The 65,969-nt window shown below is 34.2% G+C and overlaps 3 protein-coding genes across 3 annotated transcripts; 2 read left to right on the plus strand and 1 right to left on the minus strand.

The window, feature by feature from the left end:
* Positions 1-34,447: 34,447 nt before the first annotated feature.
* Positions 34,448-35,416, plus strand: LOC118274928 (NADH dehydrogenase [ubiquinone] iron-sulfur protein 3, mitochondrial-like). Its single transcript, XM_035592727.2, has one exon. The coding sequence runs from the start codon at positions 34,541-34,543 to the stop codon at positions 35,324-35,326; it is 786 nt and encodes a 261-aa protein (XP_035448620.1). The 5' UTR covers positions 34,448-34,540; the 3' UTR covers positions 35,327-35,416.
* Positions 35,417-36,507: 1,091 nt separating this feature from the next.
* LOC118278731 (lachesin) lies at positions 36,508-60,709 on the plus strand. Its single transcript, XM_035598064.2, has 9 exons — positions 36,508-36,698; positions 44,950-45,079; positions 45,365-45,471; positions 45,548-45,733; positions 48,282-48,474; positions 48,647-48,775; positions 49,320-49,439; positions 58,945-59,115; positions 59,869-60,709. The coding sequence occupies exons 2-9, from the start codon at positions 45,010-45,012 to the stop codon at positions 60,237-60,239; spliced, it is 1,347 nt and encodes a 448-aa protein (XP_035453957.2). The 5' UTR covers positions 36,508-36,698; positions 44,950-45,009; the 3' UTR covers positions 60,240-60,709.
* On the minus strand, positions 45,727-47,673 carry LOC118278723 (sodium-dependent noradrenaline transporter-like). Its single transcript, XM_035598051.2, has one exon. The coding sequence runs from the start codon at positions 47,637-47,639 to the stop codon at positions 45,765-45,767; it is 1,875 nt and encodes a 624-aa protein (XP_035453944.2). The 5' UTR covers positions 47,640-47,673; the 3' UTR covers positions 45,727-45,764.
* Positions 60,710-65,969: the final 5,260 nt, after the last annotated feature.

Consider the following 65,969-nt stretch of genomic DNA (forward strand, 5'->3'; position numbering starts at 1 on the left):
TAATAACCCATTCTGCCCAGTTGCTTGTTGTAAATGGGAAACAACGGTCTTTAGTTCACGCCAACATAACACTAGTAAATCAGGTCTTAGATACCAACTTTCAAGATTGTATAGTTATAAGAACTAGCTACTAGGTTGAAACTCGACTGTAATTTTAGATTGTAGCGTACTTCAAATAAAACATAAATAAAAGCAACACTAGGATTTTCTCCTGTGCCGTAAATGCGTTTAAAACACATAATTTTACATACATAATCATACCCAAGACCGGAACAATATCTCGTTATCAACACGAAGAATATTTTTTACATAAAGGAATCGAATCCTCCACGCATTACGCGTTAGTCAATCGACGAGCTACTGCGGCGATCTTGTCGTCATATAAATATTTATTATAACTAAAAGAATACTTACTTATACGTAACAGCAAAGCCTGATTTATGAAAATTTTGTAATTTATCAGAATATAGATCTAAAAAGCTATATGTTATACATGATGGAATATGTAGATATATTTTTTTCGTTGTAACAAGACCTATTCGATAAAGATACATCATCCGTTGAAGATTCGTTTATACGATAACTTACGTAATCTTCAGCCTAGAAGATTTTCGTAGGATTTTTTCGGGTGAGTCTCATATCACGCCTGCATCTCTCCGCTAAGTAGAAAACTCGCAGAACATAGTATTTAAAGCAGAAAGCTTGGTGTCATACCAGCTGTAAATAAACTGTGTATTAGTTGTTTAGTCCTTTGTAGAAACAAATGACGACGACAAAGAGGTTTAGTGTGCTTTTCCACCAGAGATGTGCTATGCTACGTTGCTGTGGATGCGTTTGCGTCGGGATCCAGTCATATTTAGCTAAGCTATGTTTTTTATATGGAAAGATGTGTGCCATGGATGTGTGCTGTGGATAATATCCCTACAATCCATACATTCCATACTCGAGCTGCATATTATCTTTCTCGCATCGCTACATAACTTAGTATCAGTCACATATATTTTCACAGCTTAGCTATTACATCTTCGTAGCCTAGATACATAGCATATAACCAGTGGAAAAGCACTCTGTCGTTGGCTAATCTTGTATATGAACACAAAGGTTACTTTCTTGTTAAGTGGCTACTCTTTGTCATTGAATTTTTATCAATAAAAACCTTGATATTACGTAAATATTTATTGTGTTCAAGATAAATATTAATGATTTGTAAAGAATTTCTAAGAGTTCATTGTTATAATGATAAGATTACGAGTAACAACCAGTTGTTCTTTATTTCTAAATCCTTGTTATGTTTGACGTGTGCCATCAATGTATCATGAAATGTGTTGTGTGTTAGGAATCTTCATACCATTTAGGTTCTGTGATCATTATATTTTTTAAATTAATTATGTATATTTTTTATACATTATTTAATGTTCCTTTATTTCAAGCAAACTGTGATATAAGATATAATACACAAAAAAATCATATTTATTTTAAAGAAGAAACGGTAATGGCTCCATTCCTTTCTCACAAAAAAAATATTATCATTTTAAAGGTAATTAAATTGCCTTTTACACGACTCACGTTAATAATTAATAAAATACTTGTAACAGAAAATATTTACCAAGAAATACAAAAAAACACTATAGTGGTTTCGTTTATTTTGCTACAAAGTGTACCTATATTTATAAGTATATTGTTTAATACTTCTATTAATTAATTTGAAGATATAGATCTAAAAGCGTAGTCTCTAGAATTATTTGTATATTCCACCAAACAGAAATCTTACACAACAACACAGAAAAAGATTCAACCAAAGAAACGACTCTCAAAGAAGAAGTGGTAACTTATTAAAACCAGTATTTTAATAATCGCAAACGATGTAATGCGGCAACAAAGAACGAAATATATAAAATTCAGGGGCCCCGGCGTAATCCCTGTATCTTGGTTGAAAATAGGAAAACACCCTCCTGATTCACGATGAAGCAGAGAATGAATTTATTTAGCCACAGCGAAATTAAACACAAATATATTCATAATGCACTCTGACTGTAAGCGGGTTTCGCTGTTCCAGAAATTTATAAGTCGCTATTTTTTTTGCGAGCGCTATGCATGATCGCTCTTCAGCTAAAAAGCGCTTGAGAGCGATGCACGGGTTTTTTCGTTTTGAATAATATATTACTCTATATTTGCTATGAATGGTATGGTGTATAATCGATTGAAATCGTATTGTAGAAGTATTTTACTTATTTCTATTTCTGACTAATTATGAGTTTGCTTCTAGCACCTTGTTGTTTTATACATACATAAACCTAATTGCTACCTATATATTGACGAGCTGTGGAAGTGTGAAAAGAAATATTTATTAACTGAATGACCTTTGTTAAAAAAGGAAAGTCCACGTTATGCATATCAAAACAAAACATTCCCAATTCACATGCATCTCGTGATACGAGTACTTACGTCAATAGCAACAAGCGAATCAATTATTTATTAGTTTTGATTGTCCTCTGTACGATTTTTTGTCTCGTATAATATTGAAATCAAGGTCAAAACACGAGTAGCATCATATTAGTAACAATTGGCTTTCTGCCACTTTTTGAGACCTTCAAATTCTTTTGGAAAGGTTTTTATTAATATACGGCCTCAGAATATTAATATGAAGGTGTGAAAACTTTGACTGATCTTCAAATGTGACTCAGAGAAACGCAAATAAAAGAACATTATCACAAGTCGTTCGGGGTGTGGTTTCCAACACATATCATCTGACATCTTTCACAAGGAACAATTTGGAGCCACCATCATTTTTTTTTGTTCATTAAATGAAAAAAGCGTTAGTGGTTTCGTTTCGTTGCTACCAAGTGTACATCAGTTAAGCTTCAATTTTTCTCTTGCACAACTTACACTTTTACACAGTTCAACCAGACTGATGCATGGTTGATATTCATTTATAGTTTTTTTTTATTTATTGTATCCAGTATAAGAAGTAAAAAAAATATTTGAAAAAGAACACACTATAATGTTATCCTTTTCGTTTTCAGTATGACGTCACTTATATGTCATTGTTTTTTTCTTTGGGTACGAGAAGCCTTCGTGTGAATAGAAAGAGAACACGATACTAATATAATGTTCTGTTCTTGTCATTTTGGGTATGACCTCATTGACGTGTCATTTGTTTTTCCAATTTTCTTTTTGGATTACGAACTCTGTTTAGTGTTATTTGCTTATTTAGTAACTGGAGAAGAATCTAACAATCAAATCAAAACCAGTCAGTCAGGTCCTATTATTCGCCAGCTCACCTTGATATAAAAATGGTTTTACTTTTAAGTATTTTACTTTTAAATTTGAGTTACTATATTTTTTCATTCATTCGTTTATAAACAATACCAATAGACGATAACAAAGACAAATTATGTAACAGCTTTCTTTTCATTTCTGAAACAAACATTTTCCACACATATCCCATATGCATTGGAGTGCAGAATCCTGCGGGTGATGTAACAGTTTCCAGCAAAGTATTGTGTTAGACTGAGGGCGGATCACACGAAATAAGCTGGCGGTTTGCAAACACAGGCTATATTGTTTCTTCGTCCACAATGGAACATTCTGGCAGCTATTGTAGCTTAGTACACTTAGACGGATGAATTGTATTGAACATTTTGTTTAAGTAATTGTAATATATTAATTTTTCATAGACTAAAACGTGCTTTAATGGTCGTATGATGAAGAAAGAGTAGAATAACTTTGTTACTGCCTCTACTCTTTCTGCGGGTATCGAAAGAGAATATTAACATTTGATTTTTAAAAGTCGTTTGAAACTGCGATCTATTTCAGCATAAGATAATTTAAATGTATTTGCTTTTGTACTATGTTTTGTGTTCACAATATATTGCTATTTATGATAAATAATTTATAAATAAACTTAATTAATTATTTTGTCATAATCATAATTGTTACGGACATTGTGCCTAGTATATGGCAATAGGCTCACCCCCTATTACACAAATTTTATTGTGAAAGGCGTGTGTACATTGTACAGTGACATTAAGTGCTGTAATGGGCACCTCTGCCTACCCCTTTGGGGATAAATGGTGAAGTGAAGATACTACTACTACTTATTTAATTAAGATAAACTTGGTCTAGTTTAATTAAATTTCGGAATGCGCTTGACCAAGGCATATATTTTAAGTCCTACTTTAATTGTTTTTAGTTGTACTTTAGGCAGACATTATGCAACTTGACTTTGTTTATTGTCGAGTAAAAAAGTTATAAATATCGTCATGTCTTTTATCCCCGAAAGGGTGAGCAGAGAATGCATATTATGGCATGTAATGCCACTGTATAATGGTCACCCACGTTTCTCAATTCATGTTATAAGTCTCATGTAATAGGGATCAGCCTATTGCTCCATATACCGGGCACATTTCCAGACTGTGTTACTAATGACAAATTTTGTTGTTTTTTACTGTAGTAGTTATTATAACAATTACCGCCACACTCAGAGTCATTTAATGGTCATTTACCCCAGTCTTTACTATGGAATAGTTTAAGTAATCATCAAATATCTCGGAGTCAGGCAGTTACTCACTTAACTATACTAATCTGAAGAGAAACGTCCAAAAATTATTCCTTAACATATCCCATATCAAAATAACCTTTAAAGCTAAACTTTATCACGAAACAATGCATAAACTTTGAAAACAATGAAAAACAGAACAAACTTTTTGATTAAAAAGCATATTAGTTTAGTACGCTGACACGTTGGTATGGAACTAACGTGTTTTGGTATACAGAGCAGTATTTTAGTAATTTCGAAATAATTCAAGCTATTACACTATGAGTGGACACGGATGACCTTACATACATTTAGTAAAACATTAAAACTGTAACTTCTACATCTCTAACTATTTGCAGAAGTGGACCTCATATTTTTTATTTAATAAAAGAGTTGGCCCACACTAGGATTTTATCCTATATCGTGGGTGCGTTTACAAACATACAAGCTCCCGAAGCAGCGGACTACCTAGCGGGTTTACCGGGGCTCCGGTTCGAAAAGCAGGAGTAGGAACGGGGTGGTTTTCAGTCAGTAAGAGTCTGACACTCCCTCTCGCCTCACCCAAGGCGAGAGAAGTAAATGGATGATTTTCTAAAAAAAAAAAAAAAAACATACACATGACACCCAGACTCGAAATAACAATATGTGGATCATACAAAGAGTTCCTCCGTGTGGGAATAAGTAGAACCCATTACACGTTGCGCGGCAGCCGGTTGCCTACCCACTGCACCAACCATGCAGTCATTTAACAATGGAGTTTACACCCAAGACACTAATGACGCTATCACGGAGAATGCAACAGAATATAAACGACTAAATTATAAGCAAGTTTGAAATTAATTACCTGAGGTCTTGCAGTTTGTTTCATCAAACGAACTCTCCACGTTGTGAATTTTAATATCGTGATGGTGACTTGATTTAAAATTCTATTTTGTCCTTTCTTAGTTAGTTTTTGTAATAAATGTTGATGGTAAAATGCATTTATTTACATGTATTTATTTATTACAAATGAAGTTGTTTAATTAGTTTAACTGATATAAGACAGTCACTTTAAATATTATTTCAGATGATAATATTTGAGGAGGAAATCGTGGGGCAAAGTTAAAAAAATAATAACTGTAATAAACCCCATTTCATGTTTTAGATAGTTTTGATCTACAATGACTAATGCGATTAGTTGCTATCAGGATTTCTCCATCAATACACAAAATAAAGACGTCTAAGCCTATTTAAAATTAACTAACGGTATCATTATATCTATCGCACAAAAACCTTTTATGTAGTAAATAAGAAAAACATATAAGCTTCCTGAAACAAAGCCAATATTATTCCCAAAGTTTAACATAACATACTATTATAATACTTATATACATACAAGTTTCTATGTATTTGAATATAATAATATAGGTACATATGATCAAGGCCTTTTGTTATCCTTGTACCTATGTCTTTGTCATAGCCTCTTTATGGAAAAATATCTAACTAGTTATGATTATTTTTGCTAAAGAAGAAGATACGTTGAGATAATACCTAGCTTCACTGACAGATAGACTGTTGGTCAATTCAATTTGATGTTTCAAAAGTGCCTAAATAAGGGTTAATTGAAATAAATGCTATGAATAATAATTATAGAGCGCTAGATTATACGTAGAACTACTTGTTACATCTAAATGCGTATTTTTATAGCTAATTAAGAGTCTAATATTTTTATTTGGTGTTTCTATGAACATTATATCTTTCAATTACCTAAAAATTCACGGTTTCCTCACTTAACCAAATATATGAAAGAGACCTCTACTAGCGTCTACGCATGCTGCTTATGATGAAGAGACTCTGTGACTCGAAACTAGTTAAGCTTTTCTCTATATATTCACGTAAGTTAACAGTGATTTTTAAAATAGTATATCTCACGATAGTTATTAAAAAAATATTATCTCTCTCTTCTATTATCTCTAATATTAAATCTTGACCGAGAAAATACGCAGGTAATAGTAGTAGGTAAAAATCTACGAGTCGGAATGATTTGGGTACAATCGTTAGTTCCCGTGGCAACAAGGATTACGTACCACAACGCGTTCATTTTATATGTGAGCAACTATTTGTATCTATGTGTTTGTGTATATCTATAAAGAAGTGATACAACACGAGGAAAGTCAAGATTACATTTCTGAAGATATTTTTTTTATTTGTTAGAATTGAAAACTGTTGAAATATATTTTGTCATATTACACTTTTTAACTTTGTCACACATTAGGAGATTTTTCTGTGTTGTGGGTGCATTTACAATTTCACATAAACATGACACCCAGATCTAGAACAACAGTTTGTGGATCAGACAAAGGATTTTTCAGTGTGGGAATCTAACTCGCGACGCGTTGAATGGCAGCCAGTTACCTAATCACCGCGCCAACCATTTATCTGGAAATTTTAGTTCAGTACAAATATTTAAAAAAAACACGCCCAACCATACCAAAACACAAAATACAACATTACAATTTAACACTGTAATGAAAATAAAACCCAACTCCCCACGAAATACCGCTGTAATCTCCTTAATTTATTATTAAAATCTATCTATCATCAATTCATGAGATGTTGAGGGAACTTATTAATACACGCCACGACTTAAAACAAGAAAGTAAAATGCTACGATCATCTTTCATCTACATAATGATCAGTGATTAACGAGCCTGTTGGTATAAAATTATAGGCGGAATATTAACTTAGTACTTTTAACTAGACGGCGATGGTGATATGACAAGAAGTTGTTTTTTTGAGGGGGGAAAATCAAATACTTCTCCCGCCTTGGGTGAGGCGAGAGGGAGTGTGACTGATTAAAAATCACCCCGTTCCTACTCTTGCTTTTCGAGCCGGAGCCCTGGTAAACCCGCTTGTAAGTCCGCAGCTCCGGATCAGGCATCAGCCCTACTGGGATCCATCTAAAGTTGATGTGTATGGGTTTTGGTTTTCGTAAGGATTGTGTATATAGAACGCGCTTTTTAGTGTAAAGGATTTGCTTTCTTGGGGGCCTTGCACGGCAGTCCCGTAACAGTTTTACAAGAGCATTAGTCGATAAGCACTGGAAATGAACTTAATTAATTCAAAGAAAAATAATACAATTTATTTTATAAAATACTTTGCATTTTTGTCACCATGATACCAATTTTATTATAAAAACATTCCTGAGTGTATATAAATAGCGACAATATGACTGCTTCGGTAAAAATACTGAATTATTTCAGGTCAAATATTGGTTTAATTTATTGAAACCTGCAATGCATGATTGTTATTTATTGACATTTAACATCACTTATTCAATAGTACCACAAAATATTTTTTAAATATGCAACATGAAATTGTGTTTTCATTACAATAACAAAAAAAAACATGTAACATTTGGAAAACAAAAACACTTTGTGTGTATTTGTACTAAAATTTATTTATCAAATAATGAATTAGTAAGTACATATGTAAGTACGTCTGTGATTTTTTACGTCATAAAAACTCAATAAACTGGTGTTTGAAGCCAGAACCGTCTTACTATTAGCATACCAAAATCTTTGGATCAACTTGACAGTAACTCTATATTTATTCATTTATTCATATTTCAACAACATTATAGAGTTAGAGAACCAATGTCAAAAATCGATCTAAATCTAAAGATTTTAGATAGAGATCGGTTAGTGAAATCAGCAGTAAATCAACATAAAAATACAACAAATTGTCAAAAACATCAAAATGAAACTGAAACTTACACAATGAACGAAGGACACCCCAAAAAATCATTCAAACAAAGTACACTATCTCTAAATTCGCAACTAGTGTCCTCACGTGGCCTCCACGAACATCTTAACGTTCTCAACAAAAATAAAAACATAGTCAAAATAACATCAAAATCTCATTAGTTCCATTTCATGCCGAGACGACACTACGGAAGCTGTATAACTAATGTACAGCAATAAACACAGGCGGTAGAATGTCGTATTTCTTTTTATAACTTTACTGTACCATCCATTTTCTGGTTTAAAAGGTATCTACTGAGTGGTGACGTGAACAGTTGGTATTGCCCGATGTTAGTACCTGGACGTAAAATAGTAAAATACTTTGCGAGTTATAGCTGAACAGGGATCCAGTGAATGTGGTTTCGTTCTGTATTAGCGTTGTGGATGGTTATCGGGGAATGTGAAGTGAGGTTCTGATTTTTTTATTGTTATGTTAAGTTGTGAAAATGCAAAATATGCGTATCTAGGTCATCTTGCGTATTTTGTTAAAAAGTTAGACCTGCAACTCATCTTTGCATTCTGTCAAAAAAGGGAAAGTGCTACTTTTTGTTCATTAAGACGCAATGTTTAGCGATTTCCTGAACCATCATTTCCATTCCCTATTATAACCTACTATTATAACTACCATTATATTTTCTACATATATTATACGAGTTAATAGTTAAAAATCATATAACATAATCTCAAATAACCGAAAGTGTGTCATACACTAGCAATACTAACATATACCATTCTAAACATTGACAATACCAAAAATTAATCACTTAATAAACAATAATTAAGTAAAAGAAAACTAGAAAAGTACAGAGTTTGTTTTGCGGCTAAGACCCAGACGTTTTGGTCAGGTAAATGGATTTCTCGTGCTCGGCCAGCTAGCTATAGTGGCTGTCTGTTTAAATTTGCACAGTCGAAGCATCGCTCGCTCCCTGCAAACTTTTCACTACTTTCGACGTGAACCGCTCTTGATTTTTCTTCTAATTCGACTTTTCTTTTACAAGAATCTTAGTAAGTTATGGAATGTTGAGGTTTTTCATTTGATTTATTTAGGAAGTTTTATTGTAGTCTATTTGAAACATGCCACTACTCCCATAAAATACTAATTACTCATGTGAATACTAACAATTGGTATCTTATAAACACTTATAAGAGTAAACTGTTATTTAGTTCTCTACAAATGCTTAGGATTTAAAAAATCCTATAAATACTAGTTTCTGTCGGCGGCTTCACCCGCTTTCCTGTAGCATAAAAAGTATCTTATATGTCAAACATCCTGATCCTCGCAGCCATTTTGACGTGATTGAGACTTGTGTCTATGTTTGTTACTCAATCACTCACACACAATCTCGCAAACTTTCGCATTTATAATATTGGTAGGACAATAAAATTACACAACCTAAAAATATCTAAAACATTACGTACAAAATTAAATTCCCAAACAAAAAAACATTACCGAATAAAACCAAAAAAAATAAATACTTAACTACGAGTAAGAAAGACGAGTAATTAATATTGCGCAATTTCTTAACAAGGACAGAAATATTTAATCTTTTGTCAAAGTAAGTAGTGAATTGTGATTATTTTCCTTGACTGGTTGCTACTGAAAGAATTCCACGAGGATTAATTACCTGAATCGGCTTTGTAACTCCTTTGTCTAAACGGGGAGCATTCCTAAAGAAACCTTTCAAGATTTAATTGAAATGCTTAGATACGATTTTTGTGGACAGCTGGTATGGAATGAAATTATTTCTTTTATGTAGTAACAAGTTTTAATATATTATGTTTTATGGCATTGTAATTAAGTTTACAATTGATTGGTTTTGTGTTCGGATTAATTGGATTTATATTTAAAAGGTCAGTTAAACAGGTTAGGCTTGGAAATATCTCAATAATAGGGATGATGACGGGGTATGAAAATTAAAAATCTATTTTGTTTGTTAGTTATGTAATGAAAAAATATTAGTCACGTATTTTTCTAATACTGCCCTCTAACATTTCCCGGAGGCACTACAATCCTTATAGACGGCATTTTACATCTTTGCAAGATTTGCCATAGATTTATACAATACTTTTTGGTCGTCTATAACTTATATTATCTAAATAGGAAAAATATTAGGTGAACAACACAATTCCTATAAGACCTTCAAACCTTCAAGAAAAGAGCGTACTGCTTTTTAAAAGTCCGCCAACGCACCTGTGACTCCTCTGGTGTTGCGGGTGCCCATGGGCGGTGCTGATCGCTTACCATCAGGTGATCCGCATGCTCGTTTGCCCCCTATTCCATAAAAAACAATGTAGGTAATTAATGTAAATACACCCTATTGCACCAAAAAACCCCGTAATAAAACAATAGTAGGTATATTATTACCTACCAGACAATTTACCGAGTTCAACGACCAAAAGTTAATTACTTTTAAACAATAAATCAGTAAACGTATACATAATCAAAGCCCTCTGTTAATTGACCTAACAATTATTCACGCAAATTGAGACGAGATAAAAAAATAATTACTACCGAAAATAGGAACGAGGATTCAGTTGGCTTTAAATAAATGGTGTTCAAAAAGAAAAATAGAATAGAAGGATAGGTATGGACAACAGCAGATCAACTTACCCCAAACCATCGATTCTTTTATTGAATTTTCAACTTTATATCGAAACAGTAACATTGGAAATCGAATAATGACAGAAAGGGTAATTTGATCTGCGTTATCTGTATTGGTACGAAGAGTTGCATATTGTGAAACGGTCACAGAAAATGGTTAACCTTAGTGTTTTACTGAATGCGAGGATTTGTCAAGCATTCGAACTCAGAATCTTGTGAATACAACGAGACAAATCCAATCAGCCACAACGTTTGTAGCTGAAAATGTAACTTTTTAAACTACGTTCGATTTCTTGTTTTTAAAGTAGGTAATTGTTACCGGTTTTTTATGGGTGTAAGGCATATTGAAGGGACATCATTATCACATTATACAAAATATTATAAGCTTGTATGTTTGGACATTTGGATGTTTGTCCGTCAATCACGCTGAAGCTACTGAACGGATTTTGATGAAATTTGATTTGAATGAGTATGAGCTGACTTGGATGATAGGATAGAAGCTAGTCAGAAATATTACTAACAGAGTCGAAAATGAAACCTTTTATCATCAGTTCTTGACCATCGACGTCAGTACCTACTGTAACAGCTAATTAAAGAACAATCAGCTCATCTGTCTAATTACAATTAAACTGAACAGTACCCTTAGTATTAGTTTGTTTTACATACGTTTAAAGTAATCGAAACGATAGTGCTCTGACTGGCCTGAACGCGCTCTTGTTTTGTTTTCGTTCAACATAAAACGAACTCATACTAAGCCTTCAGTCGAGAACTAAGTGGAATTCTCTGAAGTGAATATTGAAACAAGGGCCTAGCCAAAATCTAGTAAATTAGCAGGTATTCGGTAGCGAAATTCTCAGTAGTTGATGGTTCAAGGAAATAATCCTTAAAATAGATTTATTTTAAGGATTTTCCTCGTTAGAAATTCCTTTTTCGTGGTTATTTCCTTTGGACGAAAAATGTAGTGCACCCACGCAGCTCAACAATATAAGGAAACAAGTTCGATACATAATATGTTACATACATGGATTTATAACTTAATAATGATAATATTATAAGTAGGCGTAACTTATCAATGAATGACTTTCCCCCTCAAAAAAGGCGTAGCTTATAACTAATATGCAACGTCACGCCTTTTATCGACGGGGTAGGAAGAGGTGCACATTACGTCACGCAATGCCGCTATAGAATGTACACTCATATTTCACCACTTGTGTTAGAAGTCGCATGTAATAGAGGGAGAGCCTATTACTTTCCACAATTCCAGACACCGTGCCACTACTGAGAAATTTCCGAAACATGGAAAAAACACCAGTAATAAGCGACCATTCTATTAAAGATCTCAAATCTTATCTTACTTATCTCAAATCGTACTAAGAATCTTCTAACCCACATATTTATAACCACAACCAAAAGAATCAGTCATTAAAACAACTTCAAATTCAATCTTTACATTGCAATATCTGCAAACACCACAGATATAGATAACTAAGCCATCACTGACATTAATATGGGTCTACACCAGTTCGTGGTATTATATCGCAGGTGTGAAAGCATAATTTATCATTTAAAGCCTCATCTCCAATCCCATTTAGGATCTAACTATTAATTATTATTGAACAGTCCGTACTGGCTAAGAATAGCTCATCAACTCTTCTGTGGATTAATTTGTAATAATTTATTTAATTGGTCGTTGAAATAGCCTTATGTGGTGAATAACTTGGTCAGGTTAAGATTAGGATGAACACTTAAATACTATGTGCAGTTGTTTAAAGTTTGTTAAAGTTAATATACAACATGTAACTTTAAGAATTCTTTTCCACCAGAGGTGTGCTATGTAGCTATGCTACGAAGATGTAATAGCTAAGCTGGGAAACTATATGTCCGTTTCCACCAGTGCTATGTGTACCAATGAATATGGTTGGTGGAAGCCAAAAGCATCCACAGCAACGCAGCATAGTACATCTCTGGTGGAAAATCAGCCTAAAACTAAGAATACAAATTCTTAAACGGTGTTAGCATTTTTTTTAAAGGTAACCGCCTTCAAAAGCTTATTTGCGATTCTCCATTTAAGAACTCGGATAATATACCTAAGTCTGAATAATTATGTTCCAAATAGCATTAAAATCGGTGCAACCAAATGAGACATAATTGTGCGCAAACATACATACATAAATACAGGATAAAACATTCCTTTACAATGTAAAAATACATCTGCGTTTCATTGAACTTGAACGAATAATGTTTTAAGATTGGCGACCATGATAAATATTTCATTCCCCTGAATAATTTGTTTTGCCTCTCCACAAACAATAATATCAATCTATTATTACCATTACCGGGAAGCGCCACAAAACTCCTAACTTCGTTTCGACTCTTAAATTACTGATTGCTTACTGAAATATTTAATTGAAGACATTTAAAAATAAAATTCGTTCCGTTCTATTTCTTAGTAATTCCGCCCATGGTACTGTGACAGAACTAAGTGCCAACCTCGGGCTGTTTGCTTGCTAACAAGCTTGAATGTAAAAGAAAAAAAAACTGTCGTATCATGACGTCTTTTTCGTCACTGGTAACATAAAGATAAAGTTTGGAATAAGGCCCATTTAGATCCCTTTAAAGTTGTGAAAAGTTTCTTGTAGGAACGCTCGCGGGCGATACCGGTGCAAATTTAAAGTATGTATTACTAGCGCCGCAAACCGTGAGCGGAGCGAGCATGAGAATTCCATTACGGGTACTGAAGTGACACGTTCGCCGCGTAACCCCGTCGACGGCGCGCCTCCCAGTGCTTCATCATGTTACTCGCGACTGCTACTGGCAATCGTTGCGGGTTGTTTTAATATAAATTGTGATTATATTTTTCATTTAAATACAATATTTAATAACAGTACAATTTATGTTTGGTTCTTACATAGAAATAGGGAAGAATGCCTTTTATATAAATCAGTTACAAAATAATAATTAAGACAACTAAAAGGTAAGGTAAAGTATTCTGTTAACTATGTAAATTATAATGAGGAAAACTTGCTTTAATTAGTTTACGAATGTCGTAAGAAAAATAATATCTAACAATATCAAAATACCAGTTTATCAAACTTCTAATCAAATACAGAAAGTAGAAACAATTTTTAGAATAGTCTTTTTAACGTTTATAATGATAAAAATCATCGAAAAGTACGAGTAGGTACTTTATCAATAAAAAAGCGTGTATTACTACTAAAATACCAAATCTTTAGCAATATTTTCAGAATAAAACACTATATTTTCTTGCACAAAAACTTACCCAAGTCGCAATTTTTGTGCAATAGGTACATTTAGCAGTCGCAGTTGCTAGACACGTAGTAAGGTCTCGGGGGATGCTCGAGCGATAACTAGTGGATTTATTTAAATTGCCCAATGACGTTACGCGTTTACACAGGGAATTATAGATTACCACTGTTCTGTTTCAGTCGTGTTCGCCAGCATTTTCTGCGTCATAAAATACCAACACTATTCTGCAAAGTGAAGTTATGTTGTGTGAATTTACGTATGAATAGTGAATGCGGGAAGCTTTGACATCGTCTTTAGAAAAAGGATGATATTTAAGAATATTTCGCTTCTATGTCTCTTTTGATAGAAACATTCACTTTGAATACGTTTCTATACGTATTTTTGTTACTCAAATTAAATGGGATAAGGCTGCTAATTTTACGTGATAACGCGAGATGATTGGCCAAATCAAACCCGCGATACGCAAGTTTTTCAGCCGGTGCACCAACCGTGAATTTTTTGGGATTAACAGGCGTGACGTCATGAACCTATGTTCCTAGCGTTTGTACACTCACTGAAAAACAATATGCATTATCATCTGCAACAAAGCATGCACAGGATAGCATAATACATCATACATGTATATTTGTAGGTATTAAATGGTCAATGATTGAACAAAATACGGAATGAAAATGCAATGTTAACAATTTATCAAAACATCATGCCTTGTAATTCTCAATCCCTCGGCGGGTGACACGTGTGATGCGAATAGTGCCTACAAAGTTACATCTAGTGTCTCATGTGCGTAAGGCGATGATATGTAATAAGGCTTCTTTTTCGTTTTGTTTTTACGGAAGAAAACGACTTAAATTTCACGATGTAACGCCCACTTTTCTTTCATCTAGATTCTAGCTAAACATCACATATAGTAAGTGAACCCACAAAGTGAGCCTATTGTCAATTACTGAGACTTTTTTTTTTACTTTAGACGTAAATAAAGTGCTCACGTAGAGAAGACAAAGCTTTATAAAATACCTAGACGTAAACCACTTAGCTCGGGTGGACAACAATTAAAACTCACCACATCATTCACAAAATTAAATATTCACACCCATTCGCACTACAAACAAAATATTATAAGCCAATTGCATCTGAACAGTGAACACGTCATGTACAAAATATGAATTTACAAAACTACGTCGGCGAGAACTCATTAAGCTTTTTAATTAAATTTAACAGTGTCCATATGACGCGGCGCTGCTGCAGAACATAGGTAAGTGAATTTACCCGACAACCTGTATGTCAGACACAGGATAATGCAAGCTTGTGTGGGAATACTGGATGCGTAAATACGAAATGTGTTTTTCTGTTTCTGCAAAGATGGAGTGGAGTTGGTTGGATTTTGTGACGTCAATAACCTAACCAATTGCACCTCTTCTAGCAAAACTACCGCAATAGACGTCATTCACTAATAATAAAAAAACTATTTAGCACCCAACAACCCTTAAATATCTAACCCTCAAAAGGTCGGCAGTGCGCTAGAAATACCTCTGGTGTTTTGGGTGTCCATGGGCAGCGGCGATTGCTTACCATCAGGTGATCCGTGTGCTCGTTTACCGGCTTATACCATAAAAAGTCAAGGCGTCACTATAAAAGATGTCATATCAGATACCTTATCAAATTGTATAGCAATATGCAACTAGAGTTTGAAAATACGCATCCCGGGTAGGCACTAGAATGAAGATGAAAGACTGTTTGTGTGTGAGTGTGCTGTACCCCCAATAACAGAGATTCACAATTACTGACACACTAATTAGTTGTTTGCGAAATTAACTACGAAAGCTTTTCGTATAAGTTGGAAAGACTGTGCTTTATTTATCTTTCTTGTCAATTTATTATAAAACGTTTTTCTGATAAGTGAAATGATGCATGTTTTGTAAAATGTTTTTGTCTTGATATTTTAAACTAGTGGTGATTGTTTAAAGGGAATTAAGGGACATTGCACACATAATATATATACGACTTGGACGCAGCACCGGCTCCTACGCGGCGTTTTTACTTTGAAAACAATACAAAAAGGCTTTAAGCACACTGCCGTTGCGTAGACGGGGAGCTTGCAGCCTTTTTGTTTTGACGTTACAAAATATATCATACAAGATTAAATGTTCAAAATTAAATGACAAGTTTATCGCTGGGTTGGAGTAGCTCAGTTAAAGTATGATATGTCCTCAAGACATTTAGATACCATTGAAACTGTAATTTAAAATGAAAACTAACGAATGATTCTTTTATAACACGAATTAAAAATGTAGCAAACTGTTGTGTGTAGTTTTATTATTAAATTTTATATTTAGACACATTTTTTTCTAACACATTGTAGTCTATTTTTCTTTATTGCAAATCAGACCTTAAAGCTGTATTGCTTAGTGTTCAAAATATTATATTTACCTTAAAGTCCTTTGAGAACTACCATCCAGTAGAGTATAATATTTTTTCTGACATTTATCATTCACTTAATTGACTTTTGAACTGAAGTTCTTTCAGTATTCATGAATTTTTTGAAATAGTCTCTAGAATATTTGCTTTTTATACGAATCCTGAATTTGTTATCGAAACATGTATTTTGTAAGACTTCAAAATATCAATATATATAGATTTGATCCCGATAGAATAACTCGTTTCCTTTTACTAATGTAGTATTATAACTTTCTAAATATGATAACAACTGAAAAATATATCTGTCTAACCATTATGGAAAACTAGGTACCTAACAGGTATAAGAGTTTTCCCAGACTTAACACATAGGTTATTACAACGTAACATACTTGCACTTACTGCTTAGTTGGCGCGGTGGCTGGGTAACCGGCTATCGCGCAGCATGAAGCGGTTTCGATTCCCGCACAGAGCAACTCTTTGTGTAATTCTCAAATTATTGTTTCGCCTTTGGATGACATGTTTGTAAACGCACCCACGGCACAGGAGAAAATCCTAGTGTGGGGCAAATATTGTTAAAAAGAAAAGAAAATCTGACTGAGTTTTACATAAATGATAATTAAACACACCTAGAACCTATGTAATAATATCACGGAACATATTATAAAATAAAATATAGCTACTCATCTAAATAACAACATCAAACATTTGTTACTACCAACGGTTACGGTTCCCAAAGTAATTCCAACAAAACTTTACCTTTTACACAAAAACCTCAAACGAAATTCTTACTATTAAATTACTATGCGCAAGTAAACTCCAAAAATAAAATCTCACTCTCGCCGCTCACGTCAAACGATCTCGGTTTACTTTTTATACGTTCTTTTGTTTCTCATTATAACGGAATGGACAAAACGACAATCAAATGCTAAACAAAAGGGGAGGTAATTGGTTTTCTGTACAAACCTGTGTAGTGCACATTCGCTGTTCCCGCACAGAAACGATGTGGCGAGCTCATAAAACCTTATCTGTACCCTTCGAGGCGCGTTCGCACCGATTTTGCTACTTGCCACTCTCCTCAATTGTTTTTGGGCGAGTGATTTTTTGCAAAAGTATGGGTTTGCTTAGATGCTTACACAATAATGACGCCATTTAATTGAAATTACATACTTTATTTGTATTGGTATTTTTATGATCTTTGCATATTTTGTGTTACGCGTTCCGAATATATATACGGTAAAAGAATTAACTTTAAAAAGGCAGGTAATAGGTTATATTCTAAGGCAAACGTAATGTGCCCAGTGCTTAATAAGATAAAATTATTCATAAAAAAACTGACTGTTGTTTGTTATTGTAAGATAGCCTCTTTACTTTTTAATTAAAATTTAATGTAAAAAATAAAGTTCAAATAAAATCAATTATTATATAAATAACATGATGTTAATTTAGAAACCGATCATTATTTTGAGCGGAGATGGCAGGTATAAATGGGAACTTTAATTGGGAAGGACAGTTTAAAAGAGTTCAGTCAATATGAAACACTATTAATCTCTATTAATGCAAATTATTATTTGACGGTACTATTAACTTAAAGATAAATTAATGACGATATAAATATTAATAATTTAACATTACTGTAACTACATACTAAAACAATATACTTTTACATATTATTGGTAGTTTTAAATTATATACAAATTTGTATTTCATTTGAACAAATGGACAGACTCTCGTGTACGTCTATACAAATAATGATCATGAGAATGGTTTATTTAACAACTTACACATCATAAATGATAATGGATATAAGATGATTTTTGTCCATAGTCAAAACCTATGTAAATGACACACAATGTATTTTCTATTATGTCTTCTATATTGGCAGTCAAATGGTTAAAATACCCATGAGTATATACATAATATACATATACTTAAGGGTCATTAACCTATATGAACGGTAAGTGTATACGTATTTTGGTACAATACTGCTTCTTTCAACTTATAGAAATTATGTTTAAGTTACTTTACGTTGTCCATTAAGTATTATTAATTATGAAACTTCTCTGTACTGATTGTATAATTTGATACTAATTCTCGTTAATTGCAATTTTTACTTACAATGGTGTACCTTTGTGAAATTAATATTATCTTTAAAGCTCTAAAAAAATAAATTAAACTTATTTCATTTATAACTATTTGGACTTAATTTGGAGAAATAAATAATGACAAAAATAAAATTACAAAATAAGAAAATTAGTCAAATGCAAAAAATTATGACAGTACAAAGTGATATCTCGCCAAGCGAGTCTACTCGCGCGTTCAAACAACCCACCGCGTCGGGGATTGAAGTACCGACAACAATGACGGTCTTTGGCTTTTGTAATACTTTATTATGTGCCGGCAAAGATCCCCTGACAAAACTTTATTGGAACATCGAGTTTGAACACTCGGCCTGATATGAGACACTACTTATAATAGAGTAACATTATTCAATAGATATTCATGGCAGAAGATGAAGTTTTATGGTTCATGTATTGGAGTAAATATATAACTTCTTTATATACTTGTTGTTATGTAAGAAATACTTTATTTTATGTATTAATAATGTTGTTACTACTATAGATTATTACAATAATTTTAGTTAGTAAGTAAGTATTTCATTCAAAGGGTGACTTCGTTTAAGGTAATTATAATACTTTAAAAATATATAGCAAATGGTTAAGAATAGTAAAAAAATAATGCGTTAAAACCAGACAAATTTGCTGTGTTAGAAAAAGGAAATTACTTTTTTATAATATTACGAACAAACCAGTCCACACGTCTCCCCCAAGCGATTTGTCAAAAATGGCAATTGAAGAAAAATAATGATATTTCGAAATGAAAAATAATTTTCGACATATTTTCTATTTTAAGGTCGGAAGTGCGACTTCCGAGTATGGAGTCTCAGGTTTGGTTTTCAGGTCCTGCAAAGCAATATAAGAGATTTTCCATTTTTAGAAAAATAAATAGCGCGGAGACTAGAATCGTGTCTGGTTTGTGGTTACAAGTTCATAGCTTATTTTAGCGTGTCTATGATTAAGTGCCAAATAGGTGGCTATTGATCGTATTTTTTTATTTATTATTATTTATTTAAAATCACCTGAAACTACCATTACAGGGTACACCCTAATGCGACAGCTAAGACATTAAACTAACTTATTACAATAACTTTTTTGCAACGTCACGCCTTTTATCCCCGAAAGGGTAGGCAGAGGTGCACAGAGAGGTTACGGCACATAAAGTCTCTATACTATATTATGCCAATAGCCATTATTATTCAATAGTTGCACCTATATAATAATATAGTAACAATATAAAAAAACGTACATTATTTACAAATCTTAGCTACTCAAAATATGAATTGGTTAAAAACCTTAGGTACCGTCCTCAAATATGAATAGGTGTCTATGATTCGACGAAACGGTGAATCACACTATTAGTTTGAGTTGTAATATGTGTATAGATGGCACTAGAAGTCATTGAGCTGCTGTCTGCTCGATCGCACTTCCTACTGTCTGACCTGTTATTTTGGGTTCAATACTTCGGAACGATACACACTGTACGATTTCAGTGCAATGTTTAAGATGCTGTCATGCTTCTTTGTAATGAGAAGAATGGGGTAGGTAATGTGAGCTGCGGACTGCTCTTGCGGGTTTAAAGGGACTCCGAAAAGCAGGCGTAGGAGATGGTTGGAGTCAGTAACAGTTTGATACTGCCTCGACTAATCAGGGAGAATTAGATGATTTTCCTCCCTTAAAAAGGCAATAACTAATGATTTTAAAACCCTGATAAGCTAATTTCGAAATACAAAAATAATGCCATAACTGTAATAAAATACGGTACTTTTTCTATTTCAATTACTACAGTTTTATTAGACTAACATACAATTAAACGCTACCAACAACCCTTAAATTACTAAAAAAGGCCAATACTTCTAACGTTTTTGAACTTTCCATCAGCGGCGGTGATTGCTTACCATCAGGTGATCCGTTAACTCGTTTACCGGCTTATACCATAAAAACTTAATGGGATATTTGAATTGTTCAAACCGCGGTTAAAACTCAAAGCAAGTATCTCCACTCCGATAACCAAAACATTCACCCCGTGTGCACCGATCACATCTTGTCGTGTTACAACCACCATTGACTGGTCATTCCACCAGAAGACGCCACGGAGTCTAGTCAAAGACGATATAATATCACACTACATTGAAATCACAAAGGTAATCGCTTACTTACTGCTTAACTAAGTTACTGAACTTCAACACGTCTAAATACTAAGTAAACAGCTTTCTCGTTACTTTAAAACGCAGTTTAACGATAGGTTTAGCTTCTATGTTGCAGCATTTGAACGTAGCTAAGTGGTTGTAAGTAATGATTGGGTGTGTTATTGATATTTTGTTAAGTAATCCTAGCGGCTTCGCCCGCGTTCTCGTAGGATAAAAAGTCCTCATGCAAATCAGCTATAACCTATCTGTATACCGAAGTCTTCATCAAAATCCGTTCAGTAGTTTCAGTGTGATTGAGTGACAAACATCCAAATAAACAAATTTTCACATTGGAAATATTATAAGTGTGATGAGTCTTGTAAACACATCGTTAGAACGTGTTAGAACTAACTGCTCTTAGTAGCTAAGTATGTACGACGTCTTATTTCTCTGAAATTATTGCCGTTGATGATTGAGATTTTTTACAATATTATTTTATACTTATCTAACAAAAATGAAGAGGTTCCGTACAAAAATTATAACATCCTCCATACCAAATTAGGTATCAAAAAATAAAGCTATAAAACGTAAAAATATCGTAAAAAATCTGTGTAAATTATATTAAAAATGCGAGTAAATGGAGTGATGTGTGCTGAGTTTTACGGCAGTAATAACTCATAAGTCATGGGCGTAATGTGCGTGAAATAGATTCCGCGCGCCCTCTCGCAGGTTCTAGAAGAATGTTTAAATTCAGCCAGCCTCGGCCCGCTGGCTCGGAAAGTCGGAACGCTAAATTAGCCTGCCACGCCGCAGATCGTGTTGTTTGAAATATTACTTAAAATGATATGAGTATCATAGTATTAGCCCCATATGTTTTATGTTGACATGTTTTATTTATTTTTGGGGGATTTAAGGACTATTTTTGTTTAGCTTTGTGTTGGTATTTTTTATTTACTTTAATACAATACAAATAATGATAAATGTATGCTTTTATGTTATCAGAAGCTGTTTGAAAGCATCTGGGTTTTTAAAAGTATACGTTTAAAAATATAGTTTTCAATTTACTTTTTATATACCTAATTGAAAACTATTACATTTTAAAGTTGCTGAGCACTTACTCATTTCAATTTGATTGTAGTATTTCTTTCTAGTTCTTTTATTTCATAGACAGAATACATTAACTATAACAATTCATTATTGTAGAAGAGTTTAGTTTAAAATAAAATATTCAAATATTAAATTGGAGTATTGTTAAATTTTAAATTAATGTTATTGCCAGGGGCATAGCAGAAAATTATCTAAACATGATTTTGATAAATATTTAGTGTTCCCGCGGGTGCAAGCTGTTTTGATAACTTGTTCGAAATCGGGATAATTTAATTGGATGTTATTTTTTCTATTTATTTATATACACAATATTAAATTGTTTTTACAGTGTAATAATTTATAACAATCTATGAAAGTTCATAGAAGGTTTTATAAATGGAAATCCAGTATCGATTATTCAATATTAGCACCAATAGATTATATTTAGTGACAAGAAAATACAACTCAAGCTCAATTGGCATTGAACTCTGATTGATACATCCACATAAACTATACGACAATAGTAGTTGTATTCTATAAATACTCTGTACAATAATTATAACACAATATTTATTATTCATTCAATAAACCACATTTATCATCGACACATTATTTTGTTTCGACCTAATTCGCTAAAAAGGTATTTTGTAAATTGGCAACGACAGCGTATTCCGACGTCGAAATCAATTCGTGAATGTTGAAAAACCACAACAAATTGAAATATACCGAGACCGACAAAGCTTGGATCGCAATATTATTAATTGATTGGAGTAGACAGAATTGGAATATTTTCATCTGTTTGTTTATGAATACTATTAAGTACAGATAAGCTGTTGTATTTTCAACAATGGTGTGACGTGAGTAGTTTTATTGATAAACGTTTTACTAAATATAATTTTAAACTTTAATAATGTAAGGTTGATATTTCTATGCTTCCGTAATCGGTAGTAGTAGTAGTCTTGGTGACCACTAGGTCAGCCATCATCAAGCTATGGATATATGTAAATTGGTATCTGAACCGAAGAAAATCATATCTCATTTCAACGTTTACCCAGTTTGTACAGTGCTTAATTTTAGCCTTAAAAAAACTTACACCCAGCACAGTCCATTAGCCGAGAAATCAGAAGAAGTTAGATATAATATAGTGGTGAAATTAAAACGGAGTGAAAAGGCTGGGCGACGGGGCGATCATAAAAAAATCCAACGCGACGGAGCGTTGGCTCTGAAGCGGCTATGAATAATCCTTGCGTCAGCAGCACGCGAGCTCACTGCCCAATTAAAAACGTACTCTTTCCACGATTTTTAGCTTAGAATATTGTATAATAAGCCAATAAAATACCCCACTTAACGCCCTCGTTGCCGCCGCCATGAAATATGCACTTCTCAACCTCATTATGGGAAGCTGAAATTAAATGCAAGAACTACGACTGGAACGTCGCCTACAACTTAACTAATTGAAATTTAACGTTTTCATTTTCATAATTTTTGGTTTTGGTTTGTTTTGTGATTAAAGGTTCGAGATATTGAGTCTATAGTTAAGTTAGAAAGTTAGGAACTTACAACTCTAGTCTTTAACTTCTTGTCACACTTGTAGTTAACATTACGTGTATTTGACACGTCCACTGTTATTGAGATATAGATTTAGGCTCGTACAATTATCAAATTTAACCTTGACACAACAAAATATTCTTACACCATGACATGAGAATCTCACAAGTGCACACCGCCATCTAGCGAAAAACAAAAATAAATTTCTCTGTTATTATTTATACTCAATGCAGATTGCCGGTACACTATATGTATCTATTCAAAAACATACCAGAAACAAATACGATGCTTGATACAAACCCTGATTGCTCAAACATTGAGACACAGATTCGGAGCATTTAGATAAGTACACAAATACACAGATTACATACATCAAACGTGGCAGAGACTACAGTAATGTGTAGATTGCAATACCTCTACCATGAGTTAAACTTTAAACCAATAGTATTTGTCGACACTCGATACCGACGAAGAAAATTGTTGTATGCCAAATTTTACAGCGCCTCTAGCGGTCATTTACGGAACTAAAATTTAGCATAGAAAAGACGTCGTCACTATCAAGTTTTGACAAATTCTATTACATTTTTTATCTTAAAATTTGATAAACCTCTACGGACTCGTGTCCGTGCGTGTTCATTTCACATTAAACACAATTATTTAAACCGATGGTAGAGGTAAAGAGCCTTCGATTAGATAGATCGCTAATCAAATTTCACACTCTGCGAGAGTAGCTAATCTGTGCCAGGCTGGCATCTCCTGGTTTTGACACAGCATTCGTGGTGATTCAAGTATGAACTGTTCAGAGTGTTTAGTATACACACACACGTACGTAAATGGTGTAAGTTTCATGTAATCTGTCTTTATTTGATCAGGATCTTTGAAGGATATACTAGGCACTAATGTTATAGATAATTTTAATATTTATTTTTTAACTAAAAAGTTAATGTACTAATACCAACACTCGCTTTTCGGCCACGCTCAATACGCTCAAATAATATATAATTATAATATAATTAAGATAGACTATATAGTTAACAAACATCTTATTTCGGTTTTTGAAAATTTATCAGTGGTAGCACGGAGTCTAGAATTGTGCCCAGTTTATGGCCATAGGCTCACAAAACTAACTGTTTTAAAATTCCATATATACTAAGACATTACATGCAAGAGAGAAAAACATTGACATTTTGGTTCTTTACTAGTCAATAGCAACTTGCTTACAAGTGGTGAATAGTAGACGTATCGACGAAGTATCTTAAGTAATATTTTTCTATCAGTGTAGTAAGCCACCCAATCTTCTTAATGATTGTAACGTATTTTATGTCACTAGTTTTTATTTTATTCACTGATATAAACTGACTAGCTAGAAAAAAATAAACGACTTTATACATAAGATTCAAAATAAAACACCCATGAAAATAAAGATAAAAATCCACACAATATGCAGCAATGTTGCCAAACAGTTTTAAAAAGGAACAGCTACTTATCTCGCTCTAAAAATCATGAAAGGACCGTCACAACGCCTCGGTTGCTCACGTTGAAAAATGATCACTTTGTACCTGGTATTTCGTTTCAATTTACTTTGAAAATGTAAATACCGAATAATATAATGCATTTTAGAATTTAATAATACGTGTGCAGGTGTGATAGGTAATATTATTAATAAATTAAATTATATGTACAGTCAGGGGATAAAAATGCAGTAACAGAACAACGACGCATATAGCTAAACGTTTTTAAAGAAATAGATAATCTCGTCATATTGACTTAGGTCATCGTGTAAAAGAAAGAGAAAGAAGAAAAAATTAAAATAATATATTGAGCACCGGGCACGATGCACCAAAAATACACACAACAAAATATATAGTACAAACATGAATATAACAATAATCTATACTAATACTATAAAGAGGTAAAGTTTGTAAGTTTGTATGTAATGGGTAATCTCTGAAACTAATGATCCAATCCTAAAAATTTTTCACTGGTAGAAAGCTACATTATTCCTGAGTGCTAGGCTATACTTAAATTATTTTTACAACATGTATATTAACCGAGCAATCACAACTTTTGTCTAGCAAGTCGGACAGAAATAGCTCATAAAACAGAATAATATGCATACGCTGCCTAAACAGTTGCTTAAAATTTAAAACAATGTATGGCAATCTGGTTTGTCTTAATGATTTCTACAAAAAAATCGACACCATATTTCTATCTTTTATACGTCTTTTATTGTTTTAAACAATTTTTTTTCGCCCGCACAAGCGTTGTCCCGCACAGGCTTTGTCCCGCACCGGCATTGTCCCGCACAGGTTTCGTCCCGCACAGACTTTGTCCCACACCGGCATCGTCCCGCACAGGCATAGTCCCGCACAGGCATTGTCCCGCACAGGCATAGTCCCGCACAGGCATAGTCCCGCACAGGCATTGTCCCGCACAGGTACTGCCAGCACAGGCTCTGTCCCGCACAGGCTTCGTCCCGCACAGACATTATCCCGCACACGCACTGTCCCGCAATGGAATTGTCCCGCACAGGCACTGTCCCGCAACGGAATTGTCCCGCACGGGCATTGTCCCATCCTTGCACGTAATGTCACGTATGTCGACACGTATGTCGAGGGTCGAGATCGAGATGTAGAACGATAGCGTTCAAGAGCCTCGTGGCGGTTCTGATGAGAGCCTTCCTCGGAGTGGCCATGTTCCCGACGGTGGTTCCGTCGTGATTTACGGCGCGACCTACATTCGGTTTCACTGCTAGTATTGTAATAAAATACAAGGAAAAATACTATTCAAAATAATAAAAAAAAACATATAAAAAATTATTTTCTTTCTTTCTTTCTTTTTTAAAAAAATATTTGCCCCACACTAGGATTTTCTCCTGTGTCGTGGGTGCGTTTACAAACATACAAGTTCACATACACATGACAACCAATCACAAAAACAAAGTGGCAAAAGGCATGCCGAAATGACAAACGACACACTGCATGTATTCATAATTATGTAGGTACTAATGACGAGTCTATTTCTTTAAAAACATCTAGTTGTACTAAAGTTGCACTGTTACTGCATTTTTGTGCCTTGACTGTACATTTGAATCCGAATTCTATGGAATTCTACCACAATTTTAATTTTAAAATAATATTATCAGATTTTTTAAGATTTAATTTTAATTTTCTAATCTAATTTAATAAAGTATAAATGGCTGCTACTTTAATAAGATAAAAACATAGAGAATGAGTCGCTTCATTTCAATTACGATAAGTTAATGACCTACGACAATATGGCGTCAAAACTTCAAACGTCAAAGAACTATTTTGTAAACAAAATTGACGTGAATCCATAATTTCTTTCACACTTTATATTAAAAATAAATTGGATCTTATTTATTACAAGTAAAGGATCAAAATGTGTTATATTTGTTTTCGTTCAAACGATGCGGCAACAAGTGAACTAAAATAAACAAATGCTGGTTACGGATAAGTTTGTTTGTGTTACCGTCCTCACACAACGACGCAACCCCTTGCTTTTGTGACGAAAAATAACAAAAACATTTCCAAGTTTACCGGGAAGATTTGACTTGAAAATTGGTAGATGTTCAAGGAATTGTTGTTGGTATAATATGAAATTATATTCAAAGAACTCTTTTGTTGATATTCTACTTACAATTACTAACCTTAACATAATAATATTCTATGTAATAATGGTTTCTTACTTTATTATAATAAGATATACGTAAAATTCCGTTTCCTTCCAAAAAAAGACAACCTGTTTTTAATAAAAACAAAAACAAACTATTCACCCCCTTTTACATGGGACTTGTAACACAAATGGTGAAAAGTGACAGTATATTGTACAGTGGCATTAATTTAGTGCCGTAATGTGCACCTCTGTTTACCCGTTCGGGGATATAAAAGGCATGAAGATACGAATACTAAATATACAAATATAAGTTATTTTTAACGTCTTAATCTTAAATCCAAACAAAACTAACTAGCACTAATTAATAACTAAGCATTTCTAATTCTTATTCCTCTTCATAAAATTTTACAAGAAGAGAAAAAAGTTCGGCGCTACTATACGAGTATCTAACGTGTGTCTGTCCTAATTAGATCGTAGCCGAGAAGTTGTAAACAAAACAGAGTAACACATTGCGCTCTTGAAGTGATGACAGGTGGTGAGAAAGATCGAGTCTTCCTTACTTATACGAACGAAGTTTTTTATTCTAAAGTTTTTTTTGTCATACTTCAGTTTATGAGTAGTTTGGAATATTGCTGTTTGTATAACAGGTCTAAACTGTTTCTTTAAACTATCGATTATTAAACGTTGTTTTTATTTTCAGGGAAATAAGGTAGTTATATACTTTTCATCAGCGATATGTTTTAATGCTTGTCCTACACTGGTTAATACACAAAGAAACAAATCTGTTGACCAGCAATCTCGCATAATATTAACTACCTTCTCGCAGCGACTACGCTCGCGTTGCTGTGGGATTAAAAGTATCTTTTCACCAGCTCGGCTCCATGTCTGAATACCAAATTTCATCAAAATCCGTTCAGTAGTTTCAGCGTGATTGACGGACAAACATCGAAACAAACAAACTTTCACATTTATAATTGTAATGCGATGCTTCCATCTACTCCTTCTAGACATATCAATCACTTAATGATAAATACAACACATTAATTGCAATACCAAACCATAATTCACAAAAGTAAACCAACACAGAGAAACAATAGCGAATTACATGCGTAATACAAAATCGGATAAAATCTACTTACAAGTCTTTAGGAAACCATGAAGACAATTTATTTAAAAGCCCTTAATATCTTTTTAAGAGTTCTTATCGCGGAAAGGGTACTAAACAAGGCAAGTCGCGAACATTATTTAGAAAAAAAAACCAACAAGGAGTTTACTTGTTTCAAAAAGGCGGGCCGGTGTGGACGCGGCATCAGATAGCAGCAGATTTGCGGCCGCACCATTAACAAATTACCTCTTTAAGGCTTCCTATAGAAATGGCTTTTAGGCTTTTTGTATCTATATCCTATTTTTTAGGTTTTAAGTTTTATACCTTAGTGTGTTTATTGCATATATTGATTGCAATACTTATTGATAAGATGGTATTTACTGATAGTTGTAAAATGTTTTGTTTGTAAAAAAAAGATTGTCAATTAATTCAACGTACAAAATTAGCACTGGCATTCGATATATTATGTCAAAGTTTATACACGTCCATCATCATCATCAACAGGCAATAAGTGGCCACTGCTGACCAAACGCATCTTCTCACTAGGAATAGATTTGGCATAAGGCCTCGCTTACTCAATGCTGGTTGGCGATTTCAAACTTATAACTAGAAAATATATTATACTCTTTTGCTGTTGGTCAGTAGTATCTAAACAATCTTTAGAAAGTACATATCACTTGGAAGAAGTCAGATTGGTCAGTTGCATTGCCACTTGCCGTTGGTAGGTTTCAAACCCGCAACCTCATGTACGAGAAGCGAACTTCCTCCGTCTTAAACCTCCGGGCCACCACGACATTCAATTCATACAAGCCCATCCAAGTTTTTAAATGGTATATCTATAGTTTTGTACTCACTACTTATATTTACTTCACATACGCTTGCGTGATTCCTAGCGATAATACAAAAATGTATACGGACATTCTGTATGGAACCGAGTATATAAATAAGGTACATCCTTGTGTACTTTTCTTTAGGATAATTATCATAAATTTTGTGCACTTCTTTCTTTTTTAAGACCTATGTAGATAGTCACGGTCAACACGAGTTTATTATTTCTTTGGAACAAGATAGAAGGACTAAACAAGTTGTTTTAATGCCTAGTGCGGTTGGCACTGTGTAAACTGGTACATGTATACATTGAGCTGGTAATAAAGAAATGTTTTAATAGCGTTTATAAAGGAGTATACGAATTACTTGACGGTAAGCTATCAACGCCCATTGGCACTTCATGAAAGATGTTATGTAGCGTTGCGCGTGCATTACTTACAATTACATTACATATTTGGCGATGGTTTAATGTTGCTTTTTTATTTCCAGGTTTGATATTTGAATGGGAATGAATACTAAACTGAACGTCGTTGCGGCCCGGAGGTTTAAGACGGCCGCTCCTCATTATAAGTTTGAAATCGCCAATCGCATTGAACGAGGGTGGTGATTTATGCTCAAACCTTATCCATGCGAGAAAAAACTTTGGTCAGGAATGGCTAATAATAGACTTTTGATGTATGTATGTGATGTGATGGAATAAAAAGGAACGAAAAACAATGAATTTAAATAACAATGTTGCGTTCTAATAAATGTTAGTTTAATATAATCAATATATTTTTTTTAAATCACAACCACTTCAACACCGCATTTTTAGTCAATATCCGTATCAGACTTGGTCTGTTTTCGTCACTCGAATTTCTTACCAAGCTGTACCCATCTCAGTGTGTTGACGTTTACAACTGTAGCCAAACACCTGTAATTCTCGTAAAATTTCAGCAATAAAAACTTTGCAGCCTTCTTATTGCGTAGAATATTATGTTCTACATATCAAGGCGGTGTACCTAAAAAGTCTAAGAACGTTCTTTCACACTCGCATTTCACCGGGAATGTTATTAGTGCCATTACAATGTAGAGCGTGTGCGTAATTATTAAGGGTCAAAATAAAAAAGGCGTACCTACATAATTATGGGTAGGCTCAAATTTTAAGTATTTAGGTCTATATCGGTAACCATCACTAAAGTTCAGTTTAAAGGAATCAACAGTGGAATTAACAGAATACATATTGTCTAATTGAATAAAACTAAATTGATTTCATTTAGCTTTTAGTGCATTTAACTTGACTATGGAAGAGATATTATAACGCACAAGGAAATGCGCAAGCACATAGGCATACACCATTGTATAGGAGCACTCCTTTTTCCTATTATTATTACAAACTAGCTTCTGCCAGTGTTTTCGCCCGCGTTCCATGATAAAGTACATTTTCACCCAAGTTAGCTCATACCAGGCTATACAAAATTTCATCAAAATCCATTAATTTCTGCGTGATTGACGGACAAACATCCAAACAAACAAACTTTAACATTTATAATATTAGTATGATGTATGTGTCTGAGGTATTTATCTATCAATCCTTCATTTAATGTATCAGTATGTAACGATCATCCATTGAATAAAATAAAAATACAATCTACTTATTCCTTTCTTCAAGACATTTTCACATCGAGTTAGAAATATTTAACAATAAATCAGTCTGTTTCAAACGAAAAAACGGTCCGCCATAATTCACAGTCTCGTGCCATTGCCCACTTAATTTCTTTAAAATATCTTATTTCATTATATTTCTTTTCTTTTCTTGAGAATAAACGTATGAATTAAGATTTTGGTAGGATTTGTGTGTTGAAAGGTAATAATTAATTTGTTACGTTACGGTATCATTTTTGTTTGATGATACATGTCGTAGGGAGCATGCATGAAGACCTGCTAGGCTATTCTGTATGGCTCCAGCTCGGAAATCAGGAGTGGGAACGGGGTGGTTTTTAGTCAGTAAGAGTCTGACACTCCATGTCACCTCGCCCACGGCGAGAGAAGTCATTGGATGATTTTCCCCCTTAAATAGGCAATTCTGTAAGTTAATAAGGCATTATTGATTGTGAGAATAATAAATCGAGTTCTCTTCAAAACTTCGAATTGTCAGTCACAGAAGCTATTCTGCTAGACTACTAGCAGGTCCTAGTTCAAGTATTTATTCTCAGTTAGCATTAATTTTGTAATGTACCAGACTATTTGATCTTGATACAATCTTTAGGTTGGACAAAGTACCATGTGAATTATTTTTTTTTACAATGGGAGCACGGGGTCAAGAATCGTGCATAACAATTTTTGACATCCCTATCTAACCCTAAGGTTGTCAAAAATTATATTGTATTCCATAAGATTTGAGATAGTATCTACTACAACATAATTAGGAAAGGAAGTTGATGAAATTTCTTTTTCAGGCAAGAAAAAATAATATTATGGTCCGTTTTCATTTGTGGGTAAACATGTTACAGAAGTAAGTTACTAAACGCGTACATTTTAGTGAAATTAAAAACGCATTGCAGACTAGAACTTAATATAATAATTTTAAAAGCAAGGTCCGTGCAATATTAATATTTTTAAGAACACGTCCGCTTAGATTAGAGTGGTAGGGTCGGAACGCCGCCGCAGTCCGTTGCGGCCGGAAAGGAAGATTTACCCAAATTTCGAGCTACGTTAAACACTCAGTTTCATTTTTAAATATTTAAATGTACCCACCGTATGTGCCCGTTGGATACGAAGATACCTTAAGTAACTCACAGAAATGTGTAAGAGCGGTTAAAATTTTACAAATTTACTCTAATGTGCCTTTATATAATTTACATTGAATAACAATATACAACTGTAACATTATGGCCACATTTAAATAAAAAAATATTAAAAAAAAATACCTATATACAAGTAATTTAAGTCACACCCTCATTATAATTTTCGTGTATGTATTGCTGTTCTTATTTTAAATGGGGCGTAGCACTATGCGGAAGTGACATGCCGTGACGTCACATCCGGGCGTTGTTATGCACAGCGCAGGCGCAGGGTTGCCACCGGAAGCAGGAAGTTGTGGTGTTGCGGCGCACAATCTGGAGTTGGACGGCGGGAAACACTGAATCAAGTGCAGCCTGAGCTTTCTGTTTTATATATGAGAATGTAAAAGATATATGGCAACATTTTCATTTGATATCATCCGCGGCTGAGGTAATCCCCGTTGTTAGGTTTAATTGTTCTTATATGCGTGTATCCGTTGTAGTTGGGTGATTCTTTGCGTGTGTGCGTGAAGGTGCCAATGTAAACACAGGTGCCGTGTCACATATGACTCGTGTGCACTTGCAGTGATGTGATATAGAATTAGGTGGTTCAGTTGGGTCCAGTACTGTCATTAAAATCGATATCATTATAATCAATGATTGAGCTACTTTTGATCGAGTGATTAGCGTATAAACTAACCAAAGGATTTCAAATTCAATAATCTTAGAAAGCTACCTTATTCCTTCTATTATTATCTTATCTCCTTTCGAGATCGTTGAGAAGTGTAATTATTTTACCACGTAGTAAAGATACTGGAACATAACACCATTTTAATTACATTAAATATGACTACGTCTACATGGTTGGCGCGGTGGCAGTGCAACCGGTTGCCGCGCAGCGTGTAGCGGGTTCGATTCCCGCACGGAGCAACTCTGTATGATCCACTTGTTGTTTGGGGTCTGGGTGTCATGTATATGTGAACTTGTATGTTTGTAAACGCACCCACGATACATGCGAAAAGCAGTAGTAGGAACTGGGTGTTGTTTAGTCAGTAAGAGTAAAGTCGCTCTGTGGGGCAACGTTTATAAAAAAATAATAAGACGCAAAAGAATACTTTCTCCAAAAATGTTCGTAACACGATTTGTTAGGAGATTTATCTGCAGACATGTAGAGACGTGGATCGCAAGACTTCCAGGACATGTGTCAGAACTTCCACTCGAAAACTTGAAGCGAACAAAGAGTAAAGCCCTGTTCCCGTACCGTGCACCGGGAACAATTTTATATCTTTATAATTTAATAAAATGAGCAATTTGAGAGCTTTTATCATAATTAAGAATCTTATTGCTCAAGTGTTTCGTTTGAAAGTGTTTCATGTTTTTGAGTTTGAGTTGTGTACCTATGGTTCAGTCGTTTCGTTTGTATGGCCCGTGTATGACCAGAGGCATTGATTAAGGTGATAAAAATTAAGAAGTGGGGTACGTATTAGTATTATAATTATAGCTCTAGTTCTTTTCACAGCATTAGCAGCAGTTAGTTTTAATTCATGATAATGTCAGAAAAAAATAATATCATTATTAAATTACTTTAAAAAATAACTGCATAAACATAGTCACCTTACGCGTCCTATTCATTGTATACACTTATTGTTAAAATGTAAGATTAATCCTAATACCGTTTCGATAGACATAAATCCACAAAAGCCATCAGACTTATCGTTGTGAATTATCTTCGATATTGATAGATTCACCTCAAAATTCCGTTCCATCTTTACCTACACCTCTCGGAAGCATCCAGCTGCATTTTATTCGTTATAAAACAGATCATAAAAGTTTAATCAAAAGCAGACTTTGGAACCTCATTTTTGTCCAAAACAGATGTTCGAACAAGATATCTATTTAATAAGAAATAAAATATATAAGATCCACTTCAATTCCATCGATCTTGTTTAGGATATTTGAAGGACATATTTTCTGGAGCTATTTTGAATCTTAAGTGTTTAAAGTTTGAGTTTGATCTTAAGTGTTTACAATCAATCTGTTTTATCATGATTCTTCTGGACTAGATGATATTTGATTGTGTGGAGACCGGCCAATAATATTACAAATACATAGATGAATTATCGGCTTAGAAAACAGCATGCTTTTTAAAGGATATAAATCGTAGAATGGTAGTCATTATAATTATAATTATCAACAAACTACTAGCAAAAGTGAATTGGAACAAAGCAAAAATTTGTCAACTATGATTTGTGAATTCCGACTACTAAAAGTTAGTGTTCCAATCGCAACAGTTGTACTGAACTGGCTACTGTTTTGTGGCTAAAAATTGTGTCAGTTATGCAACTTGTTAGTTTACTACTAAAGTTACTACGTGATATTTATTTTTCATGATTTACGGAATAATCTGACAATGGGCGGCATTTCTATTCTTATTACTATTTGTGTAACACTATTTAATTTTAATTTAATATGTTTATAAAATGAGTAAAAACCAAGGATTAAACGTAAAAACAAAACCGATGGTACGGAGGCCTTTGCCCTACAATGGGACGATCATGGCCGAAAATAAATAAATAAGTAGAACCTCATTGCAATATATTATTCATGACATTAAAATTAAACTAACTTGTCAATCAACACAGATTTATTGTTCCTGTCATTTTGTAGATTCATACAATAAAATATACGTAATTTTACTGCGATACTAGTATCTAAACTACGTAAAGATTATGAACTACATTCTTTCAGGACTAATAAATAAGAATGTGACAAAGATATTAAAGCGCAATATCTATACTCAACTTTCTCCTTTGAAGAAAAATGTGCAAGTCAAAGATCCATTTTTTATCGAACCAATAGAATACGATAGTCTTACTCTCAGAAAACATGATAACCCGAGACGTCAGATGCTGTACGAATTTGGTATATATGTCGCAACATGTTTACCGAAATATGTGCAGAAAGTTCAATTGCAGCACACAGATGAACTAGAGATCCTGGTGGCACCAGCTGGCATGTACCAAGTCTTGAGCTTCCTAGCTCTGCATCAACACGCGTGCTTCGGCCAATGTTCTTCCGCTACTGCTATAGATGTACCGGGCAGGCAGTACAGGTTTGAAGTGGAATACGATCTTCTTAGCTTCAGGTATTCGGAGCGAGTCAGAGTGAAAACTTACACAGATGAACTGACACCTCTTAAGTCTGCGTACGGCATTTGGAAGGCGTGCCAATGGTACGAGAGAGAAATATATGATATGTATGGTGTAGTTTTCACTCATCATCCGGATTTGAGACGGCTCCTCACTGACTATGGGTTTACTGGCCATCCTCTAAGAAAGGACTTTCCTTTGGTGGGATACATCGAAATTCGGTATGACGATGAACTAAAGAAGATTGTTTATGAACCTGTAGAATATGCCCAAGAAGCACGAAAATTCGAGTTGCAGACACCATGGCATTATCTGAACAAGTTCCATGAGGGATACGATCAAGAACCACCGCCTGCGAAAAAATAATGTCTATTAGTTTAAATTTTACATTACGTCGATATAATTCATTGTTAATTAAATATTAGTTTGTGACAAAATAAACGATTGCTTCATTGACGCTTTAGTTTTCGTTAAAACATTGAGAAGACATTCAAAGAATATTCTAGTATCAGATGTACGGTATGCGTCGGACTTCTTTTGCAGATGCCTCGTTTGAATCCAGCCCATTCTCTAATGAGCTTTTGTCCAGACACAATGGGAGCCATTTAGTGGAACGTCACACATAGCTCACGATAGCTCCCGGGCCAGATGGCGGCCCTTTCTAACGCCTCAATTAATAACTTGGAAATTAGCGGAAAGTGGCTAATTATTCTATCTCGATTTCATTAAGTGGCTTCGTAACTTGAACTGGTGTGAGTCACTCAAATTGGATTTCGATTCCTCATTATTATGCAGTTACAGTGGGATTTTAAATTGGCGAAATCTTTCTTAGAAAGTTTCGTTGAGTTTCGTCTTCCAATCTTAGTTGTTTTACATTGTGTCTCTAGTGAGAATTATCGATAAACCCCAGGATTAAAGTTTAGATCTCTGTGTTAACACAAAAATAAACTATATTTTTGACCAACGAAATATAAATGGGAATTGCATACTTCTGCCTACTCCATAGCAGGCTATGAAGTTAGCATGTACATTCGTTATCTTTTCATTTACTTATTATTATTGTCTTATCTCTTATTTTCACATATTGTAAATTTTTCACACGAAACCTTTAAAATCACTAAAATTTATAGCATAAAAAATACAATCTTACCAGCATCTATAAATCAATCAATTCCAATAAGTTAGGCATTACGCCAAAACATCTTGTATTGTCAAATTATGTAACACACAATCAATGTTGAACAATTAATTACATTAGAGCTTCAATTAAATCCAACCGAAAACCGAGCCATAGTCATTATTGTTATTGAAGGGAACGATTTAAATAATTATCAATAAACTCCCTGGAGTCGGCTGAGGCTGTTGACTCGTAATATTAAGATTGGCCAATCAAAATAGCGATACCAGTATACCGTATACACAGTGAAGGCGATGGTTGAATTTTTCCAAGTACTTTATCTGTGGGCCTCGATCATACGGACATCTGCGTAAGAATAACGACAGAGTGGAGGATTGAATGAACAATTGGTTCAGTGTGTGTTGTGTCCTTCGGTGGTGCGCACGGCCGCACGCTCCCCGGAGACCGACGAAAGTTCACACGCGGTCGGAAAACTTTATACCAACGCAAGTAGAGCAACGCATAGCAATTATATTATGGAATATTAGTTTAACATTGTACTGGAATATTCTAATGATCATTGCAATGGGTTTTCATCGATGATTTGATGTTTTTCGCGAGGTAAGTTTCTGTTTACAATATTTTTTTCTTTCATTTTACTTTGTTTTGTGTTTTGAATTTATAAATGTGTTAAGTTTGCTTGCATGTTTTATAGATTGGTTTATCCTTATTATTTTTATTCTATATCTATTTTACATAGTATTATGATACTAATTAGAATTACAATTTTATGTACTCTTGACGAACAATCAGACTAGTAAATGTATTAATCTATAAATACTTAGTGCTATTATAAATTATGTAGTATTTATTGCATTTTATTTAGCTGTGAATAATTATTAATAAAATTAAAATGTTATTGACATGCTTGAAATAAGTTTAAAGTTTCTGTAGAATATGTTTTCGTTTTTAATTTTGTTTAGAAACGGACAATAAAGTTGTTAGAAATACTGCATTACAATTAAATATTTTACATTTGTAATGCAATTTGTAGCCTTAATTATGACATTAGCCAATATTCTACAACCATAATGTATTACATTGATTGTGTATATGACTAATTATTTTAATACATGTGAAAATTTATATAATAAAATAGGTACTATATTGCTTTGAACTACACTCTATACTTGAATATATATATATTCATAGGTACCATGACATACCATTACGCCTTTTATCCATAAAGAGGTAAGCAGAGATACGCACAATACGTGTATATATAGGTCCTACTATGCAATATAGAGTAACCGCATTCAAAACTCTTCATACACTTAAAAACTCCTTGAACAAATACTTGTTTCCTGTGTAAAAGCATGAAGGTCAACATTGTTGGTGTTAATGAAACACTTTCTAATCGATACATACTATTGGTATTCAATTAGCTCCTATTAGTAACTGTTCTCCTGGTACTTTGGGTTTTAAGTAGTTAGGATACTCGTGCATGGTTATTAGGGTGATTACAAGTTTTTTTTTTTAAGTAGGAACGTGGTTACGTAAGCTAATAGACTTGGTCATGTATTTCTTTAAGAATTTCCAAGGTTCAGACCGGTAGATTAGCTTTGCTATTCACTTAATTTTAACTTTATCTATGCAATTTCCAATGGGCTGATATACATGACATGAATCAACTACTAAAATTTATTATTTTGATTGTATTAAGTTATGTATATAGTAGGCTCAACAATAGGCTCACTCCCTATTAACCGGGACCTTAACACAAATGTATACTTCACTATTGTACACTGGCAATAAGTGCAATAATTTACACCTCTGCCTACTAACTCGGGGATGAAAGGCGTAACGATACTTTTTTGTTAAGTTATAGGCATTTTGAAACTAATGATTAATGATAAAGTAAGTGTAAGTTCTTACAATACTTTTCTAGTGTGTTTTATAGTTAGCCTACTTATCCCTTCGCAGAATAAATAGCGTGGATTTATATTATACCTACTAACACTGTTTTAGTACTTTAGATCTCAAATACTTACAATAATACTCTTTAAACTATGTTTATAGTTTGGTGATTACAACTTCTGTACTTCATTACAGTGAACCCATTTTAGACCTAGCCTTTATAAGCTTAAAGTTCAAAGTTGAATAGTGTTGATATTTTAAAATTGGTACGTTAGTATGTACTTTGCCGCATTGGTCTAGTAGGAACGACTATTGAATTGTTGTGTGTTTGTATTATATCAGCAATACATAGCCTGGTTAAGGACTACATTTTATTTAGTTCCTACACCAGGAAAAGAATACGATACGAATAGGACCAAAAAGAATACATTTTATTTTTTATTTTTTTAAATCGTTGTCTCACTCAATAATTTTCTCCAGTGTCGTGAGCGCATTTACAAACATAATAATCGAACCCACTACACGTTCCACGGCAGTCAGTTGTCCAATTACCGTGCCAACCGTGTAGAATAATATTTAGTACCTAAGTATTAGAATATTAAATGTGGATGCGATTAACTAAAATTTTACACTAATTATTTTGTCATAATTTCAAAGTACTTAGTCCTATAGGTACTATAATTTACTTATAATTGAATAGATAAACACCAAGTAACTTAACAGTAAACCGCAACTTAATAGACATGAACAGTTTATCAGAATAGGGCTAAACATAACTACGTAGAAATTACGTAGGAATAATACGATTATAGATATTAATGAAATATTATTATTTAACATCTACATAGTGACCTTTACTATTATTAGAACTTATTACGGGATATTTACCATGTTTATTTAATTTGGCGAGTTAATCCGTGATCATGGCGCTTGCAACAGTGCCGAAATATCGGAAACTCGCCAAATTAAATAAACATGGTAAATATCCCGTAATAAGTTCTAATAATAGTGTTAGTGACCATGTCAGTTTAAAAATAGTGACCTTTAATTAGCAAAATCTTGTTATTACGAATCAAAATATTATTGGATCCGATTAGTTTAGGGTTCTGTGGAGACACAAACAACGAGTAACTACTTATATTCTTGAAATATGTGTAACTAAAACAACTAAGTTTTAAAATTTTAGCACCCGTCGGGGGCCCAAAGCCATTTTTTTAGACACATAAGATAAAACTATTAAAGGTTACTTTTTCATTTAAGTATTTCAGTCATACAATTTTACTATTTTTACTTTCAACGCGGAACCTTTCATCCATACAACAACAATTACTTGACCAAGCTTATTTATTTCATCGGAGACTGCGAACAGAGGCGTGGGATACCTGTAGGTTTGTTTACTTTTATATCCACTCAACTGTCCTATGATAAACAGACTGACAACCCACTCGTTGAACAAACATTAATTATTATTGTTAAAAATCAATTTCTTTCGTTCATATTTGCTCTTTAAAAAGGTTCATATTTGCCCTTTGTAAAATAATGTGATTAAATTTAACTTTTTTTGAGTAAGTCTTTGAATAGTCAAGGTTCTTCAATTCCCAATTATTGTGTAATGTGACTAGTTTTATAGTTTCTATGCAGTTGCATACAGTTGTAGGTTTATTACTTTTGTTAATTTGCAAACATTTACATTTAATAATTCACTTTCTCCTACGTTCACCTCATGTTATAGATACCGATCTACTTATCTATTTACAAATCGACTGCACGGTCGGTCGGCACGGTAGTCTGACAGCCAGCTGCTGCGTAACGTGTCGCGGATACGATACTCGCACGGAAAAACTCTTTATGTGATCCACATATTATTGTTGTTCCGGGTCTGAGTGTGTATGTGAAATTGTATATTTGTAAATACACCTACGACACAGGACAAAATCCTAGTGTGCGGCAACGTTTAAGAAAAACATTCAAGAAACAAGACGTTTAGGAATCATAGCCTTATCAATTCCTAATAGTTAAAAATTAGACATTCACATTTTTATCAATGCCATCTATAAGTATTTCCAAGGCATAAAAAAGGCGGTACCACGTAAATACTAAAATATAAATCAACCATATAAAAGCTTTTGTTTGTTGCTCAAAGAAATGCGATGAAAACAAAACTTTTAACAGACAAGATTAGACGAGAGGGACGTTACGTAGGCCTCGACTTGTTTCTACTGCATAAGAATTTTATCGCAGTTTAGAAGTAATGTAATCTTGTCGCTAACATTTTAGATTGATTTTGTAATTTGTGCTTTAACTTTCGACCCCTTATTTACAAAAGAGATGTAATTGTAAATTAATTATTATAGTTATCGGTTTACTCACGTAATTGTTTGATGAGGAACTCGACTAGTATCAAGCCATACTAGAGGCTCAGGCTCGTTTGTGTAGTGCTCATGAGTATGAGCCTCTGCCATAGCTTGAAACTAGTCGAGTTCTTCGTCAAACAGTTACGTGTCTAATTCATTAATCAATTTAGTAGATGTAGATACATCAATTGAGATCAATTTAGTAGATGTATCCCAAAAACGTTGTATCAGAGCAATGTTTAAGTTAAAGGTTACAGACAGCTGCAAAACTTACTTTCTAAATAATAAACTATTAACTTTTCCTTGTATTTACATATTAGAGCTTTCTATTTTTGTCAAAAGTAACATCAAATTATACCCTACTTTAAAGGACACCACTAACCGAATTACAACTATCAGATCTCAATACAAAGATAAGCTATGTACCGGTGCTTACAAAACAGCCTTATTAAAAAAAAGTGTCTTCGGTATGGCACCTGTTATTTATAATAAGATTCCAAGTAGTATTAAGGAGCAACCTTTAAGAATTTTTAAAAAACAACTTGCATCTTTGTTAATACAAAAATGTTATTATTCTGTGTCTGATTTTTTATTAGATGATTTGTAGACTGATTTCTGCAAGTTTATTGTTATTTTTAATTTCTACTTTTGTGATCTCAATTTTTAAATTTTTCAATTTTTAAATTTTATTAGATTTATATTATCCTTTAATGTTATAGTAGATTTGTTTTCTTTATTTTAATAAGTTGTTATTATAGTACCTAAATAATGTTTATAGCTTTAAGATTTTTCAAAATGTTTGCATGCCAGATGGTAGAATGTACCAGGAACGATTTATCTTTGTAAGACCTTATATTTGTACCTACATTCAATGCAAATAAATGATATTCTATTCTATTCTATTCTATTCTATTCTCATGAAAGTTGTAATACAATGTTATTATATGTAGTTAGTAAAATATTTTTTTTGACATTAGGTAAATCAAAATATCTTAAAAGTGTGTTCCACTAATAAATTTCAGGTGTAGAAATACCATAGATACGTCAATATTGCAATTCAATACTTGATTTACATTAGCCGTATGATTCAACAACAGTCTATAGAATTTTATCTAGAAAACTGCTACCTACTATACCATACCAACTACACACAATACACAAAACCATTGACTAACAAGAAAGAAAAATTCTACAAAAATATTCGCCCAACTTTCAACATACCTAATACAATTTGCGTAAGTAATAACTTTAGACCCGAACCACTAAATCCTAACCATATTTTAATAACCAAAGTACCTGAACATTAGCCAAGCAACACTTGAAGTTACGTTCACAGTAAATCTACTTAGTATAAATGTTAGGGTATGAACTAGAGTTTGCCGGCCGGTATGAAATTTCCGACAGCGTTTGAAAACTTAGTTCCTACAAGTTTGGTAGGAGTCTCAGACAGGTCTTTCAAGACAATGCACATCAAAGCAAGGCCTAGAAATTATAGCCGGTGCTTTATAAATAAATATTGTTTTGAAATATAAAAAAGTATAAAAATGCATGCAGCAAATATATTATAAAAACTGTCTTAATGTCTTTTATGGTAATTGTCGTTGTTATTATTTTAAATGTGGGAGAGCCATGCTTCGACCAGCTTGACCGGAGTGACACCACGCCACGGCCTCACAGAAAACCGACGTGAAACAACGCTTGCGTTATGTTTCGTTGTGTTTATGAGGTTACCGGAGGCCCAATTACCCTTCCCAATCCCCGTTTCCCCAACAACCCTTAAATTCCTTACCCCCAAAACGCCGGCAACGCACTTGTAACGCCTTTGGTGTTTCGGTTGCCCATGGGCGACGGCGATTGCTTACCATCAGGTGATCCGTCTGCTCGGCTAATACCATACAAATATTGAGGTAGTAGTAAATAAAAAAATAACTATTATCTACAATCCTGTCCAATCATTGGTTAATTTATTTATTAAAAATGTTTTTAAGAGTTAAGTCTACAGTGTTCGAATTCGATGTAATCCGTTCGCACTGAAAGAGGAGTTGACAGACAAATTATATTCAGGCCAGCTTTTAGCCTGTCGCTTTTTACTTATTTTATGTCCATGTATGTTACAATATAATTAATTTACAAAAAATGTATGAAAAGAGGAACTATTGATGAAGAAGTGTTTTAATTTTTAATAATAAAATGTGTAGGTTATGTAAATTCATACTTTGTTTCATGATTGCAATCATGACAAGTGATCATCAAGCACGATATTGGTTGACTAGTCAACTAATGGAATGGATGATCACTTATAGGTGTTATAATTTTTTTGGAAGTTTGATAATAATAAAATCATTTTATTTTACAATAATGCTACTAAAATCAGCTAACGAAAACCGCGAGTAGCACGTCTCTCTGCCTAACCTTTCAAAGTAAAACAAGGGTGTTTGATAAACAAATAAAATGTCACGCATGAACAGGGTATTAGTCGTGTTCGAACAAAATGCTAATGTATAACATGTTGCGACGTTGCCAATAACAATTGAGACCGGGATTATTCTTCGACAGCCATGTTCCCGTAACCCCGGCTGTCACGCTCCCAAACATTTTACCTTATTCATTTAGATACTAGCTGCTGTCCGCTACTCCGCTCGGGCTCTTTTGAAGGGTTGGTGTCAGATTTACATATAAAAATTGATGCTTGTTTTTTTTTGTTTGTAACAAATAGTCCACATACCAATTTTTAGCCTTCTACTTTGAACATTGCGAAATGATCCATTCGAACTTCCACACTCGATTTTAAGGAAATCGGGGCTTAGAAAGTAATAAACAGTACCTTATTTAACTCTCCATCCCTTTAACTATTTCCACTTAAGAAATCCCGTCAATTTCTCTCTCCGTTATACCGTGTAAGAGGAACAAACACACAAACACATTGACATTTATAATATTAGTACGGATTTCGTGTTTCATTACATTTTCTGATTAAAATCGATGCCGATTTTAATACAATGCCGCTTGGCGCTTTGTAAATGAATTGTATTATTTGTGACTTTCTATTATTATAATTATGTTTCTTTGAACGAGTTTTGGCTATAGATTATGCTTTGTACCGGTGTTTTAGTTTCATTAAATTTCAATGGATTTGGGGTTAAAAGATTCTTTGTTTTGTTTACGTTTAAATAAAGTTAAAATTATAATTGTAATGGTTACTATGGACCTTATATCCACTTATTTGATCAATTAAACTTGCAACGTTCCATTACCTTCATACTAACTACATACTAATAGTAGTTACTATCAAATTATGCTATTTCCTCTAAGCCAGACTTAGTGCGGCTAATCATAATATGTGATAGAAAGTACACTCTCGGGACAAACTATTCACAGTTTTCGCTATTGCTTATTATGCACTTAATAACTGAATTTGTTCCTCATTAATATTTATATAGACAACAAGTAAACCTGCTCTTAAATCTCACAATCATATAAATAGTAATAATATATTATTGACTGTTTATGTCTTAGTGTTTGAGAAAACTTTGAGATAGAACAACTGATTCATATTTTTAGGAAAAAAGAACATTGGTAGAAATAAACCTACCAATACTGTCATTCAGAAAAATAATACTTTAGATATCACACATGAACGAAACACTTCATTAGAAACACGTACTTACACTCGTACAGCTTTCAAAACGCCATCACACTGCCATACAACCGAAAAGAACGATATATTTTTATCTAAACGCGCATTGAAATAACTCCGTCCGTATCAATACGAGTGTGTGAGCAAACTGTATATTTTTTTTTCTCAAACATATCTTCGCGGAAAAGTAGTTACCGGTGCCCGATCGCATCCGCGCTCATTTCACACCCGTTGTTATGATGCTCACAGCAACGACTCCGATAAACAGGAATAGTCGTAACAAGGAATCATTATTGGATCGAAAGGATTGAGAACTTCGAGGACTTCGGTAACTTCGGTAGCTTCGGCAACTTCGGAACTTCTCTTTTCATGTCACACGCATCATAATTGCTTCGAATAGAGTGACAATGTGCCATCAAAATGTTTATATTAGCTCTCCGGTTTTATGTTGATGTGTTGTATCATAAACATCTTCATCGGTTATGGAGCAACGACTTTTTAGACCGCGTATCCCTGTAAATGGTACCGTTAAGATATTAATAGAAGTCATAAAAAGATTGGCTCGATGTTTATATTATAAATCAATGGGAAGATTGTGTTTGGAGATTGTTTAATGGCGTAGAAGTGGATGATAATGATAACAATCTGTTGTACGAATCGTAAAGTTTATGTATGGGTTCTTAATGGAAGATTTAATTATCAATTTACTGCTGTTCCATTAGTTTTTTAGTGCACTATCGTATAAGAAGCGCGGGTTTGCCTCATTTAAAATTTTGACATGTTTAAGTTACTTTGTAACCTATTTACGAAAATAAACGGTTATCATTCTACGTATGATTTGTAGTTTTTAGCTGATGAAATCGCAAAACAGATTTCAAACCAAACATTTATTCCAATACAGAGTTGAATCAAAGAATTCATACTAGTAGATTCAATGAATATTAATATAGGATTCTGCTTGCAGTGTCCCATGGCTTGAAAAAGGCTTTGCTTGATAGCAGAGTCGGGCAGCGTGGCTGGAAATATGCAGCAGCCTTGGTGGTCCATTTATTTACTGGCCATTTTCATGTTAGGATTGGACTCTAAACTTGTAGGTGAGTGAATCATAACATTTTATTTGTTCTACACAAATAAGATCGGTGTCTATAAAGCAAAATAGTTTCTTGCCAAAAAAAAAATCGTTTGTAGTAAGATTAATTAAAAATAAGACTTCGTTTTTTAATTTTATTATTTTAATCATTTTACAAATGACAGTCACTATAATCGTATGAAAAATCAAGACTTTATCATGTATAAAATTGGAAATTAAATACATAGACCAAAAATTTAACCAGCCGCTACCCCACGTGTACACAAACTAATAATGAAACAATTTTCAGGTCAAGCATTCCAGCCAGAATTTGCTGAACCGTTAATGAATTTAACTGTACCTATAGGACGAGATGCAACATTTAGATGTCTAGTACAAAACCTAGGAGGATACAGAGTAAGCTATAAACAAGAAAAAACAACAGAAAATATATATTTTCCCTTTAAATAAAAAACACAATACCAATTTGCAGGTTGGCTGGGTGAAAGCCGATACTAAAGCGATACAAGCAATCCATGTTCACGTAATAACAAACAATCACCGAGTCGGAGTGTCGCATAACGGTCAGACCGTTTGGAATTTACACATTAGAAACGTACAGGAGGAGGATAGGGGTCAATACATGTGTCAGATCAATACAGACCCAATGAAAAGCCAGGTAAGGTTGATATTAAACAAAGTTCAACAGACTAGCTAGACATCATTGCGTTCCAGGCTAGCTGGTCTTCAATCAGCTCACCCAAACGTTGCTCACTTCTCTCCTTTCCCTGTTCCTTCCCCTTATAGTAACCACGAATACGAACTTGTCGATACAGGAACTCTCTCGTCATTATTTCTGGCACAAACATTCTTCTGCTGCGGCGCAATACTCGATCTGTAGGACCCCATGACTCTTCGGCCCTAAATAGCCCACGAAAATTACCAGAACGAATGTAATGGAACATTTGTACCACTAATCCGGCGACTATAATAAAGCCATAAATACTCAATAGTATGTACAATATCAGATAATCACTGGTCGTAGATATTGATTCAATGTGATATGACTCCTCGTACTCATAAGTTTCGATTATTTTGCAGCGAGCATACAAAATAATAGATATTAAAATCGGATTCAAAAACCAAGTTACCTTTAAGAAATGATTCGTTTTGATTCCTATCATAAATACTATGTCTACGGTGTGTTTGTGAATGCCATAGATCCAATACAAAGCGACAGAAAACAACAAGGAATTAAATGATTGAATAAGTTCTGTTGCGTCTGACAGTGTAGCTGTAATGTCAGAACATAGGAATGGGAGGGTACAAGTCAGAAGAAAAACAAACAGAAACAAACAAGAAAGTTTTGTATATGTCCTGGCTACCTCATTGATTTGCATAAATTCTTTTAAAAACAAATATAATATCCAAAAGTTTATATAAAGACAGAAGAAACCAGTTGAAAACCACAAAAATCCCCAAATTGGTAAAGCATCGAAATAACTCAAAATTTCCGACATTGATGCAAACATTGCAAAGAATGGGCTGGTTCCTAATTCTATAACATTTTCTTCTTCTCCGTGATAATACGACATCGTTTTGATTCCACTGAACGAAATAAGTGCCAGCATAAATGAAACAAATAGTGAAAATAATGGCGTGCTTATAGCTGTCATCGTGGCTGGACTACGAAAAGCTACATCCCTTGTTAAGAAATGTATAATACCATATCCAGTGCCAACCGAAAGAAACCCTCTCGTAATTGTCCTATAACAATTGACAAATGTATAATTATTCCAGTTTACAGTACATTTGGAAGCATACCACGTTCCGCTTGTCGACAATGCCACACAAAATAAAATAAGTATCACAGCACAAACGTAAAATGCGGCCAACTTCACAACGATTTGAATCATTCTTTCATTTTTGATTGATAACACATAAACTGATCCGCATATTGTTAATAGAGCCACAATTGTTTTCCAAGGAAATAGGCAATAGAATCCAAGTTCCAATGTACAGTTTCCGCCTATTTCGCGCTCGAAGAAGCAGTTGCTCGCTGTCTTCATGCCACAATCGTCTTCAAATAAAATTTGAGCTTCCAGGCAATGTTGGAAAACAGAAACATTTACCCGTTTCACCATACATTTTGAATTTCCGAAGTCATTGCAACTAAGCCAGGGCGGGACGTCCAAGGCAGAGTAAAATGTGTAAATCAAATACCAAGATGTTAAAACAAGCAAATATATTGTTTTCAACAAAATCAAAAATAATGTCCCGTATCCCACATTGCGAAATAGTGGAAAGAAATTCCACATGGTAAATATATTGCTATTCGTGTACTGAGCCAAACAGATCTCCGAATACGCTAGCGGCATCCCGATCAAGATTACTGCTAGCATTTGCAGTGCTGCTTGTGCATAAAATCCACTATGTGATATCGAAACAGGGCAGAACATTACTGTTAATTCGTTCATCATCCATGCCCATAGAACAAGTCTGTAATTACTGTAACTTTCCCATCGGTTTCGATTCAATTTTGGACAATAGGGTCCATCATTTTCTACTGTTTCATCGAGATACATTTTTTCAATACAATAACAATTTTGAAATGCCAACCTAACAGCCCGTCAATATCCATGACCGAGTAGATTGACATAACTATTGTCTATATCTTATCGCATTATTAACATCGCCATGGAATGGTGGCTGGAAATAAATGAAATTAAATAATGGCGTAACATATCGGAGAAAATTAAATTGCAGTTAAAATAAACATTGGGGAGATAAAGTGAATTAAGCCACGCAGACGGGAGCGGGCGAGGGACGCAGCGGGTAATGATTCGTGCATGGTGCACCTAAATTATTGCGCTGCGCTGTAATTTATACCCGGAGCTGATAACGACATAAATCGCCAGCGGCGACAGCGCTCGAGGTTTCGACTCCGACGCTGACGCGGCATGACGCCACTTGACGCAATGTACTTTCGATAATTGTTTCACATTGTTTGTTGTTCTTTAACGTTAATTAATTACACTGTAAACGTTATTTAAGTGTAGTCGTGTACGGATTAATTAAAATGCTTTTTACACGATTCCTATCAGGAATCATTTACATTATTCGTACCTAGTACCTATTTATGATTACGTAATATCCTAAATGGACATATCATATTTGTTAATGCGTTAAACTTTTATTTTAGTTTTCAACTTAAACTATTTTTCCAGATGGGCTACTTAGAGGTGGTAATTCCACCAGATTTTATTCCTGAAGAGACATCAGGGGATATAATGGTGCCTGAAGGTGGCACGGCCAAAGTCTCTTGCAGAGCGAGAGGCATGCCAGAGCCCCGTGTTCTCTGGAGAAGAGAAGATGGTGCTGATATCGTCATCAGAGATCCTAATGGGACTAAAACAAAAGGTAGGAAATATACTGACATTTAAAGGAATTGTAGGCAGATACTAAGCCTACTGACATTTTCTTATATAAACAGGGTAACATAAGTATGTTAAACTATATGAATATTTCATTTATACTATTGGCAAAATCTTCAAGAGTTCGGATGTTAATATAGAATAATTTTTCCATATAGTTGCGATGTACGACAAAGAGGTGTTGACTCTGACGAAAATATCACGTTCGGATATGGGTGCATATCTGTGCATCGCTAGTAATGGCGTGCCGCCCTCAGTCAGCAAGAGGATAAATATTAAAGTACATTGTAAGTATATTAAGTTGTATACTATGTAGAATTATAAATAGATTTGTTATGCTTCGATTTCTCTAAGAAAGCATCATATGTTATTAATGAAATCTACCACAAACTATGTGCAACAAAAAATAATAAAAACTTCAAGGCAATATCAATAAATTTATGTTTTCTTGATAAAAATAACAAGACTCAAGTAGCAATTAGAGTCTCAAGGCGAACACTTTTCCACAAAACTGTTTTAGGACCAAACTCATTCTGAGGACGAAATAGGTCCACAGAAAATTCGTAGTAATTGTTGTTTATCTTGGCAAGTTTGGGAGGATTCGTGTTATTAATGGTGTTATTTAATGTCAGCGAATAGTAGCTTTTAATTATTTTCTGGCTGTAAGGCACTGTTTGTGTCTTCGCGTCAACTCAAGCGGACATTTCGCTTTTATGCAAGATTTAACTTTAATATTATTAGTCCACTTTTCTTGAACGGTTGAACTCCCAAATGGTGTCTGCATTGTGCAGTGTTGTGACTATATTAAGAATTCATGTTGTTTTTGTTTAGTCCACCCGGTGATTCAAGTGCCCAACCAGCTGGTTGGCGCTCCGCTGGGCACTGACGTCACCATCGAGTGCTACGTCGAGTCCTCACCCAAGTCCATCAACTACTGGGTCAGAGATTCAAGTGAGTATTTTCTCAAATTACCTTCTTATCTTGCAATGTAAACCAATCAAGAACATTGTTCCAATCCATCATATAGCCCAATTTAATCTGTATTTAAAATTTGCGTACCTGTTCATATTTTTATGCCAAGTCCGCTGGTTTGAAAGCTTAGAAACAGAGCAATGAAATGAAAATTTACTTTAACTTTCACCGTTTCAACCATTTTCTATTTAATTTTGAAAAGGTTTTAACCACGTTATCTAACTGAAACTGTTACTGTAATTCAAATAAATTAGCGGAGAATTTATCAACTTTATTTTTGAATTGTTTAATTTTAAATGATGTTTAAATAATATAACTTTTTTCGTTGGATAATGATATAAATGATAATACTATTATGTTGGTCTTTTTAATTATATTTAATCATTTATAATAATATACCTTGTTTTATAAATATTAAAAATATGAAAGTTTTGTAACATTAGGGCTTACTTCGATTAATGAGTAGGTCATATTGGTTATGATTTTTTTTAAATCCATTGAAATCGGTATTACGGTAAGAACTAATTCATGATAAGTTTTTTTTATGGTATAAAACGAGCATACGGATCACCTGATGGACATGGACACTCAAAACACCAGAGGTGTTTCAAATGCGGCCTTTTGGGGGTTAGGAATTCAAGGGTTGTTTCACGCAAGCGTTGTTTCACGTCGGTTTTTTTATGAGGCCGTAGTATCACTCCGGTCGCACAGCCCATTCGTACCGAAACATGGCTCTCTCACACTTAAATGTACAATAATTCTTACTTTATATTTTAGGAACGATCTCTTACTTATCATAATTATTTATAAACATATTACCATATTCTCACCTCGACAGTTACACAGTGTGCCTTTGTTTCGCAATTAATGCATAAATGCGACTCTAAATTAACAAATGTGCACGCTGCGTGTCCCGTTGTCATGGTAACATGATTCATTTTGATTTGTTATTATAATAATAATTGCATTAGACTGCACTAAATTGTCTACTCTACAGCAATACGTTAATGTTATTATTAAGTTGTTAAAATCATTTTAAATTGCTTCGTTAGTCTATTATTTACAAATGAGAGAAATAAACCTGGCAGTCTTGGTTATGATATTTTAGAAATCATAAAAATGTTAACCGAACATCAAAAAGGACGTTTTTAAGTAGGTACCTGTATTATCAAATTTATTTATTGTTAACAGTCTAAAACGCAAAAAAATGCTTATAAACATAATTGATTTATACAATACTAGTTTCACAATCACAGTTTTTATTGACAATCATATACAATATTACATACATAGTATCTTAAAAAGTTACTACATCCACATAGAAAAAAGTGCGAAAGAATTTTTCTACAGAAAAAATAACTTGTTTTTTTTCTAAAGTATATCAAAAGCCGTTAAGTAACACAGATTGTGTTGTGCCACTAAGATGGTGTCGTGTCCAGCTCACTTTAGTGCTCCTTTGGGACTTTGTTTCTCGGTTACCATAGCAACGGCACGCAAGTGACCTCTAAAACACTGAGTTTAATCGCAATTGCACTAGTAATTTAGTACGACATCACTTAGGAAATGGTATAATTAGGAATTGGATTTATTTATAAAGTAACTTGACTTTAGTATTACGTTTATACTTGATTTTACTTTTTTCTTGAATAAGAGTGCGTTATTCAAGAAGACCTTTTAAAATTACTCAATGGCGACTCTTAATGTCTATTAGGCACTTACTAATGACACTTTTTGCCAAGAGATCTTTCTATAACACTGCAAGAAAAAGCGCCATTTAAAAATTTACGCTTCATTAAAATGATACCAACGTAAAGAAACAATGATAAGGAAGGAAAACCACGCTGAAAGAATTACCATTTAAAATCATACAACGACATTGACAGGCAGCCACAAAAAAAAATCGAGCAAAAAAAAGTCCTAGGTGAAATGAAGAAAGTCTGCTTGTAATTCAAATTTTTTGGCTCGAGCCAAACCGGGGCGGGGTAACGCTTGCAAGTAATGAGATATTAAGTTTTAATTTACGAGTGCGTCGAGTTTTAGTCTTAAGAAAAGTGACCTATTGTGGTGAAATAAGACAATGGTCGTTAGTTCCAAGTGACTGGACACGATCCTTTACGATTCCCTCCACAATGCCTTTATAATTTATCACTTAAAGACTATATTGCGGACGCCATTAGCTTTTATGTAGTTCACTGTTTTAAAAATATCTATTTGAAATATATCGTAAAGTTAAAGACTGCGTGCAGCTTATGGCTGTTGGTTTAAGGGCGTTTTCTGTTTAACGTTGTGTAGTTTATGAGTATAGATAGATGTAGTACCTATATTTTATTTATAAAGTACGCTATTAAGTAACAAAGACTTGTTGCGAAATGAGACATGTACTTAGGTACGCGCGTTTGTGATTAAAAATATTATTTATAAACATCCTATATTAGGTTTTTATTTTATCTTTCTTTAGCATACTTGTGAAGACAAGTAGTTCTTAATTATTATAACTACATATTATTATAATCACCTAACAGACATCCTACTTCAAAATTAACTATCAATAAAACAGTACCGTACCTAAATTATAGACCTAGAATAACTAGATTTGTATCTAGTCTAGTTATCTTAGCATGAAGTCTGAAGGCAACACACCAAGTTAACTGGCAGCACAAACATTCCACCAACTCCAGTCAAGCTTTTGATTCGGTAAGTTTCTGCTTAAGCGACCAAGCCGACCGACGACTTACTACCAACTAGATCTCTACACATTCATGTTTGGCAACTAGCAGTGTTAGGATATCGTCAGTGATTAGTCGTAGGATTGGAAATTTGAGTGATCTAATGGATCATGGATCTAATGTGACACATATTGGTGGTTTTTGATAAAAATGTAATCATATAGGTGAACTTCTTAAAAGATCTTCTAGGTTATTATACTGGTCATAATAATTGAAAACCTCAATCAGACGATGTAAGTAAGTGAATTCAACTTCACTTAAAAAACAAACTTCAACGTCAGAACGAAACCAAATCCTGTTGACAAAATCACACACCCACACAATCGGCCCGCACCACGACATAGTAATCACGTAAACATAAAAAAAAACCGCTATCAAAAACACAAAATGAAACGCAATCACTTTAAAAATCTCGCCCAGATTGACAATGATTCAAAGATGTGCCCTCAAATATGGGATATTTGACTGAACTCAAGTGATCATTACACACTTCGTGCGAACAAGGTTATTCGAGCACGAAATGTTCGTTTATTCAACTGATGAATCCATATTTTATTCATATTCTCATGTATGAGGTGTGGAAGGCCGTCTATGCAGGCTCCCTCCTGAATTTCATATAAAATTCTTTACAGATGCCGAGTTTTCGCATAAATCTTTTTATGTGCTACTGATATTAGGAGTTGTCATTCGAATGTTCTTTATCAGTTCGTGGTGATGATGTGGAGTTATATTAAGGATATTTATGTCGTGTGCTTCTCCATTTTTGGTGTCAATATTCTAATACATTTATGAAGGAATTAACTACTTATTGTTTATAGATAATAGCAGCATTTTGTTGTCCATATTTATTATTTTTCTTATAATATCTATCATAACTAAGTTTGAAATAGATATTTATTAGTCTATGTACACCTGAACAGTCAAATAAAAACCTTCTATATCCTCTAATACTTCCAACTGCGAACTCTTTTAACTTACACTGACACAATCAAAACACACACTGATACAATTCTCTAAAGTAAAATACTTTATCGATAGTCCTTTTACAAGCATCTGGCATTGATCCTAGTTATGCAACGTACATACGGACAGACGACACGACAATACTCACGCAACACAAAATGATGACATAAGGAATGGAGGTTACGTGATTTCGCGTGACAGTCTGGCGTCCCTACACGAACTTACATACACAGCTAAACAGTTTTCGGCATTTTATTACGTAAATTGATGTGTATTAGAGTTTATAGAGATATTGTTGCAACTGTCACAAATATGTTCCTATAGTTAGGTTTGAAGTCGACATAAAAAATATAAATATAAAAAATATATCTTATATCTAAAGGCTATTCGTATCATTAAGCTACTTTGTTTTTTGCATGAATCTTGAGCCTACTAGGTTATCTATTACTGTTTATAAAAAATATTTATGTTCAATTCCAATTTTCAATATGACCCATAATCTTTAATTAAAAACACCTTATCATCATTTTATCAACTAAACAACACAACAAATCAAATGTTTACAAAACTATCCAAACAACACAATTTGAATCGCATTTCCCATAAAAATATCAAAGATCAGGGTTCAATAATCGGTCCCGTCACGCGACTGAGAGCTCGTAACACAGTCGTATAACCCGTGTTCCATATTGAAAAGTAGAAAACATTACCCACGTTATCATAATAAAAGGCCACATGAAATCCACAGTGAAAAATCCATTAACACTTATCCGCGCGTAAAATAAACCAAAGTAAATTAGGTAGGTAATAAAACAATAAATTCTTTGGCGCCATTCCTTTTGATAATAAGATGTTCTGTTGAAGCTATGTGAACGTCTACGGTCATATTATTATGATTATATTCACGAGGAATGATGGTGTGTGTGAAAATTATGTGTGTTGCTTCTGTTATAAGGGTTGAAAATGAAGATTTTTCTGTTGGTTCCACTACCTTGCTAAACATTTTTATTTCTTTACTAATCTAATTAAGTGTGGGAGAGCCATGCTTCGACAAGAATGGGCCAGGAACAACGGAAGTGATGTGGTATCACTTCCGTTGAAAACCCATATGAAACCGACGTGAAACAATGCTTGCGTTGTGTGAGTGAGATTAAGGAGGCCCAATTACCCTCCATTCCCAATCTTCCTATACCCCGATTCCCTATCAACCCATAAATTCTTAACACCCAAAAAGCCGCAACGCCTCTAGTGTTTTGGGTGTCCATGGGCGGTGGCGATTGCTTACCATCAAGTGAGCCGTTTATTTTTTTAATAACAAAAAAGTTGTCTGTATTACCTACTTTATCAGATAAATAAGCAATAACTTTTAAAAGGTTTATATTTATATCTGTATCAAATAATTTTGCCCTAAAACACAAATGCTAAAGTTTTAAATACCCAAATAGTTATTTAATCTGTTACATTTGTACTAACCAGTGATTTGTGAACAGCTAACTCATGTTTCACAAAACATTCTGTAACAATGGTATTGGCAGATTTAAATATAAATAAAAAACAAACGCCTGTGGAAAATTTGCTTTGATTTTTATTATTATTTTCCCCTCTTCTCTCTAGAGACAAAGTTAAAACTATTTTAAAACGAAACTGTAAAAAGTTTGAGCTTGGGCGTATTACGATTACCATGTAACTCACTTTTAAAACCGAAAATATTCGTAATACAACTGTTGAAAAAAAAAAGAAAAACTACAGCAATAAAATATAGATACGTAAACTAGCCACAAATATGACGTATCAAAATCAGTCGGTTCACGCAGCGGAGTAATGAGCTGGCGGGAACTTGTGCCACGTGGCTCGAGGATGTTACTTCATTCGTTCCGTTCCCGCCCTCGCTCAGCGCCGTCGGCGGTTTCACGAAGTTCCCCATTCGGCACTTGTCGCGCGAAATTTACGGGTTAATTTTCAATGGGACTGGGTTTTGAGCTTCTGGAAATTTTAAGTTCCACATTATGCTTGGCTCTCATCCGCAGCGGGAATGTATGACGTAATAAAGGGAGAAGTTTTCTCTTTTTTTTATGTTCGTTCGCGGATTTTCTGTTTATGAAATTTTGATGAATTCCGGCGGTTGATTAGTTGCCGAGGGTGTCTGGATTGTGGTTTATGGTTCACACTACTTTTTTAAGAGTTTTGTAAACGAAAATAAAGAAGATGTTATAATATGTAAGATGACAGTCAGTTATGGACTTATGAAAAACACGTATGTGATTAGAGTTGTTGATTACTGACTTGTGTGCCAAAAAGTACCTATGGTCCAATCACACATATTACTAAGCTCCCGGTTTTTACTAAATCGTATTCGTTATCAAATATTAATGCACTGATAATTTTGGCAACAACACAAACGCGACTCTATCACAACATTATATTGAAGCCAAAAATAAAACCATACAGCCCATATTGCGACCTTCACCATGACAACAAATTTTCAGCACACCCCCCACCAAGCATATGGACATTAAAATATTACACAACAAGTAATTTACATCGATGCTGACTTGCAACAAACTATACACTCCAACTTTAACCAGACTGATTCTAAGGCACGAAAATTAATATCAGTTACTTGTTTCATAAAGGCACTTTCATTCTATCGAACCATATGCAAAGAGTTACACAATACTAATTTAGAAGCACAACAAGTACATTAGCGGGATCTCACTATATTAATTAAGTTACAGTAATAACGCCGAGCCATGTATTTCACTCACAGACAAATGCCAGCGAGATAAATCATCTGTTATGATTAGCTTTTACGATGTACGAATGTTACACGAAAATAGATAAATTTGACACATTATTGCCACTATTGCGAGTATTGTTGTTAAACCTTAGTTTGACGTTGCAATTGTGTTCAATAATGTAGTGGTCTCGTCAACAATGGTATTGTTGGTTATGACAGTTTTAGTTATTGCAAGATTTATAATGATGTCATTTGGATCTAATCGAGATACTTACTTAGGTTGCTAGTTATTAACTTTACTTTTGATTTTGTCTAGAATGTCAAGCTCACTAGTCATGCTTCTTACTCCAGTTCTAACGGGGCTAACATAAACTAAAATTAGCATGTCAATAGATCTGCGCACACCCATTTACCCACAAGCCGTATCTCAGTAATAAGTAGCCCCTATGTTACACATAATTTCATTACCAAGCATGGTTTGTGGTCGCCTTTAGCACACGAGTGCTTTGTTCGCTTAGTCCATTACGTGGCTTCGTACAGCTCTCTGCGAACCTCAAGGGAGTCCAGTAACAGTCATAATAACTTCTGTCGAATGGTCGATACAGTTGCTCTTGCCATTCACACAACTCAATATTATCTAGTTGTGAACTTGGAGTACGTAATGCATACTTTACAACTTGTGTAAAAGTAATACTCCGTGGAAATGCATTTGTTTTAGAATCGTATAGACAGAGGTATTCTCGGATTCTAGGTTTATGTGTACAGGAATTTATAGAGGTAGTAACAAACAGGTCAGAAATAAGAAAATATGGAGTACCTTAATTAAATGCAACTATAACTCGAAGGGGGATAGGAGCTCATCGCTTTTGTTAACTATAGGCTAGCTGGAGACTACGATGTGTTACAAAGGAAACCAGTAAGCAAGAGAAAGTCTTTAACATGCTTCAAGGACGTGTTCAGTCAATTTATTTCTATTTTTGTAATAGTAAGAGGGCGTTCAGAATATAACGTTCATTACGAATACAGTAGAGCCTCGATAATCCGAACTACCAAAAAATTACCCCTGTTCGGACTCACGGAGCGTTCGGATTATAATATGTACTATAGAAATAAATAATACAGTATAGAAAAAAAATTAGTTATATTTTGATATAAATATACATATTTATTGAGGTTTAGTAAAATACACATTTAAACCACATTTTACACAAGTTACTTATTAATAAGTGAAAAGTGCTTCTTCGAGAACGGGATTTTCTGGCAATTTAAGCGTTTTTCTCAAACCTGGGCCTTTCTCGGTTTGAGCTACAAACGACCGTATCTTCTGTTCTTTTTTCTTTAAATCAGTAGTTGTCGATTTTCCAACACCATACTTAAGGGAAAGAGAAGTTCCAGACACTCCATCTTTCAAACTATCCAGTATGGCACACTTTTCAGTTATAGTTAAAGACAGCGGCAGTTCGGATTACAGCGGCGTTCGGATTAGCTTGAGTACGGATTATCGAGGCTCTACTGTACTATATTTATCACAGAATGTTAAATAGAGTTTGCAAATTAATTGAAGTACCTATTGTGAAAATAAAAGCAATATTGTCGGAATGACTGTATAACGCTATATTTAGAGTTCAATTTATAACAGCTCCGCGGGCTAATTATTAAAACACATTAAGGTCACAAGTTGTTTTACGTCTGCGTTATGATCCATGGGGGCATTGTCGACCGGGGTACGCAGCCCTTTGTTTGGCCGCCAACTTGTGCCCGATGACTGGCGCTTTCACTCCGGCCCACTTCCCAAACCAGCCCCAAAGGGTAACACTACAGGATCGTCATTTTCGTTTGTCATCAATCTATGTTAGGGCTGCTGACATGTAAGTGTTAATTAAGCAGGCCTCACTCGAGCGTAATTAAGAGTGTTACAGTGTTATTTTAGACATTAATTGAGATGAAATTTCTTGTTACAATGAAACGAGTAGACTTCGAGACTGTCGAGTAATTTCCTCCGAAGGCCATCTTCGCCGTACGTCGTTAAGTCGAAGCACACTGGAGAGTAAACAAACCGAAGTTTCGATCGGAATGAAGATTAAGAAAGGCGTTACTGGTGTTATCGTTTCCTTATAAAGTTCATAGGCGACGAAGCTTAAATTAATGCCTTTATAAATTGTGGTGTTAAATATTGAGTAAATATTTTCGCCAGTATAAATAGTGTGGGGTATTTTATTGGTTCTAATAAAACGTAGCGTTGAAAGGAGTGTTTAACGGGACGAGCGCTGTGTAGTGTTTTCGAAAGAAAGCCAGTCGCTTTATCATTTGCGGACAACAGGCGGTAGAGGCTTACCACAGCTCCGAGGCAACGAACGACATACTTACGTACCGCAATGTAGGGATTGTTTGGGCCACCTCTCTAAAGGGGTCTACCAGGAAATGTCCGCGATTTGGAGCTTCTTGAAAAATATCGTTTCCCCTGCAACAGTATTTTCTGAGGGACAACTGAGACATTGTTTACCTTATCTGGTAAACACTTTAGTTTGCCACAGCTGGATTTAATATAAATGTACGCGAGCTAAGGAGATTTCATATTTTTCACGGAATAACACGTATTTTGTCTTACGATTCAAATGTATGTCAGAATAATAACTGAGACCTCGTATCTGTATCATATTTCAACAAAGCCACGCCGGCGTGTAATACGGTGTAATAGATTATTGTATGAAAACTGTGAGGTTTTTCTTATATCTTACGCAAAATATTCATGAAATGGAGTGTCAAGTAAAAGAAAACTGAAGACGTAATAATTCTTTTTACGAGTTTCTTCACGCAGAACTGAAGGAAAAAGTTTGCTGTAAACTATTTTGCTTTGCCCAGAGATAGTGAAATTGTGTTATTTGAATTTGTTTTCTTTTTGCATTCAACAGTTTATTGCCCTAAGTTTCTTAGAACTTTACTTTGTTATTATGTTTACTCTAGGGCTTGCTGTTAAGATACTTTTTTATCTCTTCACTTAATTTTGTGCCACTTTGAATGGACCGAGGTTTTTATTGTGACAATATTTTTTGTGCAGATGAAATGGTGATATCATCAAGTAAGTACGAGGTGGTGAATACAGTGATGAGCTCTTTCGAGAGTCGCATGGCGCTGACAGTGAGAAGACTGACATCAGCAGATGTTGGTGGCTACCGGTGTGTCGCGAAGAATTCACTTGGCGAAGTTGATAGCGTCATCAGATTGTATGGTAAGTGTCTTACGTTGTACCATCAAACGAGATACTAAACCTTTACTCGTAAAGAAAGCTATGTCTTTAGCAAATAGATCTCTTCCGTTCCTTGAGGAGTGGCAGTTACCCTCGCTTATCTCTATATCTTTCAGATTGATGTTTTTCATTATGTGTTATTACAACTCACTAGGTTAAACCGAATTCAAAAAATCTTGATACAAATCTTGACGAAAATTTTAGGCCAAAATCAAACTAAAATTCGAGCACAATAATCTCATTGACTCAGACGAAACATTTCCCTTTAACCTACATAAAGGAAAAATACAACTGATAGTGTTAAGAGCATCTATTTTCAACTGTGCTTGCAAGTGGAAAGCAAACAACTAAGTAGTAGTGTGGGTCGGAAACAACAAGTGCAGTAATTACGGTACATCGATACAGCTTGTTTAATTAAAACAAGAACAAGAGGTATTTTATGTATTTTATTATGTTCCTAAAACTTCTGCGGTGGTGGAAAATGTTCAGTGCAGGAATTGTGTCATAAATATGTACCCTTTCTTTCGCATTCTGATTATTCTTTTTGGGTTTCTAGGTAAGGTGAAAGAGTATTGTTAAGTTTTTCGATTTTCTGATTCTCAGTACTAGTATGGAGAATGATATCAGACGGAAATTTAGATTAGTCATAATTCAAGCATAGGTGTAGGATCTTTTAAAGATTTTTCCACTTCATAAAATGTAACAGTATTGCAACAATAACATTTTTGTCCACAGAAATTCCTGGACCCACAGTAAAGAACACAAGTCCGGCTAACAAAAGAGAAGAGTACAGGTATTCTACCCCCATAGAGGGGCCAGACAATCAATTCGGCTCTGCTGACAGATCGGACGACGAAGATGAACGAGACATCGGCACATACACAACTGACAGACATTCAAATGCATACAGAAATGAAAATGTAACTAGAAACAGAACTATCAATTATTCCCCGACAACCGAACAAAAATTGAACAATAAAGTTCGAAAAATAATTAACAAATTCGATATAGAAGAGTTTGGCAGCAACAGATGTTGCGTGCATTCTCTATTTGCAGTAAACTGTGTTCTTTCGTTAGGAATTATTGTAGTACTAGATTATACGTAGACTCGTTTGTATGTTGTTATTGTATAAAGATGAATATTTATATTGTTAACCAAACAGTACTTAGGTACTCATTCCAGTATTATAAGGCACGATGCAACATAACGTATAGCCTCCAACCATAATTAATTGAACGTTTTGAAGTGGGTACGAAATTGATATTGATGAGAGATTTCCGTAGCTATGGAAATTAATATTCTGTTGACGCGATATTGGTACATTACATTATTACCTGTTAATCGAATATTTATAAAAGGTTTATTATGTAACGTGATGTGTGGTATGGTATCAGATTTTATTGGGAAACTACACCTTTATGAAACTTATATAAGCCAATGTTTTGTACGACGATCGATCCTTGTATTGTATTGTGAACCTGATTGAAAAAGAGTCACTTATGGAGTTTCTTGCTCGTTTTTCTCCATAGGAATCTACACTTTGAAACGAGCAAATAGCTTCACTAGACGACCGACCAACTAAAGACATTTTTAATATCATTAATATTACTTTCATGTTCAAAATTGCCATCCCGGTCTATTTGAAATAAATAATTTTGATTTTGACTTTAACCTCTATAAATTATACATCTGACGAAAAGTTTACGCTCATTACACCCTGAACAAAGCTTTGATGGTAATATCAGACATAGTCTCCTATTGAGATTTTGCAATAGCTTTTTTCATGTTTCTGTACTAGCCAGTCTCGTTTATTCAGCCTGATCCTGAAACCCAATCACCGGATTGGTGGAATTGGGTTTTGTATTTCAAATTTCTCAGTAGTATCACTGACCCTAGATGACAATGGAATGAATTCCTATGACAATAGTTCCCTTCACTAACTATTCAGTACTAAAAACTATTCAGAAAAAAGTATGCGTTCAGAAAATATGTAATACATGTTTTCGGAAATACTAAGCCTTTACGTAAGATGTACCTACATGTAGGTATTGCTTCAACGAAATTTCAACTTTCATAATGTTTTGAAAACCTTATGTTCCAAAATTTCCAACTTCTGTGTGTTACTAGGCAAATTAATTTCTTAAGATTACAACGTTGTTATATTAACTTTACTAAAATTCTTAAGAAGTTGATCAAGTGAAGTTAAGTAGGCGTTACAGGCAACCATTCATATTTTGTATGTACTAAATATTTATTAACATACATGTAATATAGTGTATGTTTCTAAGCCTCAAAGGAAATAAGAAGTACCTACTTTATTTATCCCTAAAATATTCAGAAGTTTATTGCAATACGCAGCAACCAGGTAAGGTAGTTAATGACTCATCATCTCTCGTCGTTTTCTTTCGTCTTTCACTTATTCCTGATCCACTCATACTCAAATCCAATGCTTGTAGTACTACTGAGTGTTATCAAACTATTCTGTCTTTTTAATGGAACACGTAACACGTAAATGAGCAGACGTATCACCTGATGGTAAGCAATCGCCGCCGCCAATGGACACTTGAAACACCAGACGCGTTGCCGGCCTTTTGGGGGTTAGGAATTTAAGGGTTGTTGGGGAATCGGGGATTGGGAAGATTGCGAAAGGGGAAATGGGCCTCCGGTAACCTTACTAAACAACGCAAGCGTTATTTCACGTCGGTCTTCAGTGAGGCCGTGGTATCACTCCGGTCGAGCAGGCCCATTCGTGCCGAAACATGGCTCTCCCACACTTAAATACTGACTTTGTCTATAAAAATACGGACTCAACTCTTTCTCCTCTATTTTTTTCCATTCAAACATACAATGTGTATGTATTGCATCACATTTTTAACTTTATTTTAATTATATTTTTTCACAAGACTATTGTTTGCAAAAAAAGGAGCATTTAAAAGGCTTGTCACACACCGACAGACAGGATTTTTTATTAATGCAAATGCGGCTTTAAATTCGAATCCGTGGCGAATACAACTGTGAATGGATGTTGTTGTGACAATACTTTGCTGAATATTTAAAATTATCATCCCATACCATGTGTTGAGGGTTTTATTTCGCCTTATACACATTTGCTTTAGAATTTTTTGTACCATTTTTATTAACTTTTCCTTTGTTTTATTCTGTGTCTTTGTTCCATTTTCCAGATAAACTGAATAGAAAAAACTCATATGACTTAATTTAAACCACATATTTGTTATTATATTGGCTGACAATATAGGAAAAGTAAGCGAAATAGGCCCAGTAGTTAAGCCAAAAAGTGCATTTTTCTCTTTGAGCTAATTTCAACACTCTTTACAATATGGTGTTGCGACACTCTGACACATTGACAAGTGACAGATGACAGAAGTCGCACATAGACTATCGACGAGCAAATCAACGGATGACGTCACAAATATCCTGCATCGCACATATGAAGTTTGCATGCGAATTAACACGGATAGAAAATCCCAACGAACAACAGTTGGGCAGAAAGCCCGCCAGGCTGATCACCTCGCCTGGTCGGAGGATCCTCCTTTTCTTAGGGAACTTTATCTGTTCCCTAAAATGGTATTGCAACAATCAATTTAGGGTTTTTGTTGAAAAAAATTCACTTTTATCTTAAATAAGACCTCGTTAAATAATTGATATACTTACTCGTTTTGTAACCATAAAATCACCACAGAACGTATCAAAATATGATTCAATCCGAACCACGTCACATTAAAATTCGAAACTTCAATGTTATATGTAAATATTTTCATAATTATGGAAACAAAAAGTTGAAACCAACACGCATTAAAACTAAAAGCAGTTTAATTCCCCTCTGTGAAATCTATAATGTAATTTGGCAACATCGAAAAACGTAATTAGCAGTTACCGAAATATAAATTCAATAAAATTATTATTTTGGGAATTCAATCATAATTTTTGTATTACCTAGCACTTTTTATTGGATTAATACGCGTACGAACTTTTTTATTTGTTAAAGCCAATTTAAATATGGGTAGGACTATAAATATTTTTATTTAGTGATTGCTAAGGATGGCTACTTAGTTATTCACATATATATACATATAACCCGTGCGCGAGAAGATGAAACCCGAGCGAAGACATCACAGTAAAATAATTACGAAATAAATAGTAATGATTATCAAGGTATGTAATTAATATTCAATTGTGAATTTATACTAATTGTCGACATTATTAGTACATATTTTCAATTAATTATGTATCCTTCGTTTTACTTTGTTACAAATTTCACGCTGGTCGCAAATTGGTGCGCACGGGTAATACCTATTATAGGTAATTATTATTTCTGTTGTTCCCAAGTACCACGTTGGGCGCCAATAACATCGTACTATAATAACTATATTTCTATGTAATTAATATAAAATCTGCTTACAATATAATCTGATATCATATTATACTTACTGATAAACAGAAAAGATTGACTGATCGACCAAAACCCCTGACTACATGCAACGAATGTCACCACTGCCAATATTAAACATAAGTCAATTTATTAATTTGTGATTATAATAATACTATAACAATAAGATATAAAATATTTATAAGTCTCTCTTACACAGAAACATTACTATGTTGATACTAGTTAAGACCAAAGTACTTTATAAATTGTTTTTAATATTAAATTAATACAGGTTTTCTTCTGTTTCTCAGTTTTCGCTAGTGAAGTATAAGAAACTATTAACCTAATCAAGAGTCATCAGATTATAATTAATCAATAGCACATCATATCAACAGCCTTTAAGTGGCCCCTGCTGACCAAAGGCCTCTTTTCGTACGGAGAAGGATTGAGCATTAATCAACACGCTTGTTCGATGCGGGTTGGCGATTTCAAACTTATAATTAGAAATTATAAGACCGGGTTTTCTAACGACGTTTTCCTTCACCGTTTGTCAGTGGTATCTTAATAATCTTAGAAAGTACATATAACTCGGAAAAAGTCACATTGGTACTTACCATTGGTAGATTTCGAACCCATGCATGAAAAGCGGGTGTTGTAAACCTCCGGGCCACCACGACATTCACACACCATGGATCCCTTAAGCCATAATCAGTTTAAAGATTTCGCTTAAAAAAATTTGATCATTTATAATTTCAATTGATAAGCATGAATGTTATAAAACCTAACTTTAAAATGATGTTAAGGAGCATACATCTAAATATCTTAATTTATTGTTATCCTTGTAATAACATAATATCATTATCGTAAACCATATACTCACACACTCTGTTTTATATTTTCTGTTTATCAAACTCTGTTTTTATTTGTACTTATTGAAAAGAATAACTCTTTCCATAATATTTAACTAAACACAAAATATATTTATAAATAATATTTGACCAAAATTGTAGTCAGAATGTACCAAAAATATAAATAAACCTATGTAAGTGTATGTATATAGTATAGAAACAAAATGACGTCCTCAGAGTAATTTAATGATTGCTTAAACTATTCCTTAGTAACGATTTTGTTTCAAAAACTAGCTAACGACTAGGTTATCACGCTGGGGGTGTGGAGATCGTGAGTCGATCTTCGACCACCATAAGTGCGGGTCTGCGGACGGTGAGCAATAGTAGCTCGCCACCCGACCAGAATCAGACCCATAAGTACAGCGTGTCGCGTTCCACGCGCGCCTCAAAGAGTCATCAAACCACCACAGATGGGGCCCAGTAGGGCTGACACCTGATACGGGGCTGCGAACTACCTAGCGGGTTTACCGTGGCTTCGGCTCGAAAAGCAAGAGTAGGAACAGGGTGGTTTTTCGTCAGTAAGAGTCTGACACCCTCTCGCCTCACACAAGGCGGGAGAAGTCATTGGATAGTTATCCTTCTTAAAAAACAAGTTAAATTAAGTAACTATTAAATGACTCTGAGTGCGGCGGAAAGAATATAAAGTTTTATGTGCAAATTAGTGACCTTGTGGACATTGTTTTATATACTTTCTTAATACCGGTTAGATAAAAAATATGAAGTCTATATAAATCTTTTTTGTACAGATGTCAATACTACCAAATTACCTTAGTAATTGTAAGTTCAGAATATTTTTTGTAAACAATAATTTGTATTATTTTGTCGAACTGAGTCGCTAGATAGAATACGGCATTATGAATAAATAAATAAATAAATAAATAATTATTATTGTAAACCTCTTGTTTGAATCGACACCCTATTTATCTCATTGTGGTTTGGCAACAAATGTTGCATTCTGGTGTGATGAAATAGTTAGTTATTATTTCAATAACTATTTGCCGTACTCAATATGATTACTTAAACTATTCCTTAGTAACGATTTTGTTCTAAAAACAATAACTAAGGACTAGTTTAAGGAATCATTAAATGTCTCAGAGTATGACAGTAGGTAAACTTTCTTTCAACATAGTCGTTTATATGGGCCTACATAGACTTTGCCTCGTCATTGTGTTAAATTATTTCTGCAACTATTAGGAAACTTACAAACTATCACCATTATTAATCTTTGTATCCTCATTAAACATTAAAAAAGTGAACACCACAGAAGAAAAAAAATAAGTTTAGATACAATACACTATACTATAACAAAGTTGGTACAACTTTTACACTTCACAATACCAACACCAACTTTCCAAAGCATATAGAGCGAGCTAAAAATTCCCGACAGCTTCGGCCTACATTAGATAACAATACGTATCACGTATCCACACGCCTGAAAAATAAGTGCCAACTCTCGCAAGTCAAGTTAGGAGACGTCTTGTGGTTTGTAGCAAGTTTCGACCGATGTGGCGGATTACCCCGTCTCCTCTCATCTTCATTA

The sequence above is a fragment of the Spodoptera frugiperda genome, chromosome 15 (genome assembly GCF_023101765.2).
Source record: "Spodoptera frugiperda isolate SF20-4 chromosome 15, AGI-APGP_CSIRO_Sfru_2.0, whole genome shotgun sequence".
NCBI lineage: Eukaryota > Metazoa > Arthropoda > Insecta > Lepidoptera > Noctuidae > Spodoptera > Spodoptera frugiperda.

Bases quoted from the DNA above. Each gene is read 5' to 3' on its own strand.
- LOC118278731 (XM_035598064.2), top strand. From the start codon at position 45,010: ATGCAGCAGCCTTGGTGGTCCATTTATTTACTGGCCATTTTCATGTTA. The intron at 45,080-45,364 runs GTGAGTGAATCA...AACAATTTTCAG, and splicing joins ATTGGACTCTAAACTTGTAG to GTCAAGCATTCCAGCCAGAA. The intron at 48,475-48,646 runs GTAGGAAATATA...TTTTCCATATAG, and splicing joins TAATGGGACTAAAACAAAAG to TTGCGATGTACGACAAAGAG.
- LOC118278723 (XM_035598051.2), bottom strand. From the start codon at position 47,639: ATGTATCTCGATGAAACAGTAGAAAATGATGGACCCTATTGTCCAAAA.
- LOC118274928 (XM_035592727.2), top strand. From the start codon at position 34,541: ATGAACTACATTCTTTCAGGACTAATAAATAAGAATGTGACAAAGATA.